Below are 72089 nucleotides of genomic sequence, written 5' to 3'. Positions count from 1 at the left end.
TTGTGCCTGCCTTAAGGCCACCCTCCAGGGTCCGGGGATTAAAGCTGCAATCTGCACACCCTGAGGTCAGGGCTTAAGCCATCACCTCTGCACCCTGGGGCTTAAGCCACCACCTCTGTGCCCTGGGACCGGGGTTTAAGTCACCACCTCTGGTCCCTTGGGCCGGCGCTTAAGCCACCACCTCCATATTCTGGGGCCGGGTTTAAGCCGCAACTTTCTGCACCCTGGGGCTGTGGCTTATGCCACCATCTCTGCTCCCTGGGGCCAGGGCTTAAGCCACCACCTCCTCACCCATCTGTAATCAAGTCCCAGACTTACTTCCCTGCCTCCCACGGGCTGGGTCCTGCCCCTCTGCCGCTGGATGGGTCAAGGCCATCAATTCTGCTAGACTGACTGGAAATGGAACAGAGAGCTCCCCACCCAGTCCTCACCCAGGGTGGGTGAGAATTTCCTGTGTGCCTCTGCGGCGCAGCAGGAGGAGTAAAACTTGAGACACTTGTGCAACACCACTGTGGCAATACCTTTGACAAAACCTTGGCTCAGAGGGTGACTTTTAATAGATCGCAGCTAGGTAGCTGCTCTACTACTTATGAGACTCTGACCCAGAATCAGGTAGTCTATGAATGGTTTTGCAACACATTCCCCACAAACAAGTGTGCACTATGGTTAATAGAGAGGTGTCCCCCTCTCTATTGGTCCAGAGGCTGGCTATCCTATTCCAACTGAGGCTACACAGTGTTGTCGTACTGTTACTGTTGGGGGATTCTGACTGAGAGGCGTTCGCTCATAATCTCACAGATGGTAGCTTTGCCCCATTGGCACCTCAGCCAAGCACATACACCAAATGTTCAAACCTGTGGTTCTGCTTGTACTGAGCAGGATTACTACCTGTCACACGGCAGTCTAGACCCAGCTCACGTTCCCCATTAGTGGGTGAACAATCCAACGCTGGGTGAATTCTGCTTCACCATGATAAGAAGAGCTGACGTGGGAGGATCAGAATGCAATATCACTATAAATGCTTTGGTGCCACAAGACAGTTATCCATGTGGCAAATTCCTGACACCTCCTGCTTGAAACACCAAAATATGAAGGATTGTGAGGCCATGCTTGCATGGTCTGTATTCATATTAGAAAATTGACATCCAGCAAGCTTTTGCCTTTCTGCTTGGCTGAAGTTTTCTGCCCTCTCTGAACTTGCCTGCCTTAGGGCACCTGTGTTATTGTTTGGCAGGTGTACTGCCCCAGTTAAACTCCAGGTGCAAACTGTCCCCGGAGCAGGTCCCCCCTGGCTGGAGCTGGGTGCTTGGAGCAGGAAGCAACAGCCCCATGTAGCTTGCCCCCCTGCCTCAAAGTGTAAGTGAAAAAATTATAAGAGTAGTGGCATTTCACTGGCGGCCAGAAAGCCTCCCACTTATCCTACACCTCTCATGTCTCTTCACAGTGGCAGACTACGGTCAAGCTCAAAAGGGTCTTCTTCTTTCCCCAATGATTCTCCCAAGACTGTTCCCTTGGCTGTGGTTTCGCTACACAGTAGGTAGGGACAGTGGGTATCTCGTTCATCCATTCATGCACGCACTTTATTGAATTTCTTCACTTTGACATTCAGAGCACTGGGCAGAAATCATATTGCACCACCACTTGCCATGGGCTTTTGCAACGCTTTGTTTGAAATTATATGATATGATATGGCATTTATAACGCACCTATACACAATTGTTTCAAGGCGCGATGAGGCAAGGGAGGGGGAACAGAGGAAAGACAAAGACAACAATCTTACTAGGCCAGATGACATTGAGATTGCGCAAGTGCAAGGGAAATCAAATAAACCATTGGATTCCCCTGGTCCACACCAGTACTAAGTCAGATGCTAGGCATCGGCCGAGGCAGAATGTCAGCCCCAAACCTCGGAGGGGTTTGGAGAGAGGTGATCACCATAGCTGAGGCAATCCACAGGAAGGGCCCGGCTTGAGTTCAGAGTTGGCACCACCCCCAGCGTGGGGGTACGCCTCGTCCAGCAGCGGCTCACACTCAGCACCACTTTGCACATCAGCCTGACCAACCCAGCCCTGAGGGCCAATCCTTATCCTGAAGTTATGGATCTGACTTGCCGATTTCCCTTGCCTACACTGTTCACCTTGGAGACCTGCTGCTGATATGGGTACGCCCTCCACAAGATTTACACCATCTCCCAGAGAATGTCAAGGACCAACGAGAGCTCACTGGACACGGCTGGAACTTCAACATTTTCCAAGGCTTGGGTGCCTGCTTGGGGGAAAACACATTCCAGGGTGCCCTGCCCTTCACAAAGGAAATATAACTCTACTCGGGCCCCAGCCAGCTTCTCAGCGAAAGTTTACATTACCACACTTGATGCTGTGAAGGTGCCCCTCTCCTCCACTCCAGGTTCGGGGATCTGAACCAGCCTCCCTTTCGATTGGCTGAGGGCAGCAGAGACATCGCCTGTCCCATCTGATCGGTGCTTGCCCATCTCTTAGGACTGACGGATCCATGTGCAACAGCTGTTAACATGGTACCCTCCTCCACTTTGGCCTTCAAATTTCCCACTTCTATAATTGCTACTACAATAAAGATATGCACCTTCGGCCACTCCACATGGACACTGGACCCAGGGCTAGCGTGTGCACTGCAGTGGCCCTCCTGCTGGTTGTGACTTAGCCCTTACAGCTCTAAGCATGGGCGATGGTTGGGTATCAGCCCGATGCTCCAGCGCCATCAATTGTCAGTGCTAGTGCGAGAGGTGAGTTTATACACACTCGTTAGCGAATTCCGACTTCCTTGGGCACCGTTCTGCTGTCTATATTAACCAACACCTTTTCTGCCAAATGTGGCACACTGGGCACTGGCATTCGATGCCCGGCTCCATGCCAACAAGACAGTCTTCTTAGCCATTTAAAGTTTGAGAATAAGTTCAGATCATTTTGGACCGAAGTCTTCAAATCATTCGCTTTACTAGATAAACTGGGTTATCTGAGCATCAGCTATCCTGAGGGAAACTTTGAAGGAAACCTGCTACTAGATGGTTTGATCAGTAGTCTTTTGCCCCTTTACCTAGCTTGGATTACTGATTTGCATGTCAGGACCAATACAAATCTCCCTCTGGCTTTGCCCTAACCAAGCATAGTTCATCGTCTTAGGATCCTATCACACACCTGCATGCTCCACCTTTCCAACAGAGTTGCGATAAGGATCAGTGCGCTGTGTAGCTTCCCTATTTGAATGGCTTCTCAAGGCAAATGTGGCAGGCCACTCCGAAGCCAGCCCACCCACCCTATCTGCTCATCCGCCAACCATGAATCCTACTTCCCTTTTTTGGGGACATCGAGGAGGATTGGAGGAAGCAGGGGGCTCAGGAGGGACCACTACAGTCTTCAAACCCCAGCCCGGCCACGCAGGGCCGAGCTCCAGGTACGTGGACACGAGGGAAGGTCACTCGCTGTGCTAGCAAGCCTCGACATCGCTCACCCATGGTGCTGGGCGGCCAGAACCTCAATGTCCGCCTATTGACTAGGCCTGACTGCGCCATGGCTTAGAGTGTACCAGCGTGCCCAGCCCACATCTGCTGGTCAAGGCATCCTTTTGAGAACACCCTGGTTTCCCTCAGCTCCCGACTGCCCCCACTTGGGACTTCACTTTTGATTGGGGGGCCCCAGCCAACACTGCCCGCTGGTGGGTCAGTGACAGGAGTGCCTGGCCAGCATGGCGTCTCAGGGGCTGGCTCACGTAGGAGTGGGGGCCGCTCAGGGGTTCCTCTCTGGTGCACGGTTGGGGATATCCCAGCAGGTTAATCCAACCCTGACAGATGTCCCCCTCCATCTTCTGGGTCACAGACCATCTGCTGGAATGGATCTGATCCCAGTCACCAGCACCTGAACCCCCACGGGCCTCGGCTGTGGACCGCTCTACTGGCTGGACCATAGTGTGAGGGGTACCTCGGTCTGTGGTTGTGTGTGTCTGGATTGCAACCAAGATCCAACCAAGGTGGGTGTGGGAGTTGGTGATTCAAGCTCGTGTAGGATAGTAAAGATATCTCCTGTGCCTGAGCTAGCCTCTTAGATTCTCGAGTTGGAAGTGTTGCTTTTTGTTTGAAGGATAGCTTTTTTGTACTTTCTGGAGAGGTCTGTGGAGTGCTGTTTGTTCTTGGTGGAAGGTGATTTTATCCAGGCAGTCTCTGCTGCTCTTTTGGTGGAGCGTAGGGTTTTGAGAGTGGGGTTGTACCATGTATTGAGGTGGGCGGTTGATTTGGGCTTGCCTAGGCTTAGAGATGCTATTTTGTTGATAGCTTTGAGGAGGGTTTGGTTGTAGCACTCTACCATGCTAGTTAGGTCTGTGTGTTCTTGTGTGTTATCTGTTAGTGTAAGTAGTTAGAGGGAGTATGTTGGCTGTTGATAAGTTCTGTGACTTTCTCGAGAGGGAGGCTGTGGCTGGTTTAGGGTGCGACCTCCAAGGGCGCTGTCTCAGAGATGATAATGATATATGATATGGCATTCATAACGCGGCTATGCACAAGTGATTCAAGACGCGATGAGGCAAGGGAGGTGGACACAGGGAGGACAGAGACGACAATCTTACTAGGGCAAGTGACATTGAGATTGAGTAAGTGCAGGGGGGAGGGGAGCGGAAAAGTGCAAGGGGAAAGGGGAGGAGTGAAGTGCTGTACATGGGATCAAACAATAACAAGAAGTGCGGCCAAAAGGAGGCAGGTGCAAGGGTAAGTGCAGACAGCAGGTGTCCAAAGTGCAGGTAGGGGGACTGTAGGGTTACAGATACAGACCCAACTGCAAGGGTTGCCGGGAGGCAGTGCAGGTGTGCAACTGGGTGAGCAGGGACCTGGGCCCAAGATCACAGGGTAGCCAGGTGACCAGTGCAGTGTCAGACAGGAAATCAGCAGGGGAGAGGAAAAGAGAAGGCTGACACAAAGAGGAAGGGCTTGAGGTGCTCCTGGAACTAGAGAAGGTTCTCTTCAAGTTCCAGAGGGAGGCCCCAGCCGAAGAACGAGATCTACCACCAGAAGCGACTGACCCTGAGGGTGTTGGAGGTGGAGGAGGGAAGAGCTTGAGTAGGAAGGTATTTACGAAGAGAGAGTTGGAGATATTTAACGTGTTGAAGGTAATAACATTGTCGTCTGACCAAGGGCACGGGGCATTGGATAGAATGCTGTTGTTGCAATTGAGGTTTGCTATCCAGTCTAGCCTGTGGCCTTTGTCATGTGTGGGGCTTGAAACCAGGTGTTTGAAGCCTGGAGATTCTATGGTGTTGACTATGGTAAATGTGTGGGGATCAGATGGGTCTTTGAGACCTAGATTTATATCTCCTAGGAGGATTCTGGAGGAGGACTTGTTGTTGGTATAGAGGAGATGTGCAATGCCCTCCTCAAATAAGGGGGGTGTGCCGAGGGGTCTATAAAGTAGGTGGATCTTAATGGTCGCTATGGTCGACAATGCGATTTGAATTGATAGCAGCGCTCCAAAGCTGATGGTAAGGCTTGGGGTTTCTCAGATGGGAAGGGAGTTTTTGGCAATGAAGGCTACTCCGCCTCCTTTGGCTGTTGGTCTATCTTTTCTGTAGATGGTGTAGCCATCCAGGATGGCTAGGGAGAGGGAGGGATGTTTCTGTGATTGGTAGGAAGTCTAGTTTGTTGGAGGTGATGAGGTTGGATATATCAATGGCATGGGCAAGGAGCGATCTGGCGTTGATGAGCGTTCCTGTCAGGTGTGTTGTGGAGTTTGTTTTTGTGTTGGGTGTGGAAATAGCAACTGTGTCTGAAGTTTTTTTTTAATTTTTTTTTATTAAAATGCATTTGGTTTACATCTTAAACCTTACATTTATCTTCGCATTCAGTCTACATTGTTCTACTTATAAAAAAAAAGAAAAATAATAAAAAAAAAATTACAGACACCAACATCAGACATCTCTTATCTTTTATCCTTCTTCATTACTGTTTCTATTGTCCAGCGTAATGTTTTCCCAAAAGTGAACTATGGTTGCGACCATCTTTCTATTATTTCCCATTAAAATTTGACTCCATCTTTTTTCTTTTTCCATTTCTACTGTGGCACTAAAGTATTTGGCGCTAAAGAGCTGTCTTTTTTGGTTTAGTGCCTCGCATTCCATAGTTACATGATAGAGCGTTTCGGTTTTCCCAATTGTTTGACAGAATCTGCAGTCACTATTTGCACTTTTATTTTGGCTCCATTTCCCCTGTACTTCTCTTGTTGGTAGTAGGTTCAGTCTGAATCTTAGGAACATGTCTCTAATTTTTCGATCGGGATATAATTTTAAGTAGTTTGGAAGTTGATTAAGTGCTCTTTCCTCTCCCTCGCACTTTAGTGTCATTTTATATTGATCTTTCTGCTCTTGAGTTTCTATCCAATCGATTTGTCTCAGCTTCTTTTTTGCAATTTGAGGCATTTTCGTCAATGTCTCCAGTGTAATTCCTTTTTTGTTACATATACACATGGATGCTTCTTTCCATTTGTCCAGTGTAACATCATTGACTTGTACTTTTGAAGTTCTTAGGATTTCTAATGCCGGTATCCTTTCTTCGCTGTTCATTTTTCTATAGAGGTCTATTATTTTCCATTCGATTATTGATTTTAATGATTGGAGGCCCAATTCATAGCGTATCCGTATCATAGGCATGTTCTGGAGTAGACTTAGTACTTTCCGCCAATAAATCGCTTCAAATTTCATCCATATGGTTCTATCATGGTTAATCATAGTTTCCGCACCATATGCAAGGATCGCTGTCACTTTTTGCTTATAAAAAGTTACTGCTGGTAAGAGTGAACATTTTCCAAATTTCTTATGTATTGAGAGGCCTTGTCTGGCTAACATTCGGGTTTTTGCTTTTAGCTGTTCTGCCCATGGTGCTTCTGTCAGAGATTGGTTGATCCATATCCCTAGATATTTATATGTTGTAACCTGGATCAATTTCTGTTCCTGGAGGTAATATTGGAATGCTTTTTTCCCATTTGAATTCTTCTTTGTTAGGTACATAATTCTTGTTTTCTTAGTGTTTATTGTCAGTTTGTTTTGGACCATGTATTCATAGGTTTTGTTAAGTGCTTTTTGTAATCCGCACAGTGTTTTTGCTAATAAGATGATATCATCTGCATAGATCAAACAAGGTACTGCAGTCGCATTTAATTTTGGTGGATTGATGGTTGGTGTGTTTATAGCCTCTTCAAAATCTGACGTAAACAAACTGAACAGTGCGGCTGCTAGTGGACACCCTTGCTTTAAGCCATGCCAGGTGTTTATTTGCTTTGTTATTATTCCATCCGCTGTCATTCTTACTTGTATTTTTGTGTTGGTATACCAAAGTTTAATTGGTTCTAGGATGTCGCTAGGGCATCTCCATTGTTCTAGTTTCTTCCACAGCAGATCTCTATTGATTTTATCATAGGCAAGGCTCAAGTCGACATACGCTACTATTATATTTGTTTTTGTTCTTTCTGCTTCTTCTTTCATCAGATTTAGAATCATGAGATTCACATTTGTTCCAACATTGCGCACAAATCCTGTTTGGCGCACCGCTTGATGTTTTGTTTGTTTTGCCCAAGTGTTTAATCTTGTCAGTATAAGGTTAGCAAAATTTTCCCTAGCGGATCCAGGAGCGCTAGTGGTCGATAATTCTTTGGTTCTTTTGATGATCCCTGTTTGTATATTGGGATTAGCGTTGCAATTTTCCAGGACTCGGGGACTTTTTTCGTACGGTTAATCAGATCAATAATTTTACCACAGAATTGAGTCCAGACTTCTGGATTTTGTTTTAATGTTGCATTCGACATGCCATCTGGCCCCAGGGCCCTTGATGTATTTAGTTTTTTTATTATGTTGGTAATATCTTCAATGTCATATCTAATGTTCCATTGCTTTGGCAAATGTTGTTGAGTTTTCTTTGTTACTGTTGGTCGTTCTTCGTAGAGAGCTGTGAAATACTCTATCCACGCTGCTTCTGGAACATCCACTATCATTGCTTTTTCAGACTTTTTACTCGATTTCAAGAGTTCCCACAACCGTCTGGTGTTACGAATTTTCAGGGAGGCCATCATGGATTCGGCATTTTCTTGGTCTTGCATCATTTTGGCATTATTATGCCAGTTTTTAAAGTTTTGTTTTGCCTGGCCAATTATTTTTTTTTGGGTTTGTGGTGATTCCTTTTGTGCTCTTTTGATGGAATCCTTTTTTTCCTTTTTCTTTTCTGCGATATCCTTGTTTAAAATATATTTTCGTTCAGGATTGGATGGATGGTTCAATCGCTGTTTCAGTTGGAATTGGTCGGTTAGCCACCCATAATTAATTTTATTGGAATCTTCTTTCTGTTATTTCGGTTAGTCTGTTGTGCGGGATTCTCAACCTGTTCATTCTATTTGTTAGTGTCAACTTAGGTATATTTATTTTGCATCGTTCTTCTTTTTTCATTTCCCATGAGCGCTTTAATATATAATGGTCGCTATGTTCACTAAATAGATTTTTGGCTTCTATTTTTGCTTAGGTAATTCCCTTGCTAGTATAGATATAATCTATGATTTATTTGTTTTCCCCTCTTGACCATGTTGGTATCTGTTTTTTTGCTGCATTGAGTGCATCCCATCTTTCAAAGTTTCTATTGCGTGTCTCTATTATCCACCTTCATGCTCTATTTTCCAATAGTTGATCTGCTATTAGATCTCCTTTGTCATCAAATATATGCAGGTTGAGATCTCCACATATAATAAATTCTACTTCTTGATGCTCCTGTGCAATGCTGTCTATCTTAGTGAAGATAGAATCTATTACTGTTTCTTCTGGTACTTTCTTTGGATTCCAGTATATATTGGTGATGTTTAGGTATTGGGTACTTATGGACTCTTTGTTCCTCTGTGGTTCTAGCATCACTTGTCTTTTGATTAGAGTATTTTGCGCCCAAATTCCCTTATTCTGGTATTCGATAATTTCTGTTGCCAGTTCTTGACAAATTAGGGTAATAAATCCTGCTGATGGTCTGCCTCTATTGTTGTTAATAGCGGGATTCATGTATGTTAGAAATCCTTCACATACTGGGGGAGTTGTTAGCCATGTCTCCTGTAGACATATCACCTCTGCTGAGTTTAACTCTGGTTGTTCCGTTTGGAAAAGATGTAAGTGTCCCCTAGTATTCCATGAGCATACAGTTACTTCTTGTATGTTATTTCCTGTTCGTTGTTGTTGTCTCGTTTTTTTGGTTTCTTCGTTTCTGCACTTTTCCATGCTAATTTCCCGCCAGAAGGGTGATTTTTCAAAATTCCATTTGTTCGGTGTTTTATCATTGTACTGTTTTGAGTTCCTTCTTTTTTGCTCATCCTTGTACCATCTTACTTCCTCTGTTTCGTTCCATCCTTTATTTTCATTATGTGAGTTGCTTTCAGCGCTGCTGATATCCGTTTATATTCTATTACTCTCTTGCTGCGTCATACTGAATATTTCTCTCGTGTCGTTGTCCATTTTATCATCATTTAACACTCTGAATCCTCTATCTTCCAGTTCTTCCGCACATGATGATATTAAACTTTCCAATTCTCTTGAGAAACAATATATCCAGATTTTATCCAATCTCTGTTCGTCTCTAAATTCGATTAATTTCAGATCTTTTGATTTTAGTTTTTCCAATTTTGGACTTGCCTTAAAGAGGCGTAATAGATTAGTTCTGTTCATCACAATATTAGCCTCTTTTTCAGATCTTCCTTCTAGCTTTAATCTAATTACACTTTCTTTGTAGTAAGGGTCGACAAATTGAAGTTGTTCAAGCTTTGATCTTTCTTCGTTCCTATCATGTTTCGTTCTTTGATCTGCCCATTCATCTCTATTTTTGTTTGTTTCTTCAGGCTGCTGTTCCTGGTCTGTTCTCTCTTTTCCTGTTGCGTTCAAAGTGCTATTTCTTGTGTACAATTCTTCGTCTGACATTTCTTCACAGGATAGCTCTATTGATATATATGATTCTGTAATAGTCTCCTCATAGCAGTCAATTACAAGCATAGATGCAGGATTTGGTTGTTGTTCCTGTTGCCCTTCTCCGATTTTATCTTTGTTTCTAACCTTCCCTGGTTCCTGTGTTGAATAGGTGAAAAGGTTCAGCAGTGATTCAATATTTCCTTCTTCACTTGATGAAACGCTCACAGACTGGATGTTATCGCCCTCAATTATTATTTCTTGGGTTTGGGTGGATTCTTCTACTCCTCTTTTTCTTGATTCGCTTTCTTTTGTTACTGGGTCCACTATACTCGTTTCTTTGTGTTTTTGGGGCTGTGGCTTTTTACTATTATCTTTAGCACTTTGGGCTAGGTTCCTGAGAAATGCTCTAGATCCTCTTTGTTGTGTTTTTGTCTGTTTTTAGCCGTTATCTTTTTTGTTTTATTTGAATTATTCATTGTCTGTTGTTTAAATATGCTATAATTCACATTCCCTTGTGTTGTCTCAGGCTGTGGATCTATAGCATGTGTTGTTAATTCCGCTATCCGGTTTGTAGGTTTTTAATTTATTTTTGTCTTTAGTTCTTCCGGTGTCAAATCTATTAGGAGAATGTCGTTCTGGTTCTCTGTTTCATCCTTATGGTTGTTCTCTCTCCTATTCTGTGTGCTGTCTCCTATTGTCTTAGCGGAGCCAATCTTAGATGCTCCCAACTTTTGATCTTTCTCTTTTTGGTGTTTTCCTTCGTTGTTATTCTTCGTTAGGGATGTTTTTGTGAACGAGATAAGGGCTTCCATGAGGGTTGCTTTGTCCATTCTATCTTGTCTTGCTATCTCTGCCAGTCTTTGTTGCCATACATAGCTGTTTTCTGCTTCTATGCTGAGCCGTTCTTGTATTTTGTGTATCATAAGTTCTAGATTCTTTTGTTTGGCGGATATGGAATTGAGTATCGTAGAGTGTTCTTTCATTGTTTCGTGACTTGCTTCTTGTAGCTTTATGTAAGGTATAATTTTTTGCGTTGTTACAGCTATCAGCATATTCTGTAGATCCAGCATTGATGTAGCAACTGACTCTTGTTTATTTCCTGGCTTAGGTGGACAGTCGCCTACAGTTTCCTCTGGCTTGTAGTCTGTTTTCTTAGCATTTGTTTCCTTATTTGCTCTTTGTATCTTGTTTGTAGTTGTATAACTTAAGTCAGTATATTTTTGCCAACTATTGGTTTCATTGCTTGTTTCTAATGTTCTTTCAGCTAAATTAGCTTGTTTTTTGTTGTTCCTATTTATTTGTTGTAATACCATCAATGTTTCCATTTCTGTTAAATACAGCGATAGACGTTCCATTCGACATTGACTGATTGGAGCGGTTTCTTTTATAAGTCTTTCTGATTTAGTCGCTCTTTGGTAGTACAATTTCCATTGCTCTTTTGCCTTAATTGATTTTTCTTTCTGTGATACTAGTGGCAGGTCATGTTTACTGGTATCACTTTCTTGCTTTAAGCTTGTTGGATCAAGCTTTTGTTCGATGTATGTTGCCGGTTCTTTTATTTCCTTTTTGTCTATTTTTATCACTTGCTCCTTTCCCCTCTGCCTCTGGGGATTGATTGCTTCTTCAGCATTAGTTACTTTTGAATTTGTCCCTTTGTTGCCCTGTTGGTCGCAAATTTGTAGCATGGTTTCTCCTTTCTGCGTATCACCTGTTTTGTCTTTTATTGGTAGCAATACTTCATGGTTTTTGCTGTTTGTGTTATTAATTTCTCCTTTGGTGGTTTCTTTCTCTTTAAGGGGTGTGCAATCCAGTATTTCCGCCTGGCGTGTCCCTCTTCCATAACACTGTTATGGCTCTCATCTTGTTTCTTTGCATTTCCTAACATTAACTTAGTTGTTTGTCTCGTATTTCTTCTTGGTATTTGCAGGGTTAATGATGCATTGGCTTCTTCCGCTACGGCTGTCATTTCCAATGCTTCACCCTGTTCTTCCACGGGCAACCTTGCTCCTCTCAGTCCCTCGTCCCTTTCCCTCTCCACTTTCCTTCCGGCAGATACTACTCTGCGCTCGGCGCACGCTTAACGCGTGTAACAGGTACCGCCGTGCTCCCTGCCTCTCGCTCCACACAGGCGTCTGTTCACCTCGCCGGCACGCCCGCGTCGCCGATGGACTCGGCAGCCTCAATACAAGGTAGGTCAATGTCGGGGTATTGGAAGTGGGAAGGTTGATGTTTCTTTGAGCTTGTGGGGGTCAAAGGACCGACACCCGCAGTCCCCCCACACTGGTTTCTTCCTAATATGTGGTACACACCGTACCTTGGGTGCAAAGTCAGTGCTGCTCGCTTTGTTCCGTACCACGTTTGTCAATCGAAAAGGAAAGTACAATGCCTAATAGTGTAGTGTTTCCCTTGGCTTTGATGTATTCAAAATCCCTTATATTTGTAGCGTGGGGGTCAAAGGACACATTCACGCAGTCCCCCCTCGCTGCACTTTTCACCGATTTTAAGCGGGCTTCCTTAGTCTTACATTTCCTTTGCAATGTCAAATCGCTTCTGAAGGCTTTCTGTTATACTCAATCAGCTGCAACCTATGACTCTCTTTTTATTTTTATTTCATAAACACTATTCCAACGTATAGCATACGGGCATGTTCTTATTTCAACCTATGTTGCAGTTGTTTCTCCTGATAGAATTTATGTCAATATTCAGTGTTTATTTTCACTTTTCCACATGGGCTAATGGGAGTACCATTGCAACTTGTGTATACACCACAGGGCTGTTCTTACCTGCCTGTATATGTCCGCCAATCTGCTGATCCCGCGGACTCCTGCAGGCTCCACACTCTGCCTCCACACTCCGCGGCCCGCTCCGCGGCCAGTAGTGGTAGATAAGCAGTTTTCAGTTGCCTCCTCCAAGAATAGACAGGGAAAACAGACTTTGCCTCCTGCAGACTCCACACTCTGCCTCCACACTCCGGAAGTGGTTTGAACAGGGTTATTGATGCCTGTGAGGCTGTAGGGGGGGGAATGTGTGAGTGGTGAGTGATTTCATTTCTGTGACGTTGTTGGTTTTGTAGGCAGGTGTGGTTTCTACATTGATCTTGCAATGTTTGGGTGGGGGGGAGTGTTGAGTCAATGTTCTGAACTGGTGGGTGGTGATTCTCATGTTGAGGTGAGTGTTCCTCAGGGGTAGTGGCAGGGTTGCTGTTAGTATATGCTGATGGCTTGTGAGTAGGCAAGACGCTAGTCTTCTGTTGCATGTGTGTAGGCCTAGTGAACTAATGGGGAACACCAGGGTTAAAGAGAGCAAACCGGTCTTCCCTGGATTTATATCATAAACAGACAATTGGACTGGTTGTTCTTATATCCTTCCTTCCTTTCAGCAGAGTCCACACTTGAGGAGGAACAGGCTTCCCAATGAGTGATTAACAATTCAATAATCTCTCTAAGACTGCATTTCTTATTTCTCACAATTTATTTAAATCATTTTTCCAAAAATAAAATGTGTATTTAAAGTTAATACGTGGCTCTCTACCAACATTAATACACTTGTGACATATACTTTTGCATTTTAAGCTACACCCAAAACAGCAACTTGTAAATAAGAATGATACAAATGCCTGTTAACTAGTTATTACAATTAAACTAACAAAGTGCAAAATATACAACATAACAGGCACATTACTTTACAACACTGCATTTGCGCACTGTAAACACATAACTAGTGCCATAGTGAATTAAAGACACGCTGATTGGAACAATGTTTAAGTGTTAATATTTAGAGTAAACCCAACATGTTTCTTTCCCGTAAATGGCAAAAAATTGCTTATTTGGGGCAAATTCTTCAGGGGATCAATAGTAGGGTAGCTATGTCGCAAGGGTTACTGCTTCATGATAAAACACGAGTTGAGAATGTTCACTTCTCCCACTGTGGAACTCTGCAGAAGAAGGGAAAAAGTAAACAACATTTTAGTTGTTGTGATGGGGCTGCTAATAGTTCTCACCAATTGTGCTATTAAATAATTAATCAATGGAGCAGCTAAAACACTTACCCGAGTTACTGTTTTGACTCAGTGAGTGGAGCGACAGCAGTCCTAAACCGTTATACAATAGTGACCTGAGAGGGCATAAAGGAATAAACAAGACATTTAGTTGTTCTCTAAGTATATTGCTTTTAATGAGAACAGCACAGTCATCATGTCAAGTAATTTCAAATTCCATGTATATCGCCGGTACGAAATAAAATAACTGATCAACACAGTCAATCGTGTTATACTTCGCACTTACATTAGGTTAATAGTCTGCTGTGTGGATTAATTCATCTTCCACTTATGGCTGGGGGCCGTAGCAATCATTGTGTAAAGGTCAGGGATTAGACACCTTAGTCAGATGCCTGGAGAGTGATAATACCACACTGTCACTGTCTGGACTTTTCCATGTGAATCCTTGAACCGGGGCAAGCGCTGGTGGACAGGAATTCAATACCAAGTGTATCTTTTGTGTCGAGAGGGGCACATGCAACAAACTCTCATTACTACGGGTGACAATCTCCCATGGTGTGCTGCCTCAAAGTTGTCAGTTTCTGTACCCTCTAAATCGGCGTAAGAAAACACCTGTTGCTTGGCGACTAAACTTGACGTCCACTTACTTAGTTGTTAAAGTGTCTAATCAAGTGTGTGCCGATTTAGGCATTCAGTGGATACTGGTACTTACTAGTTTCACCGTCTTACAACGCACGTATGGTTCTCATGTAAACTCCTGTCTGGTAGTCTTTACAAGTAGACATAAGACGCCTGCATGTGATGGCAGCGTTAAAAATGCATTCATCTGTCAAGTACAGTTTCAGTATTACTGATGGCCCTGCGCTGGGATACACAGAAACCAACGCATAGAAGCATAAACTCCAGGTTCTCTTGATGGAATCCCCCTCTCATGAAAGCGATGTTCAGAATTCTTATTAAGTATAGTTACTAACGTGTTTAAGTGTAAACCTCTCACGTCCGTGTAGTGTCTGCTATGGTCCTGTGATGCCGTCTCTGTAGCACTAATGCTGTGCATTACGTAACGTATGCTGCATAAGCCATGTGATCATGGGTACGCTTCTGCATCCGCAGTGTCATGGGAAGTGTAGTTAACTCTTAATGTTATCTAGAAAGATAATGATGGTTCACAGCGACATCTTGTAAAAGGCATCCAAGGTCCCTTGCAGTAACAAGGAGAACAGAAGGGGAGAAAAGTGAGGCAGCTTAAGAAAACTCTCTGTTACCTGGGGCTGTTATTAGTAATAGAGGCCGGTCAACTAAAATCGGGCTGCTTTATGTAGTGCTAGCTACAAATTATTCAGTACAAAAAAGAAGGTGGGTGAGGCGCGCACTCCAGGTCCTGGTCAATTGAACCTGTTGCAAAAAATATAAGAAGTAGCTGGGTCAAATCCCAAAATGGACAAATATTCACAGGGTTAGATCCCTTCTGCTGCAAATCAGGTACTCAGTAATAACAGGGTTAGATCCCTTGCTGCAAATCAGGTACTCAGTAATAACAGGGTTAAATCCCTCAGCTGCAGTTCTGTGGTCTGTAGTTGTTCTCCTCCTAGCGCTTTCTTATCTCAAATAATCATCAGGGAGGCTGTTGAGCAGGTGTGTCTAATTAGACTCAAAGGATCTGGTAGCTGTAGTGAAAACGTTTTTTTCTGTTCAGGTGACCAGCAACCGACACCCCTCCAAAGCACAAGTCCTTCCCAAATTTGGGGGAGGGGAGAGAACCATCTTTATGATTCTCCAAAGTGGGGCACAGTCACCCCGTGGCGCTGCCTCTGGAGCCCGGGACTCCCATAGCATTCAGTACAAAAAAGAAGGTGGGTGAGGCGCGCACTCCAGGTCCTGGTCAATTGAACCTGTTGCAAAAAATATAATAAGTAGCTGGGTCAAATCCCAAAATGGACAAATATTCACAGGGTTAGATCCCTTCTGCTGCAAATCAGGTACTCAGTAATAACAGGGTTAGATCCCTTGCTGCAAATCAGGTACTCAGTAATAACAGGGTTAAATCCCTTAGCTGCAGTTCTGTGGTCTGTAGTTGTTCTCCTCCTAGCGCTTTCTTATCTCAAATAATCATCAGGGAGGCTGTTGAGCAGGTGTGTCTAATTAGACTCAAAGAATTCTGGTAGCTGTAGTGAAAACGTTTTTTTCTGTTCAGGTGACCAGCAACCGACACCCCTCCAAAGCACAAGTCCTTCCCAAATTTGGGGGAGGGGAGAGAACCATCTTTATGATTCTCCAAAGTGGGGCACAGTCACCCCGTGGCGCTGCCTCTGGAGCCCGGGACTCCCATAGCATTCAGTACAAAAAAGAAGGTGGGTGAGGCGCGCACTCCAGGTCCTGGTCAATTGAACCTGTTGCAAAAAATATAATAAGTAGCTGGGTCAAATCCCAAAATGGACAAATATTCACAGGGTTAGATCCCTTCTGCTGCAAATCAGGTACTCAGTAATAACAGGGTTAGATCCCTTGCTGCAAATCAGGTACTCAGTAATAACAGGGTTAAATCCCTCAGCTGCAGTTCTGTGGTCTGTAGTTGTTCTCCTCCTAGCGCTTTCTTATCTCAAATAATCATCAGGGAGGCTGTTGAGCAGGTGTGTCTAATTAGACTCAAAGGATTCTGGTAGCTGTAGTGAAAACGTTTTTTTCTGTTCAGGTGACCAGCAACCGACACCCCTCCAAAGCACAAGTCCTTCCCAAATTTGGGGGAGGGGAGAGAACCATCTTTATGATTCTCCAAAGTGGGGCACAGTCACCCCGTGGCGCTGCCTCTGGAGCCCGGGACTCCCATAGCATTCAGTACAAAAAAGAAGGTGGGTGAGGCGCGCACTCCAGGTCCTGGTCAATTGAACCTGTTGCAAAAAATATAATAAGTAGCTGGGTCAAATCCCAAAATGGACAAATATTCACAGGGTTAGATCCCTTCTGCTGCAAATCAGGTACTCAGTAATAACAGGGTTATATCCCTTGCTGCAAATCAGGTACTCAGTAATAACAGGGTTAAATCCCTCAGCTGCAGGTCTGTGGTCTGTAGTTGTTCTCCTCCTAGCGCTTTCTTATCTCAAATAATCATCAGGGAGGCTGTTGAGCAGGTGTGTCTAATTAGACTCAAAGGATTCTGGTAGCTGTAGTGAAAACGTTTTTTTCTGTTCAGGTGACCAGCAACCGACACCCCTCCAAAGCACAAGTCCTTCCCAAATTTGGGGGAGGGGAGAGAACCATCTTTATGATTCTCCAAAGTGGGGCACAGTCACCCCGTGGCGCTGCCTCTGGAGCCCGGGACTCCCATAGCATTCAGTACAAAAAAGAAGGTGGGTGAGGCGCGCACTCCAGGTCCTGGTCAATTGAACCTGTTGCAAAAAATATAATAAGTAGCTGGGTCAAATCCCAAAATGGACAAATATTCACAGGGTTAGATCCCTTCTGCTGCAAATCAGGTACTCAGTAATAACAGGGTTAGATCCCTTGCTGCAAATCAGGTACTCAGTAATAACAGGGTTAAATCCCTCAGCTGCAGTTCTGTGGTCTGTAGTTGTTCTCCTCCTAGCGCTTTCTTATCTCAAATAATCATCAGGGAGGCTGTTGAGCAGGTGTGTCTAATTAGACTCAAAGGATTCTGGTAGCTGTAGTGAAAACGTTTTTTTCTGTTCAGGTGACCAGCAACCGACACCCCTCCAAAGCACAAGTCCTTCCCAAATTTGGGGGAGGGGAGAGAACCATCTTTATGATTCTCCAATGTGGACCACAGTGACCCCGTGGCGCTGCCTCTGGAGCCCGGGACTCCCATAGCATTCAGTACAAAAAAGAAGGTGGGTGAGGCGCGCACTCCAGGTCCTGGTCAATTGAACCTGTTGCAAAAAATATAATAAGTAGCTGGGTCAAATCCCAAAATGGACAAATATTCACAGGGTTAGATCCCTTCTGCTGCAAATCAGGTACTCAGTAATAACAGGGTTAGATCCCTTGCTGCAAATCAGGTACTCAGTAATAACAGGGTTAAATCCCTCAGCTGCAGTTCTGTGGTCAGTAGTTGTTCTCCTCCTAGCGCTTTCTTATCTCAAATAATCATCAGGGAGGCTGTTGAGCAGGTGTGTCTAATTAGACTCAAAGGATTCTGGTAGCTGTAGTGAAAACGTTTTTTTCTGTTCAGGTGACCAGCAACCGACACCCCTCCAAAGCACAAGTCCTTCCCAAATTTGGGGGAGGGGAGAGAACCATTTTTAAGATTCTCCAAAGTGGGGCACAGTCACCCCGTGGCGCTGCCTCTGGAGCCCGGGACTCCCATAGCATTCAGTACAAAAAAGAAGGTGGGTGAGGCGCACACTCCAGGTCCTGGTCAATTGAACCTGTTGCAAAAAATATAATAAGTAGCTGGGTCAAATCCCAAAATGGACAAATATTCACAGGGTTAGATCCCTTCTGCTGCAAATCAGGTACTCAGTAATAACAGGGTTAGATCCCTTGCTGCAAATCAGGTACTCAGTAATAACAGGGTTAAATCCCTCAGCTGCAGGTCTGTGGTCTGTAGTTGTTCTCCTCCTAGCGCTTTCTTATCTCAAATAATCATCAGGGAGGCTGTTGAGCAGGTGTGTCTAATTAGACTCAAAGGATTCTGGCAGCTGTAGTGAAAACGTTTTTTTCTGTTCAGGTGACCAGCAACCAACACCCCTCCAAAGCACAAGTCCTTCCCAAATTTGGGGGAGGGGAGAGAACCATCTTTATGATTCTCCAAAGTGGGGCACAGTCACCCCGTGGCGCTGCCTCTGGAGCCCGGGACTCCCATAGCATTCAGTACAAAAAAGAAGGTGGGTGAGGCGCGCACTCCAGGTCCTGGTCAATTGAACCTGTTGCAAAAAATATAATAAGTAGCTGGGTCAAATCCCAAAATGGACAAATATTCACAGGGTTAGATCCCTTCTGCTGCAAATCAGGTACTCAGTAATAACAGGGTTAGATCCCTTGCTGCAAATCAGGTACTCAGTAATAACAGGGTTAAATCCCTCAGCTGCAGTTCTGTGGTCTGTAGTTGTTCTCCTCCTAGCGCTTTCTTATCTCAAATAGGATCATAAAGATGGTTCTCTCCCCTCCCCCAAATTTGGGAAGGACTTGTGCTTTGGAGGGGTGTCGGTTACTGGTCACCTGAACAGAAAAAAAAAACGTTTTCACTACAGCTACCAGAATCCTTTGAGTCTAATTAGACACACCTGCTCAACAACCTCCCTGATGATTATTTGAGATAAGAAAGCGCTAGGAGGAGAACAACTACAGACCACAGAACTGCAGCTGAAGGATCTAACCCTGTTATTACTGAGTACCTGATTTGCAGCAAGGGATCTAACCCTGTTAATACTGAGTACCTGATTTGCAGCAGAAGGGATCTAACCCTGTGAATATTTGTCCATTTTGGGATGTGACCCAGCTACTTATTTTTTGCAACAGGTTCAATTGACCAGGACCGGGAGTGCGCGCCTCACCCACCTTCTTTTTTGTACTGAATGCTATGGGAGTCCCGGGCTCCAGAGGCAGCGCCACGGGGTGACTGTGCCCCACTTTGGAGAATCATAAAGATGGTTCTCTCCCCTCCCCCAAATTTGGGAAGGACTTGTGCTTTGGAGGGGTGTCGGTTGCTGGTCACCTGAACAGAAAAAAACGTTTTCACTACAGCTACCAGTATCCTTTGAGTCTAATTAGACACACCTGCTCAACAGCCTCCCTGATGATTATTTGAGATAAGAAAGCGCTAGGAGGAGAACAACTACAGACCACAGAACTGCAGCTAAGGGATCTAACCCTGTTATTACTGAGTACCTGATTTGCAGCAAGGGATGTAACCCTGTTAATACTGAGTACCTGATTTGCAGCAGAAGGGATCTAACCCTGTGAATATTTGTCCATTTTGGGATGTGACCCAGCTACTTATTTTTTGCAACAGGTTCAATTGACCAGGACCGGGAGTGCGCGCCTCACCCACCTTCTTTTTTTTCTAGCTACAAATTAGTATACACCTCAGCCTCCGGCTAGCAGACAATGGATGGTAAGAATCATGAAAGGGTTACAGTCGAATTAATTTCAGTAGGCTGTATTCCAATCTAATGATCAGTTCAGACCCCATTCATAACTTTTGGTCAGGAAAATTAGGCGTGCTTCCTCCCTTGAGAGTTTATTTTTATCATGTGCTGTGTTCCAACTTAGATGTTGTTTGAATATCACTGACCATCTGATGTCATTACATGAGTGTCCTGCACTTGTAAAGTGACCCACCATTGGTGCTGATAGTGTTTGATTCCGGATACAGCTCTTATTTTCTCCAATGAGTATTTTAACCAGTCTTTCTGTCTTGCCTATATAGAGCCTGTCAAATGGTCACCAGATGGCATAGATTACCCATGCTGTGTTGCAATTAGTAAGTGTTTTCTGTTGCCACTGTGTCTTGAGGCCTATATCCAGAGTGGTGGTGTTAGTGGTTTGGCTACAGCACCTGTAATTCCTGCAGGGGTTGTGTCCTTTGAGTTTTTCATGGCCCATGATTCTGTAATGGTCTTCTGATGTATCTTTGATTCGAACACATTTTTCATCGTTACAAGTTCTTTTAAGTTTTCACTTCTTTTGAATGCGCATTTAGGAGAAAGGACTGCATTCTTTCCTTTAGCTAGTATGTGCCAATTCTTCTTCACTATCCCTTGGATACGATTTGACATGGCATTATAGGTGCTTACAAATACCATTGTATATGTATCTTTTACTTGATGTTTGTACTCTAACAGGCTTTCTCTGTTGTTATTATGTGCTCTTTTAGATGCGTTTTTAACACATTTATGTGGACAGCCTCGTTTTTGTAAATTGTTACTTAGTGTTTTGCCTTCTTTGTCAAATTCTACACGGGTGGTGCTGTTCTGTTTTAATCTTAGATATTATCCAATCGGAAGATTTTCATGTACATGTCTGGGATGAAAACTGTCAAAGGACAGTAGTGAGTTTTTATCAGTCAATTTATGGAACAGTCTTACTTTCAGTCTCACTTCTTGGTTTTCATCGTAAATTGTTATATCTACGAAGTTCACTTCCGTGTGGATTTTCGTAAGTTTGAATTGTAAATATAGATTTAATGTGTTTAACCAATTGAAAAACACATTGAGACTTGACTCATCACCATGCCGAAGAAGAAACACGTCATCTATGTAACGTTTCCACTGTTCGAAAAAGGGTTAGTAGTCTACTGGATTGATTGGGGGTTGTAAGCTTTTTGTAACTTGTCTTGAAGGCTGTTAGTGAGGTGGAGAGCTTTGGGTAGGAAGAGAGATGGTGGGATATCGTGGGAGTTAGGGAGGTTGTGTATTTGGCTTTGGAGGTGGCATGCAGTGTGGGGCTAGAAGGTATATGGGATTCAATCAGAGCACCCATGACTGGGAGAAGGTAGGAGCGGGTGGAGCCAGGCCTGCTGGGGAGGCTGGAGGTGTGAAGGGGTGCCAGTATGTCCCTCATGGGGAGTTGCAATGGAGATAATGGAGCAGGTGGTGGTGCATGCATGGTCACAGGGAGGCAGGGTGGCCTACAGTAGTGAGCAGTAGTGTTGATTCTCTCTGGGATCAGTTAGTAGAGCATACTTAAGAATGATTCGAAAATATGAGCACAAAACATATCTAAATTGATTGCAAAATGTGAGCATAGGGTGCTGCTAAAATTCATAACAAAAGCGAGCACAGAACCTATCTGGTGTCCGGTCAAAGTTTCGACTCAAAAGGGTCGAATGACAAAAGGGTCGAGTCAATTCGACCGAAAACAAAAGGATCAAATTTATTTTTTAAATGTATATTTTTTTTGTTGTTGCTTAGTATAGGAAAAAAAAGTGTTTTTACACTCAAAACAGGGGCTTGGGGGGATGGGGGGTATGGGGGGTGTCCGTCCCAAAAAATATAAAAATAAAAAATGTGACCCTTTTGTCATTCGACCATTTTTAGTCAAAACTTTGACCTATAACCAACCTATCTAAGTTTGAATCTCAAAATGCGTGCACAAAACACATATTGATAGACAAATGCAAGCACAAAACACATTTAAATTGATTGAAAAATACAAGCACAAAACACATCTAATATGATTGAAAAATGTAAATACAGAGTGCTGCTAAAATTGATAACAAAAAGCGAGCAAAGATCTAAGTTTGATTTTCAAAAAGAGATTGCAAAACACTTCTAAAATGATTGAAAAATACGAGCACAGAGTGCTGCTAAAATTGTAAACAAAATACTAGCACAAAACACAGTTAAAGTTTATGTGTATGCTAGTTAGCAGAACGCTGTTGAAGGCACTTGCGAGAGCCCAGCCGGACAGAATTGGAGGGTAACAGTCAAAGCTGAGTGGTGTGTGCGTCTTATAACGCACGTCTAATCGCAATGTGTGGGAAGCGCAGAGGAGATGGGGTTCCAGAAGTTCTGTGTAGATCGCATAGCAGGCTACACCAACGTAGAATGACTGGATGTTATCGTGGCATTAATGATTTGGGTGGCAGTGGGTAATATTGGGGAGGAGCTTGGGTACTGAGAGCAGAGTGTTGTGTACATTCTGTGTGCCAGAGTAGAGAAACGAGGGGTTGTGACTGGTAGGGAGATGGGCTTACCTGAGCACGGTGAGCTAGTTCGGTCCCCACATGCGGGTGTTGGCTGTTCTTGCAGTGCGTTGTTTCCAGTCTCAGTCATGCTCAGAGAGGCTCAGACAGAAGCATTAGGAGTGGGCCCTTGGGACATGGGCCGGCATAGCCTGTTGGCTATACTATTGGCCTTGAAGTAGCCAGCCTTGATTAATCGGGTCACAGTAGACCTATGGTTACTATTCAGGATGAGCCTTATATATAGGCAACTCTACACATCGTCGAAAGGCTGCAGTTTTATTGACACATAGTGGTTATAATTTCTTTGACCCCTCAATTGACACTGACCTGGTGGGTATGCTATAATAGAGGATTGGCTTGCCGTGAGTAGCGAAAGGAGTCGAGTGAGAAGTTACCTTTTACAGGAAATGATCCCCAAATCAAGATGGCTGACGCTCGGACTCTGCACGGAGTGCACGTGCGGAGTGTTGCCATAGTAACTATATACACAGAAGTGGGGTGCCTTAAAGGTTAACCGGTTGGCTGCCTCATGGTCCATGTAGATAACAATCAAGTAAGTAGGGATTGAGTTAGGAAGTTTCGGAATGGAAAGATGACTTGAGCTAGGCATCGCGCGTGTGAAGGGTACGCACGGTTACTGCTACCACTGTTGCTCTGGTTGAGTTAGGAACAGTGGATGTGTTTGCCTAATAATACGCGGGCCACCTTGTAATTCACATGGTTTTACAGGGATTTATTTTAAAATACCACACATTGCCGATATTTTTATCAGAGAGACAGAAGGCCTTTCATTAAGAGAACGAAGTATGCAGAACCACCAAGCAGGTTGCCAAACAAACAAAGCTGGGTGAGTGTTATGTGAAGGCATTTTATTTTGGGCGAACATAGCGGTGGGCTATACTCTAACTTTCTGATACCTGTATAGCTAGCAACACTTAGTCTCTTTCTAGGTCACAATTACACTGAAAGTACTTTGAACTACCTGAGGTTAGTCTTTGTTTTGCTTAATACTGGAAGTATATACATAAATAGAGAGGTAACATGGCACTCTTTTGTCTATTGTAGATGGACAGATGAACAAGTATATATAAAGTACTAAAATGAAAGACAGCTCAAAGCCCTGAGTATTTATATTACATATCCGAAACTCGCTGGATAGTTTAATTTCTGAATTTAAGTTGTCTCTGAATAAGGAATTGCAGTTTTCTTTTGCAAAGGAGAAGGGATGAGATATGTTCCTTTGCATTTGTATATGTTTCTTCAGTAAATATGCAATGCAACATTAGTGTAATACCAAGACATTGGTTGTGATAGCACTAATGTAATTCAATTATATATATATATTTGTTTATTTCTCATGTTTCTTGAAGATTCACTGATGTTTCACAATAGACATTTTTGTTGCGCATTTTATACGTTAATTGAAATATACTATAGGAATATTGTAAAAGGACTTTGGTCCATTAAGAGTGCAATTGGGTTACCTGTTGGCAACCTTAAACAATTGTTGTGTTCATTCTCCATAGGCCTGGTGACTATACCCAAATGCAGCAGAAAGGTTAATTAACAGATAACAGAAATGTGACAAGCAGTAGATTGAACATAATGGTAGAAATACAGAAGGATGTGCCCCTCTCGTATTACTTTCTGGGGGGCTGGGGTAACAGGTCAGTGGGGGTACTGGGACGAGGACGTACTTCTGTCTGCTGCCTTGGGTTGGGGGATTGGGGCTCAGGTCAGTGGTGGTACTGGGCCAAGGGCGGACTTGCGGGTGCTGCTTTGGGTTTGGGCACAGTTCAGTGGGGGCACTGGGATGAGGGTGGACTTGCAGGTGATTCCTTGGGTTGGGGCTTGGGGCACAGGTAGGTGGGGATACTGGGACAAGTGCAGACTTGCATGTGCTGCCTTGGGTTGGGACACAGTTCAGTTGATGTACTGGGATGAGGGTGGACTTGAGGATGCTGCATTGGGTTGGGGGGTTGGGGCACAGGTCAATGGGGGTACTGGGATTAGGGTAGACTTGCCAGTGCTACCCATGCTGGGTGCACAGATCAGCTGGGGTAATGGGATGAGGGCGTACTTCAACATGCTGCCTTGGGTTGGTGGTTGGGGCACAATTCTTTGAGGTTTACTGGGACAAGGGTGGACATGCGGGTGCTTTCTTGGGTTGGAGGTTTGGGGTTTGGGGCATAGGTCAGTAGGGGTACTGGGATGAGGGCAGACTTGCCAGTGCTACATTGGGCTGGGGGCAAAGTTCAGTGAGGGTATTTGGATGAGGGCATAGTTCCGGGTGTAGCCTTGGGTTGGGGGTTTGGGGCACAGGTCAGTGGGGGTACTGGGACATAGGTGGACTTGCGGGTGCTTCCTTGGGTTGGGGGTTTTGGGGAAAGGTTAGTGTGGTTACTTGGATGACAGCAGACTTGCAGGTGCTGCCTTGGGTTTAGGGGTTGGGGCACAGGTCAATGGGGGTACTGGGATGAGGGTGGACTTGCGAGTGCTGCCTTGGGTTGAGGGGTTGGGGCCCTGGTCAGTGGATGTACTAGACAAGGGCAGACCTAGGGGTGCTGCCTTGGGTTGGGGGTTGAGGCACAGGTCAGTCGGGGCACTGGGACAAGGGCAGACTTGTGGGTGCTGCCTTGAGTCTGTGGGTTTGGGGCACAGGTCAGTGAGGGCACTGGGATGAAAGTGGTCTTACAGATGCTGCCCTGGGCTGTGGGGTTGGTTTACAAGAGGGAGAGTGCCCCTACAATGGTAGGAATCAGGGACACATGTAGGTGATACAAGAGAGGTTCCTACCAGTAAAACATATCCGAGTACATTTTTGTGTGGGTCTGTTTTTTCAAAGAGATGTGAACATAAAGCCGATTCTAGTATTCAGGTATGTGCAGCACAAACATTACTTGAGAGTACTCTTATTGTTTTGACTTGATCAAACTCAATTTATGTTGAAATTTTTTTCAAAAAGGTAAAAAGGCTTATCTTAGAAGCGCAGATGTCATCACATCATGACGCTGCAAAACAACACTGCATTTCGGCTGGCTTGGATATGCCGCCTTCCTCAGGACAGGGAACCCTACTGAACATATACAGGATTGAGGAGGAGGAAGAGAAAGGTTTTTCATTAGTGGCTGTTACCGGATTATAGTATGTTGAAGTGGGAGAATGGAACAACAGGCTCCCACCAATCCCCTCTCGCGCTTGGCCTAGAGGATCACGGCCTAGGCACCCGCCACGAGATGAGTTTGCCCATCTACCAGACGACCAAATACCTTGGTACAGGAACCTACGGATGTGCCCACCTACCTGCCCTACCTGCCCAGCAGCTCGCCCTACCCAGGCCGACACCTGCAACATGGATCAACCCGACTAAACCAACACATCGTTAGAGATGCCATGACGACCTAGCCAACGGTCACACCTGTACGACCATGCACACTGGACACTCCTACACCAACCTACACGAAGAATATACTCAACGCTATGACGTAGGTGACGTGCATCTTTATTATTTTTCACATAGGCTTTTAAGATGCAGAAACGCAAGACGCACGATGAACTTATCTAAATGGCTTGCTTACGCTTCACATAAACCCTATAACCTAAAGCGCCTGTGCACTCAACGGCTCCATTTATTCACCTGATTCAAGTAGGCCGCAAGTAAGAGCTTCCATGAACATTAAAAGGAACAAGAGTCCGGTTGCTGATCCTGCAGAATGAGCTCGGCGAAAAGCAGACAGCCAAGCCACAATGTTGCAATCTCGCACGCCGCACACCAATGTCAAGGTCGCACCTGCAAATTAAACAAGGCACACAGTGGGAAAAACAATATTAATTGTGCAGAATTCGGCCTCAAACACGGTCCCGCCTCACGTGACCAAGCCAAACCTGAAAGGATGCCAAGACTAGGAGAACGGAGGCGCCTGGATCCCTCGTTACAAGACACAGGCAGATACAAATAAAAGACTCAATGGACATCTGCGACAGTGGGAGAAGTAGGCCTTCCAGCCTATGAATAAATCCTCGCATTGTCTACACGTACCCATAGTGAAACATTGTTGCAAATGACAGGTACACCGCGAGCTGGGAACGGCGATGGTCCCAGGCTGGGAGGCTCGCGAGCGCACCAATCAGAACATGGGGCTCTTATCACTGACGCCATTAACATTGACCAATCCTCAGGGGTCTTCATGTAACAATTCTCATGTATCTAATTGCAGGGACAACCCAGGTATACCACCTGACTGACCCTCAGCCACGAATACCCTTCTCTATATGTATGCTATACTAACCCTACCACTCAAGTAACCAATCCAGAGTGGAGATAGGTTTTTGCTAACTTTTCGAGGTGACGCAAGTAGCGCGTCATACCAAGGTAAAAAGGGCCTGCGAGCCCCACGATTGTGTGTGTGTCAGGACGGACGCGTACGATCCTTGACCCATCCCTGCCGTTTGTATAATAAACAGCAGAACCACCTTGCTTCTTGCGTGTGCCTCATACTCATTTTTGCGATACGCGGGAGGAGTTGGGGCCTCCCTGCCCGGAGGTCCGCGGACGGCCCAGCCGACCCCGGCAGAATTTCCCCCCGACAAGTTGGAGGCACTGCTGAGATCTGTTTAAGGTCTGCTTTTATTTTATTTTTCCGAGTGCTCCCGCTGTGAGGAGGCCCGGCGGCGCGGCCCCCTCTGCCGCTGCCCCCTTCTGAGGACTACAGGACCATCGCGGAACTGCGAGAAGACCGGACAGCGCAATCCGGATATTGCCCTTCAGGAGCCGGTTGAGAAGTATCCCGCCCACGGTTGGCGAGTGTCCAGACGTGGTCCAGACGAGGGGAGGTGGCGAGCCGCTTGGAGGGGTGCACGCAGTCGAGCGGCCCCGCATCGAGAGAGCTTGGTGAGTATGCCACACCCAACAAGCAATGTGGAATTGTGAGGGAGGGGGGAGGAATTAAATAAGGGAGGTGGGAGGTGTTGCACAGGTGCGCGGCAAAGGTTTGACAATTTAGTGTTGGCTATGAAATGAATGGTAGCCGAACGAGTGCGAGAGCAGTCGGCTACGCTACGCGAAAGAGGGGGGCGGAGCACGAAAAACATCACGTGTGGCCGCTCGTAGACACTGATTGGCCTAGGTCGCGACTACGTGTACGGGTGTGTGTGTGCGGTTTCCTACGATTTGGTGATTATTGATCAATGAGTAGATGAGGATCCCTATTGATCGAGCAAGAAACTCGATAGGTAGATGACGTTTCCCTGTAGGCGGTAGCTAGGTGGTTGCCCAATACGGAAGATAATTGGCTGGTTAAGCCCTCCTGTCGAGGGGCGTATCACACGCGAGGCGACGCAGCGTGCGCAGTCCGATTATATATTGTTGATTACCTTGTTCCAGGCGTGACAGGAAGACAGCTGTGGGGTTAACGGGGGTAGAGTGCAAGTGTATTAAGAACTTACTAGTAGTTTGAAGAGATCGGTGACGTCACCAGTAGGGCTTTCATAGGATATCCCGAGCACAAGGCATCTCTCTTTCGGAGGGTGGTGGGGAAGAGAGTTGTGGTAAGGGAGTGGAAACGGAGATAAACGGTAACGAGTTGATCGGGGAAAAGGTGAAACGGGGAACGTGGCTGCGCACGGAGAACGCCGGCCACGGTAAGTATAGAAGAGGGAGGAGGAGCAAATGAAAATAGGACGACTGTATAAGAACGTCACAAGGGGTACGCAGCCGTAGGGGGCTACGTGCGCCTCGGCCGCAGGGGGCCGTAAGGGTGTTCTGTAAAGGAAGACAAGAAAGAAAAGAATATACAAATATAAATACTATATTTTAATAATTTTCCCTAGCAGACTATCGCAAGTCCCCAAACTCACGGGGCCAGGTAAAGGTAAAAGGTTGTGTATTGTAGGTGTTAGTAAAATAACAGCTACCAAATAGGGGAAGGATAGCAAGTGGAGCGCTGCTATGTCACACGGAGCAGGATCGGGAGGGTGGGGGAACACCCTCACTACCCCACTACAGCACATATGCAAAACACTGTCACCCCATCGGGAGAAATTGATCAAGTATAGCATTGAATGGACACAGGGGACGGACAACAAAATGACAACACCATGGCCGCCTAATGGTAGCTTCGATTCATATACCCAACATTCGCTATTAAACCATCTGCATAATACATACAAGGGGAAGAAGTTGACACACCATGTGGAGGTGTTTAACTTATGGCGGATGTTCCAAGGGTCCCGACCAGGACCAAATGGAATGTTCACTGTGGGGGAAACACCGGAAGAAAAAGAGATTAAGGAGGAAGGAGAGAATGGGGAGAAGGAGAGTAAAGGCCCAAAGAACACGGGGAACGGACAAGAGGGAGGAGAAAAGAATAACAACCCAAAAGAAAATGAACTAAAAAGGGAACAGAGCGACGATATAACCCTAGCAAAGATAGTGAAAACAGAGGGAGGGGGATTGTACCCTTTAAGAGAACTAGGAGAAATAGGAAGAGAACAACTAAGTGCGGCTGAGGGGTACTCAAACCCGACATACAGCCCGCCACCATATGCAGTGACAGGTGTACACAAGGGAGGGGAGCGGACTAGTACGACGGGATCAGCCTATAGGAAGATGCCAGAGGGGGAGGGGAGGACTGGAGAAGAGCAAACTGAGGAAATAGGACATGACGAGTGGGTAGCTGCACAGATACTATTAAAATTACGAGGTACATTAACAGGAGAAGAGAGGAAGGTAGTGAGGAAGATGGACGAGGATAATACCAGGGAGAGTGAAATAAGGGGAGAAAACTGATAAGACAAAAGGAAGAGGTTTTGGAGGAACGGCTAGCAGAGCTAAGGGATGAGCAGAATGAACTAATCAAACAGCTCGAGACGGAGGAAAGAGAGAGAGCAAGGGAAAGGAAAGAAGGTAGGAACGAGTTGGAAAGAATAAGGGAACGAAATGAGGAGCAAAGGAGAGAAGCCGAAAGGGTAAAAGCAGCAGCAGAAAGGGTATCAAGAGCACTACGAGAGAGGAAAAAGGAAGAAGAGAAAGAAAAAGAAATGGCAATGTGGAAGAAGAGATTACTATCAGAAACGACCAGGAAATACGAAGAAGGGAGGGTGATAGAGAGTATATTAGAACGGGAGAGGGTGAGAAGGGAAAGGAAGGAAGAGGATGAAAGGGTATTGGGGAAGATGAGTAGTGAAGTAATGGAGGAATTAAAAAGGAAAAGGGAGGAAATTGGTAGAGAGATGGGGGAGGGAAATGAAGGGGAAAGAGAAGATAGGAGAGGGGAGATTGAAGAAAGGAGGTATGTATATAGAGATACAGAAGTAGCCACAACATCAGCACAAAGGGGAGCGGGTGGTAAAGGAGAAAGGGGAGACACGGACCTAATAGACTTAAAAACAGTAACGATGAAGGGGAGAAAGACAGAGTGGGGGCAGCCACATACAGATGACTTTTGTAGTGAGGAAGAAGAAGGAATGGAGAAGGAAGGAAGAAGTAGTGACAGGGAAAGCCTAGATAAACTATACACCACTCGGACCAATACAGACTCACCATGGATATGTATGAGAAAGGATGAACTGGAGAAAAGTGAGGAGGAAGAGCGAGGAATAGCGAGAAGACGGATACATGAAGCCACACCCTCACCATCCTCCCTCGCTCATCCACCCTACCCTCAGTCAACCACCCCACGCTCACTACGTACAACTAAACTGGCGCCTTTCACAAACGAGATGACACCTTATGTAGGTAGGCTTAGAGACCTCCCTAGACGTAGGCAGGAAGGACGAATACACACGCCCACATTAAATACAGGAGATGATGAAAGAAGGGGAAAAGATGGAGAAGAAAGAGTTACGAGCAGGGGAACTACGGACGGAATGGACGATATAAGAGAGAGGGAAGAAGAGGAGGGGTGTGGGGACTCAATTTTATGGAACCCAAGGGAGATAACGAGACACAACTTAATGCCACTTCTGGAGAGGGGAGGGGTGAGACCACAATACGTCCCTTGGAAGCATGTAGACAAAGAAAATATAAAGTGCAGGCTCCCATCATTAAGTGGAGGTGCAGGTAAATGGATATATGAGATGGAAAAACACACTGCAGGACAGAAACTGGCAGTGGGGGATGTAAAGGGCCTTCTAATATCCATATTAGGGGATGCAGCGGATGACATTTGGAAAAGAGCGGGATTCACTGGGGTAACAATAACCAACACATCACACGATGGGGCACCATTCGCAAACTGCAGACATGCATTATGGCAGGCACTAAGGGTACAGTACCCAGACACATCAGACATAGGAGCAATTACCTCACGCAAGATGCCTGAGAACGAAGATCCTGTTGATTATATCCAGGAAATTCAAGAGAAGTGGCGCATGGAAACTAGAGAACAATGGGACAAAACACCAGCAATATTCTATCATATACTGGTACAAGGGCTCCCAGAAGGAGTTCAGAAACAACTGAAGAAAGTGGTGGGAATGGAAGCAAAAGCATGGCCAGAAATACAACTGACAATAGTACATCATTGTAGGACATGGCAAGGTAAAATGAAACAAAAGGAAGAGGACAGGAAAACGGAAGAGGCTAAACTTGTACAGAAAAAACTTACTAAATACACAATGGAAGGGGCACTAATAACTACACCTGCAACAATGACCCAAAGCCCCACACAAGTAGTGGCTGCACAAGACCCCTCCCAAATACAACCCTCCCAGACTATAACACAACAGATGCCGCCACTCCAACCATACACGGCCAACTTGGGAGGAGGATACTCAATGCCAGGAGCTGGGTATTATAATTACAATAGGGGAAGAGGAGGAATAATGAGAGGGAGAGGATACGGATATAACACACAACAACAGGTGGGAGGACTTAGAAATTCCTACCCCACCGGTCAACCAGTATACCAGGACAACACAGGAAGCTTTCCATGGCAGAGTAGGGAACCACCAGTGTGTTGGATTTGTGGATTAGTAGGGCACATGTCACGCACGTGTAGAGTAAGACCAGGAACACCATCATGGAGCGAGCAGGGACAACTAAGGCCCACACAGGAACAGCAGGGGATACAGCAACAGCAGACGTTGCAACAGGGAAATGACCAGCAACAACTAGTAACACAACAACAGCCACAGGCGTTCTCACTGCCACAACAACAGGTAGCGACAATACAACAACCCCAAGCACAACTAACACAACTTGGTAGGGTGACAGTACTAGGACACAACCCTTACACAGGAAACGGTCAATCGTTGTACCCTCAATAGGACAGCCCACAGACGGCCTTGGTGTGTCCCATCCTGTCAGTAACCCCTAATAGTGCGGAGGAACCACGCATAGAGGTAACGATAGGTGACAAAAAGTTATCATTCCTTGTTGATACCGGGGCGACCCGGTCTTGCATAAGGGAAGGTAAGTTTAAGATGTCAGGCGAAGCCATGAACACCCAAGGATTCTCTGGAGCTAGGGGGTTGGTTCCCTTTACTGATAACGTTCCCTTATCAATAGGGGATTACGACATGTCAGTCCCACTTTTATATTATAGGGCCTCACCAGTAAATATACTGAGGAGAGACATCATGAACAGGTTGAATATGACGATCTCCTTTACGGAAAATGGCATAATTTGCTCTACTCCAGGGATCAACATGCTCACAGCACGACAAATCATGCAAGCATACTGCGGACAGACAGCGATTAGGGCTGAGCCAGTTGATGGTGAACTATTCCAGTACGGGACAGACATGGCATTTGCCTGGATGCCAGGGATAGAAGGAAAGATCTGGAGGAGGCCAGCAGCCTATTTGTTCAGACCAGAAACTCCAGCCAATGAACCAGAAGGAAAGGTGATTTCAGTGAACATAGAGAGCATCATAGCAACAGCTGATTACATTGCAGTGCATGCCCAAGACAGCGAAGGAAGAGCATGGAGAGCAGTAATAGCACTAGCAGAGGGATGTAGACTCACCCAGGTGTCAGACGAGGAGCTCTTCTCAGAAGAAAAGGAGGAAGGTGAAATGGTGTTTATGATGAGTGTGGAGATATGGCTAAGAGTGGCGTATAAACAAGTGGCCCAAAAAATTGCAATGGCACTTGAGGCACCCGCATCCACCCCAGTTCCCTTCTTTGAAGAGGATATGGCAAAGGTACCCACATCGCTATGGACTACTAGCCCCTATGACGTAGGATGTATAAAAAGTATTGGGGGTGTAAGGATAAAATTGAAAAAAGGTGCAATACTCCCCAGAGTAAAACAGTACCCACTATCAAAAGAGGCAGATGAGGGCATATATGAAACCATAACGGCCCTCATAAATAATGGCATACTGGTCCCATCAGAATCACCATGTAACACAGCTGTATACCCAGTGCGCAAGGCTAAAGGGGGTCTTGGCGCTTCATACAGGACCTCAGGCCCTTGAACAACATAGTGGAAGCAGAGTACCCCATAGCAGCAAACCCGGCCACAATATTGTGTGGCATTCCAGCAGAGGCATCACGATTTACAGTGATCGACCTTAAAAATGCTTTTTTCTCAATACCATTGCACCCAGACTCACAAGATTTGACAAGCTTCACGTACAGAAACACAAAGTGGAAACACACTAGATTGCCACAAGGGTACTGCGAGTCATCCTCATTATTCAACAGAGTAATACAGATGGATTTTGGTAACATTGAAGTAGAAAGCACAGTGTTGCAGTATGTAGACGACATAATAATTTGCAGCACAAACGAAAAAAGATGCAGAGAGGACTCATTAAAAATGCTGACAATATTGGCTGAAAAAGGTTACAAGGTAGACATGGAAAAGTTACAGTACTGTAAGGAACAGGTACTTTACATTGGTCAGCTCATATCTCAACATGGAAGAAAGATTGCACCACAAAGAGCACAGGCCATTTCAAAAACGCCATTGCCACAAACAGTGAGGGAACTGCAGCAGTTCCTAGGTTTGTGCAACTACTGTAGAGCATGGGTATTTCATTACAGCTCATACATAGGACCCCTGCTTGAGGGATTAAAAGAAGCTAACAAAGGGGAGAAACAGTTGGGGTGGACAATGGAAATGAAAGAGGCTTTTGATGAACTGAAAGATGAGATATCAACTGCTCCAGTACTGGCCACCCCAGATTATGAGCGACAATTTTTCATATTTTCACATTGCGACTCAGCAGTAATGAAAGCAGTGTTGGCTCAAAAAACAAGCATGGGCTACAAACCAGTAGCGTTTTACAGCGGCCACTTAGATCCTGTAATGTTGGGTCATTTCCCTTGCGAACAAGGTCTCGCCGCAGCTGCTTTTGCGGTAGAAAAAGCGTCAGCAATCACCATGGGGTGCCCAACCACACTATTTGTGGAACATGCACTATTTGTAATATTGAATAAACCCAAGTCCACCCTAACCACGGAGAGGGCATCAGGTTATGAGATCATTTTATCTAGAGCTGAACTATCAATTGTTAGATGTAGCACAGTCAACCCTGCAAGGTTTTTAGCAGAAGTAATTGAGGAAGGAGATTATGCACACGATTGTACGCAAACCACTGAAATGTACTCATGTGCTAGAAAAGTTGAAGAAAACGCACTAGAGGGAGGTGAGCTCCTGTTCATTGATGGGTCATCAACAATTGACCAAAAAGATGGGATAAGGAGGACTGGGGCAGCGGTGGTGAAAATGATGGAGGTACCGGTGTGTGTGGCAATGAAATGTGTGCAATTACCACAGCATTACTCTGCTCAAGCGGCAGAGCTAATTGCTCTGATCTTGGCGTTGAAGGAAAGCTTTAATAAACGAGTGACCATATATTCTGACAGCGCATATGTTACGTCCACTGTCCACTCAGGGCTGTCAAAATGGAGAAGAAGAGGGTTTAGAAGAGCTGACGGCACTCCAGTGCAACATGCTCTTTTATTGGCGGAACTAATTGAAGTAATAAACAACCCCCAGGAATTAGCCTTGGTCAAGTGTACCGCACACACCAATGGAGAAGATCATGTCTCAAGAGGGAATGCAGCGGCAGACGCACATGCGAAGTATGCTGCATACTTTGGTGAGATATGGAACCCCCCAGAGTCAGACAGAGGGAGAGGGAGGGGAATGGCTAAGGAGATGTTGATAAGAGAAGGGTACACCCATCTCCCAGCCACACAGATAATGGAGCTACAAGCGGCTGCACCAATGGCAGAAAAAGAAATATGGGTAAAAAGAGGATGCACAATGTCACCAACTGACGCACTATGGCGCCAGGGTAACACTGGAAAAATTGTAATACCACTGGCACTATTGAATACCGCCCTGAGCCAACTACACCACCCAGCCCATACAGGCAAGGAAGTAATTGCAGCACGAATTAGGGAAGACTGGTTTTGCCCCGAGTTAAATTCTCATGTGTCAAATTTTATAAGTAACTGTCTCACATGTCAACAGTTTACGGCCGGTCACACTCTGAAGGTGATAAAAGGTACTATACCCCGGCCAGAGGGACCCTTCCGACATCTCCATATTGACTATGTTGATATGATCAACGTATGTCAAGGAAACAGGTATATGATTGTAGTAGTATGCCCATTTTCGAGGTGGATTGAAGCAGGGCCATATTCACACCCAGATGCATTCAGAGCAGCTAAATTCCTAGTGAGGGAAGTCTTCCCCAGGTGGGGGGTGTGCGAGGTACTGCGGTCAGATAATGGCCCACATTTCGCAAACGAAATGTTCCAGCACATCACGTCCTTATTGAGCATCAAGCATAAATTTGCATGTGCATACCACCCACAGGCCAACGGTTTATGCGAACGCCTGAACGGCCTACTAAAAGAGGCAATTGCAAAAATACAGCAAACAACAAAAAAGAGTTGGTTGTATTGCCTTCCGCTAGCCCTATTTGAGCTAAGGAATAGACCAGGTTCCGACCACCACCTCACCCCTAACGAGGTGGTTACCGGACGTCAAATGCGCCTTCCTCTGACACCAACATCAAGAGCATTCACAGACCACGATAGTACTGCCACTGTTTTTGGTGATGAAATGTACCAATATGTATCTTCTTTGATTACTAGTGTAGTGTTTGTGTCTCAACAGCTCGAGCGCACACGGGGCGGGTCTAACAGTGATCAACAAGAAGACACGGATAAAGAATTGGAAAAGGAAAGACTGTGTAAAATTGCTAAAGGTGACCACGTGCTACTCCGCAATTTCAACAGGAAGTGGAACAGCCCACGCTTCACTGGCCCCCATCTGGTAGAGGAGATATCAACGAGAGCAGTAAAGCTACAGGACAAACGTGCCTGGAATCACCTACATGACGTAAAGATCTACAAACTCCAGACCCGCCCCAGCGCCACCGACAGGGCCATCGGAGGAACAACAACAGCGTCACCAACGGAGGAAGAGACTTCTGCCATTGCTGACGGCTTAAGTGTCCCCATACCCTGTCAACCCCCACCCCCACATCCCCCAGAGACAACTATTGGACCCACCCACCCCATGGTCACACGATCAAAGAGTAAACAGACTTCCGCCAGCTAAGCCCCAAACCCTCTGCCCATTGACCCCCTACCCACTGCAGTAACGACCGAACTGAAGGACATTGTTTTGCACATATACACACGTAAACACTTGAATGTTCTCTTTTTCTTTTCTCTCGCACATGCAGGTACTGCGTATTATTGTACTGTTAAGAAAGTAGCTAACTAACAAATTCACTGCCTAGGAGTAGATGGTTCCCTCAGATGATAACTACCCAGAAGAATTGTCACACCAATTTGTATATGAAGTAAGAAGGCCAACGTACCTGAACAAAAGGAGGGTACGTGTCTACTACACAGCATTCCTCTTGGCCATAGAATATTCAATGCCCCACCTCCACCCATACTTGCCTGCCCTAAGAGATAGATCACTTAGAGTGGCGTGGGAACAGCTCTTCGCCTGGGCACTGAATGACTATCTGATAGGGAGGGCTTAAAAAACAACCACTAACCTTAATAACAAGCATATTGAGAATTTTCAGGCGGGCAACTTTAACATCGCAAGAATAAGCTGCCGGACTGCAGCAAGGTAAGAGCAAAATGCCGGTGAAATTAGCCTTTGTAATAAAATTGATAGGGATTTTGATGATCACAGTACAGCTATGCTATGAATATTGTTGCTGTACCCAAACCTAATATACCCCCACCCCCAGCTGCAACAGGTGTTACGTCAGGTGGTATTAGTATAATCCCACACAATGAAAATAGAGTTAAACGCAGCACATACTCAGATAATAAAGGTATTGACAACTACATACAAGATTCAGCACACATCTCAAACAACATGTGGTATCAACACATGACCCACATAGGTAAGCAGACAACAGAAGACAGCTGCTACGTTTGCTCATTAATTCCATATGCCATGAGCGCTTCTCGAACATTCGTTGCTACAGAAATAGATGAAAAGACAGCACGATGCATAATATACCTGGCACTGTTCCAAACGAAAGGAAGATTTCAAGGGACAGTGGTGCAATTGGTATGGAAAACACGAGACACATATCCATATGAAAACAACTTCCTCAAGACTTATTTAAGTTACCACAAGAAAAGTTTACATACTGAAGCCTTCAGATACATGACAAGTGGTCCTGAAAAAGGAGAAACAAAGAAGGTAACACTACAGTACCTACCATGTGATTGGTATGCCACTGAAGTTCCTGGTAAAACAGGATGTTGGGAGAGGCCACTGGTGACGATAACAGGGAAGGTGTACTTGGACAACAAATGGGAGATAGGAGTGGTTGGCAGCAACATGATAACAAAAGAAACTATTTCAACTATCGATGGACACAACCACAGATGTTGGACGACTTGGATCAAGTACGTACCCATGCTCACGTGGATAGAGAAGGATGAAGACCCAATAATAATACTGCCGCTAACTACGCCTAAGGTATGCTACCAACATAAAGGAGAGGTGGACGTAGGATATAACACCAACTGTGCAAGCGTGATGGAGCTACCTGAGGGGGGAGCAGGAACAGAAGTGATAATGGACCATTACTGGGCCTGCGGAGAAAAGGCATACACACGCTGCCCCCCCTGTGGAATGGTATATGCACAATAGTGCACGTTAATGTACCATCACTAGTGGTACCCCAGAAACACGTGAATATGGCCAACTTCCCCAAAATGGATGAAGAGAACGAGAGGAAGAAGAGATCTGTACAACCTCAGAAGGGGCCAGAGAACAAAACCAACAGCAATAATACTGTCCTGAATAGAAAGAAAAGACAAGGAGAACCTCTGACAGGAAATTACCTATGGGGTAGATCAGAAACAGCACTCACCTCAATTCCGCCAGAACACAGACTATTTAGCAGAGCAGCAATGTTCTTCTCCTCAATAATACATCCGGGATTACAGGCTTACGCAAATGCAAAATGGCTCCAGATAACTAGATGGGAACTAATGATGACCATCAATTCTACAGTGAATGGATTTAACGCGATAAAAGAGGAACTGCGCGCAGTGAGGATGGTGGCACTTCAGAACAGATATGTACTGGACCTCCTCACAGCAATGGAAGGAGGAGTTTGCGCAAAGATAGGACAATCATGCTGTACATTCATCCCTGCCAATGATGCTGACAACGGTACACTGACAGAAGCAGTTTCACAATTGGCCCAGATGCACTCTAAAATGATGGAGGAAAGTAAAGGTGTAACAAAGGATGGGAGCTGGTTTTCAATATTATGGTCATGGATGCCATCATGGCTGTCAGATGGACTGAAGGTTATAGTTGGATGTACTATTTTGGCTGGAGCTACACTGATCATAATAAGATTTTGGAAAGCCCGGAAGGCACGCACCACAGACGAAATGATTGAAATGGCCGGTATGCACCCCTTGATGCCAGCAGATGGCGGCCAACACACAGGCATGATAATACAAGATAGAGAGAAGTTGCGCAATCAGATCACCACCAACCACCTGGACCCACCATCTGTGAAGCTCGAAAACCCAAGAATCCCAAGGAGCTACATAGGGAAATGGGTATACTGCACTCCTGGAGGAACTTGTGAATACATGTATTGGTCATTTGAGGACCATGTTAACCACTATGGACATTTGGGAGGAATAACTAAAATATGGAGAGTGAGAGGAGATAAAGAAAAGGATATGTTTGTGGTCGACAAGTCGACCAGAGGGGGGACTGAAGTGGGAGAATGGAACAACAGGCTCCCACCAATCCCCTCTCGCGCTTGGCCTAGAGGATCACGGCCTAGGCACCCGCCACGAGATGAGTTTGCCCATCTACCAGACGACCAAATACCTTGGTACAGGAACCTACGGATGTGCCCACCTACCTGCCCTACCTGCCCAGCAGCTCGCCCTACCCAGGCCGACACCTGCAACATGGATCAACTCGACTAAACCAACACATCGTTAGAGATGCCATGACGACCTAGCCAACGGTCACACCTGTACGACCATGCACACTGGACACTCCTACACCAACCTACACGAAGAATATACTCAACGCTATGACGTAGGTGACGAACACATCCACGGACGTGCATCTTTATTATTTTTCACATAGGCTTTTAAGATGCAGAAACGCAAGACGCACGATGAACTTATCTAAATGGCTTGCTTACGCTTCACATAAACCCTATAACCTAACGCGCCTGTGCACTCAACGGCTCCATTTATGCACCTGATTCAAGTAGGCCGCAAGCAAGAGCTTCCATGAACATTAAAAGGAACAAGAGTCCGGTTGCTGATCCTGCAGAATGAGCTCGGCGAAAAGCAGACAGCCAAGCCACAATGTTGCAATCTCGCACGCCGCATACCAACGTCAAGGTCACACCTGCAAATTAAACAAGGCACACAGTGGGAAAAACAATATTAATTGTGCAGAATTCGGCCTCAAACACGGTCCCGCCTCACGTGACCAAGCCAAACCTGAAAGGATGCCAAGGCTAGGAGAACGGAGGCGCCTGGATCCCTCGTTACAAGACACAGGCAGATACAAATAAAAGACTCAATGGACATCTGCGACAGTGGGAGTAGTCGGCCTTCCAGCCTATGAATAAATCCTCGCATTGTCTACACGTACCCATAGTGAAACATTGTTGCAAATGACAGGTACACCGCGAGCTGGGAACGGCGATGGTCCCACGCTGGGAGGCTCGCGAGCGCACCAATCAGAACATGGGGCTCTTATCACTGACGCCATTAACATTGACCAATCCTCAGGGGTCTTCATGTAACAATTCTCATGTATCTAATTGCAGGGACAACCCAGGTATACCACCTGACTGACCCTCAGCCACTAATACCCTTCTCTATATGTATGCTATACTAACCCTACCACTCAAGTAACCAATCCAGAGTGGAGATAGGTTTTTTGCTAACTTTTTGAGGTGACGCAAGTAGCGCGTCATACCAAGGTAAAAAGGGCCTGCGAGCCCCATGATTGTGTGTGTGTCAGGACAGACGCGTACGATCCTTGACCCATCCCTGCCGTTTGTATAATAAACAGCAGAACCACCTTGCTTCTTGCGTGTGCCTCATAATCATTTTTGTGATACGCGGGAGGAGTTGGGGCCTCCCTGCCCGGAAGTCTGCGGACGGCCCAGCCGACCCCGGCAGAATTTCCCCACGACAATGTTCCCTACATAAAAAGTACAGGCCGTGAATATCTCACCAGTATTTCCAGGTTTCCCAGTGACCCAGTACGGGAGGTAGGTGCTATGAATTCAGCCTATTGGTCTTCTAGTGAAGAAGGGTGTCTCTAAGTATTTTCTAGGAAAACATAATAAAAGGGAGAAAGTAGTAAGGATTATTTTGCATTTCCCTTGCCTGAACATAATTATTACTAGACATAGCAGTGAGATTTTGAGTCATTCTTTCAAGCAGAGGTAAGTCTGTGAATAAGTAAAGGCTCCCGCTGGATACAACTCACAGCCAGTGGTCACCTCAGGCAAATTACCTAGGGTGAAGTATGTAGAGAGGGGCATGTTTAGTAAAGGTTGGTAAATGGCAGTAAAATTAAGGCTAGGAGTGTTATTGTGAATAGAAAATAGTGGTAAATATTTAAGAAGGAACGTCCAGTTGGTAAAACTTAAATTCTGACTCAGTCGGCGATGTATTAGGAAGGAGTGGACCTATTTTTCTATGTCCTTAAGGCTAGGGAACTGCATGGATTCATCTTTAGGGTTTAATGGCGTAAGTCTGATCTGTGGCATGGATGAAAGAAAAAGAAAATAAAAAGAAGAGATACTGTGAAATAAACTTGTGGTCTGAGAGGGGGTGACATATTTTCCATAAAGGTATCTTACTTACTGTAGCGGGTGAAATTAATCAGCCTGTGTGTAGAGGAGCTACAGCGAATGTCGCTGATGAAAGCAATTTTCGTTGCAGAGTGAGAATGGATAGTAGGGTACTTCAGTATATTTGAATGCCCGTTGCTAGTGGCAGTCGCGTGCATGCAAAAGGAAGAGAGATCATGTGACAACGTGACATTAATTGGTCACATGTCTCGAGGGTAGAGCCTACTGCGACGCGATGTGTTGTCAGTGGCAACCAGAACAAAAGTAGCAACTTCATATGTTAAATGTTAAACGAAGATCAATCACGTGACAGCGCGACGCTCATTTGTTACGTGTCTACGGTGAAAAATCCTACTTTGCTACGGTGCGTTGCCAGCAGCAACCATATCAGAAGGAAGATACACTAATGCCGGCCGAATCCCGTTTTGTCTTTAAAGGTGAATGTACAGCTCTACATGTAATGATTACATGCAGATATATATAAGGAGGTTGAATGAAATGTTACATTTTATTTTGGGTTGGGGCACAGGTCAGTGGGGGTACTGGTATGAGGGTGGAGTTGCCATTTCTGCCTTGGGTTGCGGCATTGTGGGCACAGGTCAGCGGGGGTACTGGGTCAAAGGTGGACCTGCCGGTGCTGCCGTGGGTTGGGGGTTTAGGGCACAGGTCAGTGAAGTGGTGGTACTGGGATGAGGGTGGACTTGCAGGTGTTGTTTTATGTTGGAGCACAGGCCAGTGGGGGTACTGGGACAAGGGTAGACTTGCGAGTTCTGCCTTGATTGAGGGTTGGGGCACAATTCACTGGGGGTACTGGGATGAGGGTAGACTTGCAGGTGCTGCTTTAAGCTAGGGGGTTGAGGTGCAGTTTTGTTGAGGTACACAGGTGCTGCTTTAAGTTAGGTAGCAGAGACACAGTTCAGTGGTGGTGCAGGGATGTGGACTTGTTGGTTGCAGGAGTGGAGTGGGAGTAATGGTGATTATTTGCCTACTTTTTTCCATGTGTCTGGCGCAAAGGTTGCTCAACACCACTAAGTATTGTTTATGATGTGGGCGTGTCGGGGGCATTCCAAACGCTACTCGTTATTCTTTGCGCTGCAGGTTTCTGCATGCATTTAATTCCTGTACTCGGCTCCCAGCACAAATCTTTTCGTCCATGCAATATTCTTTCTCGCGCTACCTACTTTGCACAATTTTAGCCCTTTTTTGTAAATCAAGGCCATAGATCCTAACAAACAAACATTGCAATACAGCATGAACGAGTATAACATAACACAGTATAGCATACCAAACATAAGCGACCATAGTATTTAAAAGCTTGGCAGAGCATAGCAGAGATAGCATAGCACAGCACATAGCAAAAATATGCCATAACTTTACATAACAAGCAAATATTAATGTAACCCAGCAAAACAGCACCTTAAGGATAGTTTTTTTACAAATACGATATGAGTGGTTTCTCTACTCACATGGTTTCACAACTCTGATGTTTCCTTCTGTCCTCTTAACACACTGTGGTGTGGCTGCTTGTCCAGGTCTATACTAGCAACTTAACAAAACAAATTTAAGAAATATGTGGAAGGTAAGCCTTAGACATGTAGGAACTCTGTGAGGCGTTTTATTGCTTTCAATTGCACACTCCTGCTTTCCATCAAGATTACATTTGCTTGCAGCCCACCATCTATGTGAGCGCACAGTTGTGTGCCTCATTTAATTTATTTTTGCCTTTTGTCTGCATTGTGGAGCTTCTTCGACTGGGCTGCAATGTTTTGCCCTTCCACTGTGCCCTACCTTGTTGCAGCCTGAGGCTGAATTGATTAGCCTGCCCTGCCTATTACTCCAGCCAACCATGAAGCGGGCACCCCACCATCCAAAGGCCCTCACTTAAGGCCTTGTCTGTGCCTGTCTGGGCCTTGCCGGGCATGGCCCCCACTCCTTTGTTACTGCTGGCAAATACGTGGATTTATTTCTGGACACTGCCTTTGACTGTGGCATCCGTCCTGCCATCAAGTAAGTGTTGACTGTTGCGCAACGGCCTGTCTCATCTATTCTGGACTCTACCCTCCTCCCTGCAGGCATATCATTGCCCTATCTCTGTTGTCTTATGTCCCCTTATAGGGAAGATCTACCTTCTAATTTGATTCCTTCCTTCGGGAGCTCCTAATAAACTGCCCTCACTTCTTCACTGTTGTGTTGTGTTCAGGTGTGCTTTTTCTTAATGCTTTGTATGTGACTGTTAGCTTAAAATTCAAATTTAGGTGTTCTTTCTTCATCCATTGATTGTGACTGTTAGTTTAAAAATTGGATTTATGTGTGCTTTCTTCATGCATTCATTGTGACTATTAGCTTAAAAATTGATCTTTGGTGTGCTCCCATCCTGTATTTGTCTAGTTCTGCTGGTTAAATTCCTACCTACTTACTCGCTCTGTGTTTTTTTCTGCCCCTTGCCACCTTGCCCCCTTGTACCCACCCCCGCCTGTAGTTCCGACTGTTTTTTTCCCATTCCTATTATGTTCCCTGTTCCCATTCCTATCGTGTTTCCTTCTTCGCGTGCCCCCTCCTGTTAACTCCCTCCCGTGGGCCTTAGATGCTCAGCCTGATTAAGTGTAGCACGCTCTGCGCCCCCTCATTATGGTGCTGTCTATCTATCTTATCTTCTCCAAATGTTTCTCGTAATGGTAATGTCTTGATACAACTGCCTCAACACAACCTCCTTTTTGATAGGCACCTCCCTTGCCTTATCAACTTCTCACCTTCCTCCTCACTGGCTCCCTTGCGAACTGCACTCGCCTCTCTGGCTCCCTTGCCTGCTAGGCACACCTTGGCCTCCTTGCCTCCACCTGGTCACACTGCTGCTCTTACTATGGCTCCTTTTACACCTTCCACTATCCTGGCTCCCTTGCCCACACTCTCAGCACTGACATCCTTGTTAGCCTCTCCCACGCTAGTGCCCTTGCCAACCACTACCAGCGCACCTGGGGCACCCTTGCCCTCTGAAGCTCCTCCATCACTGGTGCCCCTGATATCTAGTATTGTCCCGGCTCCCATGACTGCACTTCCTTCTGCCCCTCTGCCTTTTCTTTCCTCTATTTCTTTGGCGCCTTTTCTTTGCCGCTTACGGTGGGTCCTCGTAAGTTCGTCAGAATTGGCAATGTGCTCCACATTGCCACACTTACCCCTCGCTCTGCAGTCAAGCACTCCACTCCTTTAATATCTGCCACCTCCTTGAACAGCTGGACCTAAAGATAACTCTGTCACGAGTTTTGACACACTTCTCCCTGAATGCTCCCTCCCTGAAGGCTACAAGATCCTCTCTGAGCCCAGGCCTAAGAGGCCAGGAGGGGGAGGTGCCCTGAGCTTTCCCATTCAGGCCTATTCCTTTTTCGAATGCCTGGTCTGCAGGCTCTCTCTCCTGTCTCCTCTCTTACTCTGGTCACCATCTATCGGCCGCCGGGCCATCCCACTCTCTACCTCTCAGAATGGGCTGACCTAGCATCTTCTCTCCTTTCCTCCTCCTCCCAACTTCTCATGCTGGGGCATGTCAACATCCATCTCGACTCTCCTGACTCCTCAGAAGTTTTCCGCAACTTATGCGACTCTCACTCTCTCTCCATTCTACCCTCTGGTCCGACGCATACTGCTGGCCACACCTTCGATGCTCTCATCTCCACCGACATCCCACTCTCTATCCCTTGCACTACTTCACCATCATGGACTGATCACTCTCTTCTCTCCTCTCACTTGAAGCTTTCTTCTCTTTTAACATTGGCACATCCTCCACTGCCTCCAACCTACAATGTCTTCAGACCCATGAAAAAAGTGGCGGTGGCTCCCTTTGCCTCTAACTACCCCTCTCCTCCTATCCCTGCGGCTGACTTCCACCCTGACACAGCCCTCGCTAACATTCACCTTTTCATTTCCAATGCTCTCAACCTTGCCCCTGTCATAAGAGTCCAACTGAAGCCTCTCAAAAAATTTAACTTTTGGTACGACTCTGATTGGCTGACCTTAAACGCAAGTGCAGGGCAGCAGAACGGAAATGGGGGTCTTCAGGTGCACCCTCTGACAAAACCTGAAGGCTTCTGCAAAAGCAATACAGACTCTCAGGGGAGTTGATAGGTCTGGAAAAGACCCGGGGCTAAGCTGATGTCGGAACTGTTGGGACTGGGGGCTAGCTAGTCTTTTGGCTGTAGCTCTTGAGATTCTATCCGGGGCTACAACCAAAAGATCAGGGGCTATAGACCCTTTAGCCCCCCCCACCCCTAGCAACGCCAGACTCTGCATCCTGGTCAAGAAAAGAGTCCATATTCAGTCCTGCATCTCTACAGCATTCAAAATGGCCAAACATTTCAAAGTCTGTAAGGAGATGGCCAACCCTACTGCTGCCTCTTCATCTATTGAACCCACCCAGAAATCCTACTTATGAGGTATGTAGTGGCTATCTTGTTTATTTAATTTATAATCTCACCAGTACATTGTATACATTTCAATGTGACTGGAGTTTAGTTAGTAGTGTGGAGCTGACTTACATACTTGGATGATGTTGATGTGTAGTGATACCCCCTCATTTTTTGTCTTTGTGTATTTAATAATTATAGGAGTACGATTTGAAGAGTATTGGTGTGGCCCTGGATTACATGGTGGAGAATAAAAATAAAAGGGTTCTTCCCCTGAAGAAGGTTCATGCATTGAGCGCAACGAATGAACTGAAACATGTCTGGACTCTTTAACCTGAGCTAATAATACTCAGCGATTGGAAGTGTTAAAACCACTACATACATTTTATATGTTGATGTATTGTATTGTTATGTTATAGAAATGTATGTGTGTGAAACTAGTAATTTGTATTATATATGTATCCACCTTGTGTTGTTGGGTCTATTTTAAGAAAATTCTGTTTTTAGAGTTGGTTTTACAAAGGAAAATTGGGTTGTTATTAAACCTATTAAAATAAACTGTTTTTTGATATTGTGAGAAAAAAAAACAACTAGGTACTAAGTCTATTTTTTCAAGACTATTGGTACAAAGAGGGTATTTCCGCATCATACCATATGTATAGATCAGTATTTAGTGAAGGAATGTAATTTCTGTCTCCTTTGTATGATAAAAATGTATGGTTATCCCCTGACCGTGAGAGAGAGGGAGTATTCGACAAGGGGTACGATATGCCTTTGTTAAGGTAGATAGCCAACCCTTCTATTCCAGCAAATATCGCCCGATCTCCATTACTCTTTTCCTGGGCAAACTCCTGGAGAAGGTGGCTATCTCTCATCTAACCCTCTACACCAAATCTGTTGGCTTTCTCCATGACCATCAGTCTGGCTTTAGAGCATGCAGAGGCACGGAAACTGCTCTCCTGAATACCTTTGAAAACCTGCTTACAAACCTTGACTCTAACTCTCCCTCTGTCCTCATTGTCCTTGTCCTTTCCTCTGCATTTTGAAACAGTAAACCACAACATCCTGATCTCCCGTCTACGTGATACCCTGGGCATCACAGATCAGGACCTTGCGTGACTTGCGTCATTTCTCTCTGATCGTCCTTCCCTGGTGGAACTTGGGTCCTTTCTCTCTGCTATCACTCTCTCTACTTGTGGTGTCCCCCAAGGATCTAATATATCCCCCTGACTTTTCAACGTCTACATGGCCCCTTTGGCCCACTTGATATCTGCCTTCACCTCCAACTTTCAGTGCTATGTGGATGACACACGGCTCCCTTTCAGGGTACCGTCAGCTTCTTCTGCCTCCTCGCTCATTCCAGACTGTCTGTCTGCAATTCAGTCCTGCTGTGCTGCTAATGATCTCTGCCTTAATGCCAGCAAGGCAGAGATTGCCCTCATTGGGACACCCGCTCCCACTTTCCCACTCTCACTCTGGCCGGCCTCCCTTGGTCCGGTGCCCCCTACCCACCGTTGAGGCAAAAAAACTGGGGTTCATCTTCGACTCTACTCTCTTCTTCTCTTCTCACATCTCGGACATGTCAAACAAATCCCACTACCAGCTGCACCTCCTCAGAGGTATTTTACCTTTTCTCTCCTAGCCCCAGAGGCTCACTGTCTCCAGAACCCTAGTCCTATCCAGACTGGGCTACTGCAACAGTCTCTGTTTCAATCTTCCTACTTCTTCTCTCTGACCACTGCAACTTATCCAGAACAGAACCGCAAGACTTATCCTTTCTCCTCAAGCCCACGCACTGCATCTCTCTGGCACTGAAATCACTCCACTGGCTCCCTGTGGCTGCAAGGATCAAGTTCAAGTCCCTCTGTATACTCCACAAGGCTTTCTGGGGCTGGGGCCCACTCCATCTTCAACACTCTCTTCCCAAATACTCTCCTTCTAGAGCTCTCCGCTCGGCCTCCTCCAACTTTCTACGGGTGAGCCCTTTTTCCAGGAAGAGACTTAGGGTATATCATTATTCTCTGCAGGTGCCTCCCTCTGGAACAGCCTCCCCTCTTTCTACATCTTGAACCGGAGCTCCTTAAGTTCCGGAAACTCCTCAACACCTTCCTTTTCTCTTTCTCTCTCCCTCTTCTCTGCTAACCTCATCTCTCCTGCTTCATTCCCTTCTTCTTTCTCTTCCCCAACCTGCTCAGCTCGCTGACTGGTAGCCTGGTGCTCCTCCAGAATACTACAGTTCCAAGGCTCCCTTGCCAGTGCTGCACATGCCTCCGGGCCTCTGGACTTTGCTTGCACTACTGCATTATGCTCCATCAGTGGGGCAACTACTCAGCACTTAACCCTGGCCGCTGCTGGACTGGGCACACTTGTCCCCCTCCCCGTCCCTCACACTTCCTGTCTGCGCACTTCAGTACCTTGTATGTACTAGGCCTAGAAAGTCTGTGTGTCCTGCCGTCCCTCTGCTCCCCTCCCTAGCCAGGCCCAGTACTGTTGTTCATTGTGTCGTATGTTCCTCTCCCTGTCCCCACCTTCTCTCCTCACCCTTTGTCCCACACTTACACTGGCAGATATGCCTCAGGCTTAGTATGCTAGTTATTGTTGTTTGTTCATTTGGAATGTTCAAGGCCTAAGAATGACGACTGTAATCCCTTGTTCCCTTCGTGCGTTGAAGCACTTCACTTCTGTATAAGCGCTTTACAAATAAACAATTACAATTACAAGCCCTTTGACAAAGAACAAACACAGACAAGTAACTGGTTCTGTGGGTTGCACTCCACTCAGGATGGTCTACAACCACATTTTAGCTCACTGTACCTTTCACAGAAGAGGAATATCCATTCTCATTTCAGTCTGGTCCTGCCCATGAGCTCAGTCCATCATCAGGCAATTCTCCTCTGAACAACATTTCCAAAAGAAAATCCAGACACATGTTCAGCTTTGTTGGGCCTCATCTGTAACTAAATTATAGTTCTTCCCCTACCACCGTGTCACACCTTCGTGCAATGGACAGCACCGAATCTCCATTATTTAACACACCGACAGCCGTTCATATTTACAGGATTATCAGCAGGTTTGTCAGGCATGAATATAAAACTTCACTTATTGGTGTTTCAAGGGGGTGTGCCAATTGAAAATACTAATGCGACCACGGAAGAGTAACTTAGAAAGAATGCACGAAATGTAACACAATATTGCACAAGAACGATCTCCTGTTACTTGAAGATGTCCTTGGCATGCATATAATGTGAGAATTGTGAAAGTTAAAAATGAATGGGATGCTTGGAGGAGGATGCAATATGCCATGGAAACATGTTTTGCCACGAGAAAAAGAATATGGTTTTCATTGGGAATACTACTTTTTTGCTTTTCCTAAAATTGCTCCAGTAAAAGTTGTGCTGGAGCAGTTAAACAAGTTGTTTGTCTGGTACGCGGTTTGTCTAAATTCAATTGTAACCTTTGGAATAACTTTTTTAGGTGAAAATTACGACTAGACTTTGGTGTAAATTACATTGGAAAATGGGATTCTAGTTTAATCTGCGCCGCTGTGTTTGTAAGTGTGTTTGTACACAAGTAACCCACTCTTCCCTGAACTGCATGAAATAAAAGTCACACACGTGAATGTGAAGGAAAACATTGCTCCAACAACATTGATCAATGTCTTCCTGTTCAATGTCTTAAATTATAAAGCAAACATTATGCCCGAATATAAACGGTAGATTGATTTTTTCAGATTAGGATATTTATAGTACCAAACCACTAAATAAAATGTGCAAAGGAGTGTGGTATACATGCATCAAAAGTGTGTGCAATTAGAGGGTGACTTGACGGTGGAGGAGGGTAAATGTGTGCACACCACAAGATTGGGCTTAAAAAAAGCCCAATTTGGACCCACCGCGTCCATCTAACTTCCGTCCCATTTCACTTCTTATGTTTGTCATGAAGGTGTTGGAGGCCATAGTTACACCTCAACTAAGACACTTTCTAGAGGATGCCTGTGTTATAGATCCTTTTCAATCTGGTTTTCGCCCGCCCATCTTTGGGCACCGAGTCAGTGCTTGTATCAGTTATTGATGATATTACTAGGATGAGTGACCAGGGTGGAGTTGGCTTTTTGATTCTGCTGAACTTGTCCGCAGCTTTTGATACCATCGACCACTCTATCCTGTGTCATCGCCTGGTAGGGGTTGGTGTAACAGGGACAGTGCTTTGTTGTTTCAGGTCCTTTCCTTTCTTTCGGACCGACCACAGACAATTTATCTTCCAACGTTTAGGACTCTACTATCGGCCCTTACTAGTGGAGTCCCTCAGGATTCTGCTATTTCTCTGCTACTGTTTAATGTCTATATCCACCTCTAGACTCATATATTCCCATGAATGCCTCTTTTATTCTTACTTGGATGATACTCAGCTGATATTAAGAGGAATCGGGCGTGCGTTTGAGGAGTTGCCTGGTAGCAATAGGGGAATGGAAGAACAAAAACTGGCTAAACTGAACGGGACTAGACTGAAGTTATTGTGATCAGACCACCAGGAGCACAATCACTTGGCAATCCACTCTGGGTAAGCTTCCTACCCCAGTGGTTTCAGTAAAAAATCTGGGAGTCAAAATCTCGGATTCTCTCTCACCTGATATCCAAATTAGTGCTAGATGCAACACGAGCGACTTTAAATGAAAAACACTCAAAAAGGTGAGCCTTTTTATACCACACCCACTAAGGAGGGCTGTGGTTGCTTCTGCGGTTTTAGGAATTCTTGACTACTGCAATGAACCTCTGCTAACCCAGTCCCAGCCTACGTATCATCTTACTAGGCTAAGAATACTTAAAAACTCAGCGGCCCGCATGGATGCCGGCTTGCCGAAGTATGCGCATATCTCTCCTGTATTGCTGCACCATCTCCGTTGCCTCCCAGTTGAAAGTATGATTACGTTCAAAGCACTCTGTCTGACTCATGAAGCTCTTTATGGGCAGGGTGCGTCCTACTTCCAGGAGAAGATTATTCCTTATAAACCAATTAGAGGCCTCCGCTCGTCCAATCTCTGCCTACTTGTGATCTGACAAATTAAGTAGGTGTCTGTAGGTGGTAAAGCCTTTTCGGTAGCAGCACCTACTCTTCAGAATACCCTTCCACTAACTGCGAGGGTGATGGAAGACCATGCCAAATTTGGGAAAGCATTGAAGACTTTCCTGTTCTCCGGATAGTTGGGAGGTGCCGAGTCTTTTCTGTTGGTCTCCTCTCTGTAGTCTCCATAAAAACCGAGTGCTGGGATACCTGATACCAAGCTTTACAAGCACTATTAACATAACACACTGTTAGGGAGAATTCTCTGTTTAGGCTGAATTTCCTAACCTAGTGAGTCCCCCAGCAGCTTTGCTGGATTTCTGGAGTTTGTTTTTTTCATCCTGCCAAGAGTGAGACTCTTTTCCTCCCACTCTTGGACATGAATGTGGTTGATTTCTTTGAATGTCAATGTGTTCTATGGGCTATGGGGTCTTTTATTCCATAGGGCCTCATGTGTTTTGCTATGTGTGTTACACCGCACCCTCCGTGCCGTAACACTGGGGTGTCCTAAAGGATCACCACCATAGACTCCATACCCTGGGGCTGACTACTGTCTCCCAAGGCATGTAAAGTCACCATTGGCTTTACTAGACCTAAATTTACTAACAGAATTAGTACAAACCATCCTATTGCGGACGTACTGGTAGGGGTAATTCGATTACCCCTGGGTCTGTTGTTCGAGGGGGCACTGTCCCGTCCCCCTCGTCGAGTTTTGGCTTGTGGCAGTGGATACTACTTTTTATATTCGACCGCAAATATATTCCTATGGGATTCTTCCCATTGTTGGAGGATAATACTTTTTCACATTAGTCTCTAACATACCACCGGTTTATTTATCTTAAATAAATCCATCGGTTGGTATTTTCTGCCAGAACTCGGTTTTTAAAATGGCGTATGTGTTCGCCTCTGTAACTCCGAAACCAAAGGTTGAGCCCTTTGTTCCACTTTTGGCGGGCTTCTGCACAGAAGCCCTCCAGAGTGGTGCCATTCTGTCTGGGTACCACAGGGGGTGCGGGAGGGGGTTTAGGCACCCTGGACTGAGTTGCCTTGCCAAGTCAAGTCGCACTCTTGTGTGATTGGCCCGAGTGGTGAGCCGCCCCGCTCACCACTTATCATGTTTGATTGACAGCTAGGCTGAATGAATGGGGGTTTCTGCATAAAAGCAGGGCTTTTGGGACTGGATCTTCAGAAGTCGCCACAGGACCTAAGAATCTGACGAGGGTAAAGCTGAGCCGACCTGCAACGATGACACCTCCGGTGGAGCCCTGCTGAACCGACTCGCACTTCCCAACGACAGAGGAGATCTCCCTGCCGGAGAGTCTTCTTCCCCTGACTAGTGGGAACAACCAGTCCTTTGCTTTTTCTTCGCTTCCAGGATGTCTAGTGGTGGAATTGCCCATGCTGAGCACCCCGGCAACCGGATAGCCACTGACCACTGTACCGCGACCAAAAGGTTGGTGCCTTGTGAAGGAGCACTCCGTGGCTGGTCTCTTCCCTGGTGGTGCAACTATCTTCAACTTTTCATCGACGACGAGATCATCTCATCTTCTGGCAAAGCCCCGACTTGCATCCACCACCAGGAACAACTGCCCCCGCCGGAGCTGGCTCTTCACTTGCAAGGTGCTGTGTCCGCCTGGCTTCCCTTGAAACGGTTAGCGTGAGGTGTCTTAAAACCTTACCTTTCCATTGGGTCGCCTCCAGACCTTCTTAACTTTTTGTTCTAAACTGGTCCAACCTTTCTGTGACATTTTGCTACAAAGACTTGAAGTGCAGTTCCACTGTGATACTTTTGGGACATACAGCCTTGCCTCTCTCCGAGTGGGACTGGCCTCTGAACTTTGTGATCTACAGTAGACCCTGCCTTGCTTGCCTTGAATTTGCTTCGTAAGAGTGTTGGTACCGAGTTGATTTCATACCCTGCCTTTTTCTCTCCCTTTCTAACAAATACTAGAGTGCCATCTAGGTTAAAGCACTCACCTCTGTCTGCAAATAAGTGGTGCCGTTGAACCTAGACTTGTCGAAATATTGTTATGGGATTGATATACTTATAGTAATTGTGATTGAAGTTGTTTGCCATATTAGTGCCAGTGTGTTTTTCGTAGGTGTGTTTTTAAATAAATAATTATACATCTTTACACCCAAGCTCTGCTTGTTCTACTGTGTAAATTGCCCTACCTTGTATACTCCAAATACGGCCTAACTCTTCTTGAGGGAAGTCTGACTGCTCAGCCACAGCTACCAAGTGAATCTGTGTGGTACAGACTGCTACCAAGTGGGTTTACTGCCAAACACCTGTAGTCTTAAATCTTTTGCAGTGGTCCCAGAGGGAACTGCATAGGTTTCTGCCTAACACACACTTAACAAAATGGTGGGGAGAATCTCACCACACCACCTCAAAAAAAAGTCAACATTTATGAAATTGATGTATAGCCATCAATGTTTTGAACAATCTATATTTCTGCATCACAGTTTTCAAGCTAGCGATTAAGTCCATCTGATTAGCACATTTCTTCGGACCGCTGGCTTCAGGTCTCTGCTTTCTGACTTAAATGACATAACACAATCGAAATTACAGCCTGCTAGTAGGGCCATGCCATGCAACGCATTGTGTTCTTTCCAAGGGCTCCTCTTAGCTGTACCTCTGTACGCAGTTTGATGTCTGGGGAAACCTTGTTTTTGTATTGCCTGCAATAATTGACAACAGACCTACCTACCATCGCAGAACATCTGAGCAGGGATTTGCAGAGTCAAATTTCCACATTGCATAAAAATTCAGCAGGTATCTCCATTTGTAGGCCTCTGGGGACTCTTGAAGTCTAATATTCCAAGTACCAGGAGCTTAGTGCAAAGGAATATACAACTAACACATCCTTGAAAACACACAAGGAAGCCAAGTCTTTAACGCATTAATGTATGAAGTGCTTACACCGCTGGGCGAGTTTCACAATACATGCAGCCATCTTGTTATTAAAAATTCTTCAGACATGAAATGTACTTTCATTGAAACGTGATACTGACTTTTTCCAAGACGAATAGTCGTAGTGCAGTTTTATTCTTTTCAACACCGTGCTGTGATTTATATAATAAAACAACAACACACTGGCTTGGATTAATGCGTGTTTTCACAAGCAAACCCATTACTTAAATTGCGTTATTGTTTTAATGAAAATGTCCATTGTTTTTCAGGTATTTACTGACATTGATACATTTTAACACTACTTGTTTCTTTAAAAGCAATGTTAGCAGTCTCCTTTTTTGAAAGTTCACCTGTTTTTTATTTAAGAAAAAAATATATTTTGTAATTTACAGTGGGTTAGCACATTCTCAAACCATTCAAAATACTTTAAAGTTCTGTTGGGACGTAGCCAGATACTTAATATTGTACTACATTTTATAGTTGTCACTTAATCAAGCTATTTAATATTATAGTACATTTTAAAACTGTCACTTAATCACATTTTCTTGACCCTTTTATGTGAATTAAAGATCACTGTAGATAAAAAATGGCATGCTTTAGCTTAAATAGATTCAGTATGTCCAGTTTGACAGTTACTTCTGAGACATTAAAAGAATTTTCTGTGATTAATGTGACCCACACACGTTAAATGGTGTAATGTTCCATTTCTCCAGCCATTAGAGAAAATAGCGTCAGACAGAAGGAGACAAAACGTATCCAACTGTAAGCGAGGCTGAACAAATTCTAAAGGTAACGTGGGGCTGTGCAACCTGGCAGTCTGAAAGGAAACGAGCGAAGGGAGACTATTCGTGTTAACACATGGCTTTATCACTGAGGCTTATCAAGAAGCAATTCTAGTTGAAAATGCTGAGCAGCATTTTTCTTCATTGTAGAAATTATGCTTTCCTAGGGGCAATGAATATAGGGGCACACGCGAGAACCGTGTTCTACTTTGAGAAAATCTTGCTGCATAATTCTAACTATCCAACATATGGTTAGAATGTTTAGGATTTTGCCAGGACTGACACCAGAAGCTAATGATCGCCTATGCACATTTTCAGGAATTTCCTCGTGATATTTTGAAAATATAGACCATTTGTGACACAGAAAACATCCCCACATATAACCTAGAAATGTGTTATTGCGAAAACAATAACTGAACTGGCTTGTGTTTATAATGGAAAAATGTCATGTATGACAAAAGTGTTTTCACAAAAGTATGTGATGCATTTGTATATCCTGAAATGGACACTTCCACATCTATCTGGTACAGGTAGACACATAGAGCCTAATTTAAATTACAAAAAAAAGCGCTAAGTCTGCGCTAACTATGTGAGAAAGAAGATTGCGCTAATGGGCAGAATAGTGCTGAATCATGGAGTCAAAAATGCAAAGAAACCAGCTGAGCATAAAATAACGAGTTGTGCCCAGAACACCCACAACACGCCCCCAGGCAAACAAAAATGTGCGCAGTCAAACAACCTTTGCGCCACACCCATGTAAAAAATCATTAAGGATTACTCACAAGCAATCACCATTACATCCACTCCTCTCCTGCGACTCACAAGTCCCCGTCCCAGTACCCCTACGAAACTGCATCCCAAACCCTTTAACCAAACTACCACCCGTGAACCCCTGCAAAACTGTGCCTCGTCCCCTAAACCAAAGTAGCACACACGAACCGTGATGAAACTGTGCATCATCCACCTAAACCAAAGCAGCTCCCATGTACAACAGCAAAATTGCGCCTTGTCCCACTAAACCAAAGTAGCACCCGCAAACCTTGTTGAAACTGCGCTTCACCCCCCTAAACCAAAGCCGCACTTGCCCACCCTGGTGAAACTGCACCTTATCCCCATAAACCAAAGCAGCACCCTTGTACACCAGCAAAATTGCGCCTTGTCCACTAAACCAAAGTAGCACCCGCAAACCTTGTTGAAACTGCGCTTCACCCCCCTAAACCAAAGCCGCATTTGCCTACCCTGGCGAAACTGCACCTTGTCCCCATAAACGAAAGCATCACCCTCGTACCCAGGCAAAACTGTGCTTTGTCCACCTAAACCAAAGCAGCCGCCGCATACCCCAGTGAAACTGCGCCTTCTCCCCAACAGCAAAGCAGCACCCACAAACCCTGCCGAAACTGCGTCCATCACCCTAAGCCAAAGCATCAACCACGAACCCCAGCATAAATGTGCCTCATCCCCTAAAACAAAGAAGCACCCACTTACCCCTGCATTCCGTAACCCTAACTTAAAGCAGCACCCACAAACCCAGCAAAACTTCTCCTTGTCCCCCTAGGCTAAAGCAGCACCGACAAGTCCTCCCTCCTCCCAGTACCCCAACTGACCTCTGCCCCAACCCAAGGCAGCACCCACAAGTCTGCCCTCGTCCTAGTCCATTGTGGATCACCAACCTAAATCATATCCTTTGGCTTGGGTCCACCATAAAGCACACCTGACAGATATCCTCATCCAACATGAACACCTGGGAGCAGTGCCGCTGAATCCAGGACTGTAGCCTCTTCCATGGCTCTCTGTTGGAAGACACTCATCAACAATACCCCATACTGTTGCACCAGCTACACTTGGCCACTTGATGTACATATAGCCAAACCTGTGAATGAAGTGTGGGAACATGCACATTGACAAGCAAGTGCCAAATGAACATCTAAACATAAGTGGACCAGAAAGGAAATCAACGTACAATAAACTGAACCTCCAGTAGTGAATGAGCAGAGGCGAATGAGCTTTCACCGGATACAATAAACATCTAAACCATGGGGATAATTAGGCAACACACATGAAGAAGTGGGTACCCATCCCCAATGAGAGACCTCAAACAACATAATGAAACATCTCATCCGTCACCAAAAACATCCCCACATTGACACCATTATAAACACACCAACGAAAGTCACATAACCAACACTGACACACTAACACCAAACACGCAGTGCACCTGCACATGGAATGGCATCAGAAACCAGGCCTTGCCACTGCCAGCTGCTTGATGATCACTCCCCTACATGTGAAACACATGTCCACATGTCCAAGTCAATTAAAAGAATGCCACCATGTCTAGAACTAACACACAACATCACCAAACACCCGTGGACAGATTCACCATGGAGTACAAAGTCAACCACAGCATACATGTTTCAGACACCCATACACACCATGTACGCAATTGAGGAACATACCTGTACTGCAAAGCACAGAAGTAGGCAAGCAACAGATGTACATGACAAATCTGTCAAACACGTGAATCCCAAAGCATCTCAAATCGACCACCCATGTTCATCGAACATGAATGCCATATCCATCACACACCCGGAGCATGCACACATGTCCTCCAAAAAACATCACAGTAACAACATGACACACAGAGTGAGGCACTAACCCAAATCACAGCCTTAGGACATACTCACTTGGAGAACATGGACAAAGAAAATCAGCAAATGGACAAAGAGACTGCAAGTAGTGTGGAAGAAACATGATAAAAAAACTTGTATTAAAATACAACTTATGTACAAACAAGAGGAATGGAAAAATTGTCCATGGAAAAAAATTAGAAGTACCAAATGAAACCTAACACTAAAGAACTATATGCGACTGACAGCGGGCTAGTCCTTAGTGATGTTAGACAATGCTTCGACCAGGGGCAATACTCTCTCTACCTCCGGCCGGCAGGCAGGCCTCTGTGGTTGCCTGGCGGGCTTGCAGGGCCTCCCTCATCTAAGAATCCACCTCCTCTGCTGCCCTGCAAGTTTCCCCCAGGTTGGCACCCCACCCCATTGCCAACCTCTCCTCCACCTCAGCCTTGGCACTTGCAGTTTCTGCATCATGAGACCACTGCCTCTCCACCTCCTGCTGCCTCGCATATTCAACACCATAGCCTGCAGGTTCCATCAGGCCTCCTGCCTCACTTGTGCCATGTGGGTGCCTGCTTGCCTCCTCCAACTGGCAATGCCCTTCAGGATTTGTCACCTAAGAGTCATCAGCTGCAGCTGCCTAGCATTGCATGTGCTGCGTAAGTACTCCCTCTGACTGGATGACAGTCATTGTTGGGGGGGTACCACACCTGCACTGCCCTCAGGTGCCTGCTGTACCTCCACTGCCTACTGACCTGTGGGATCCTGGGCAGGCTCAGCAACCACATCCTCTGCCATCGTACAGACTTCCACCTCTAACAGGGACACTAGCACATTCAGACTGGGCAATGGTGGGACTAGTGCACAGGAAGCCATGGTGGTAGATGGTATGGAGGCCTGAGTGGAGGACGTCTGGGGTACAGATGAGGAGGAGGAGGAGGTGGCCATTGCAGTGACCAACCCAGAAAGACCGCCGGAAATATGGGCAGCTGCCCCTTGTGCCAAGCTGTGGCCAATCTGCTTGTGATGTTATATGAGCATTTCATGAGATGCTTGTACAACTTCATGCATCGAATCCTGCCACCTCAAGGAACCCATCAGTAGGGGCAGCACCTCATCTTGGATGTCCACTTGAGCGGAAGGGTGGCCTCAGTCTGGGTGGAGACCCTATGCAAGGTGGTCAGCACTGCAGCAGATGCCCTGGGACAATTGGTTGTGCTGACCAGGGCCAGTGGTGCAGCCTGCACACCCCCTCAGTGCCCCCATCTGACCCTGTTGGCTGGGCTGCAATGGCCTCCTCCTCCTCCACCTCCAACCCTGGTGCCTCCAGAGATGCCTTCATGCTTTTGGCCCCCTGTGTGGCTATGGTCCCACCCTGTCCCACCGCTACTGTGGTGTCACCCACAACGATGACATCCTGGGACTCACCCTCAGTAGCCTTACCCGAAGAGGAACTGTCAATTTGGTATGGCAGGGGTCTGTGCCTGGGTCTGGAGGCCTTGTCCCTGGTTTTCTGTTCCACAGCACTCCTTCCACCATCTTCACCAGCCACAGCAACTGTGGAAAAGGGAACAAAGACATTAGACATCAGTCAACAGTGACAATGCATGTGTGGCATACACAACAGTGACAGCAGTATGCAGTCAGCATTAGTCAACCAGCAACTGCCACACACACACACATGCCCATGCCCTACAATCAGTTTGAATACAATCACAGAAATGTTGGTATAATGATGAGTCACAATTAAGAGACATGATCTTGTGAACCCAGCACATTGAAGTGTGGCCACATACACATGCCAACAAATTCCACATCATAATACCAAAGCTGCAGGGACCCAAGTGTATCCTGCAGGCAAGACTATGGGATGTGCACCTGGGCACATGTTTCAGTAGCACCATACCATGACTTGCAATATCACTTTGTCTGCTCACATAGACAAGCAGTGTAGGAAGGAATATAAACAGGACTGGCATGAGGAGTCACGCATGGGACAGGGAAACTTGACAGCTATGACCTAGCTAGTGGCGCCCAAGTAGTGAGGCTACACCTGCGTATGTCTGGGGATCAGACTTGGATGCCCTAGAGCAGTGCCCTCCCGAGAGGCCTGTTGACCCAACTGCCTTGTGGAGCCCCAGTAGTTCTTCCCTGGGACTCCTACCAGAGCCTGTGTCCCACCTGGGCCTTCAACTGCTGGCCTTGCTTAGCCTCTCCCACTGAAGCCAGGCCTGTTGCTACACACATGCTCTGGCACCCCAGTCCCAGCACGTAGGAGTCCCCCCGGCACCCACGCCACACATCTGTCCACCAGGGAGACAGATACCACAGACTATTATGCCTGCACCAAGTGGGGTCCATGGAGCCTGGCTAAAGACGAATGTGGGAGACAGCTGGGCCACCCGTGACTCAGGCCATCTGGTGGGCCAGCCATATGGCCACTTGGGCCTGGCGGAAGGGACAGATTGCCATGCAGCCATGAGGTTTTTCCTTCCTTAAGGCCACCATCTAGGGTTCTGGCCTGAAGCCACCAACACTGTGTAAACATGCAGGTGCACTATCACAAATGTAGAAGGAAGTAAAAACTATGTGAACAATATTGAAGTGGGCATCCCTGCCATTTTGATTGCATTAGGATAAGGCTTCACCATAGTAAACTACATTTCCTCCATGTATCATTGCATTTTCAGGATTTATGGTCATTGAATTTAATTAAGGCCTAGTTGAGGCTGAGTGTACACCACTGTTTTACCCTTTTCTGAATTTGGTTTTATTCCTGCAGCAATCATAGTGAATATGGCCAGGCAGCACAAATATTAGCTAATATTCTAAGAGTTGGGAATCTGGTACATTTGGTCATTGGATTCTACCTAGGGGTGCATAAGCAGACATGAATGCAACAGCAACACAGATATGCTTTTACATTGGAGAGCTGCAGGTGCAGGAAGTGACACAGGATGCCAAGTTATCTGGTCTCATGGAGGAGAATGGCCTTGCATTTAGGTTATTGCTGGAGATGGTAAATTTCACTCTCTTTGCTGACTGTGCATGATTAGGTCACCTGCTGGATGACCTAATCACATTTTGATGCACATCAAAATGTATCATGTTTTTGTACTAACCAAAGGGATTTGGGAAGTGTACTGATTGATTAGCTTAGGGCAATATCTGTGGGTTTTATATAGGTAGGAGGTATATAGGTAGGAGCCAATAGGATGGTTGGAATGCAGTTACAATTGTTGAGATTATATGTGAATTTCTGGTTTGTCTTTAAATACTATTGACTAACGTGGGCGTGGCGAGTTCTAAGCTTTTCGGTTGCACGTGACTGACTGACCTCTCCCAGCCGTTAATTCTCTGTAATAAACCTGTGTTTTCTCGCAACTCATGCTTCTCATCATTTTTCCCTGCAAATTACTGAGGGTCTACCTTTTCATTTGGTGACCCTGATGTGATCTCAAGTGCCTCCCAAGAACACCAGGTTCCTGCCACATGTCCCAAACCACGATGCACACCTTCAAGAGAGCAGTTTGTGTGTGCATCAACGGACAGGTGGCAGTTGTTGTGTTTCCATAAAGGCCTGCATGGTTTCTGGATTGAATATACCAGGCTGGGCAGTGCAGGCTGTTACAAGGACACGGTATCAGTGTTAGAATGGATTTCTAAACCCTGCTCTGGTGAACAGATATTTAGGAGGCCAAACTTGTTAGTGAAAAATGGACACTTCTGCACAGTTAGACAGGACAATTTAAGAGAGTAGTGAGAGTAATCTGAGGTCTTGAATGAGCACACACAGTAGGACAGCAACAATTACCCCTACACAGCAGTACTGAAAAAATATACAATGTATTTGGCACATAATAAACACAAGTGAATAATGGCAAACACAGTAATATCACTACTTAAACAGACACTATGTAAAATATAGGTACAATCACTACTGGAGTGTGGAAACTAGGTTCAGAGAGTTAGAGGAGGATCTGCTGTGGAGACCAAAGCTGCCCCCAACTTTCAGATAGCTTTAAGAAGCACGAGCCACCCAAGTCAAGGCAAGGCCCACAAGGGACCTTTGTGTGTAAAAACAGGATGGATGAACTAGCTGCCACAGCAAGTGGTATGATTACTCACCGCCCTTAGCTCACTCTGGCCCCAAACTTGGCAGGGTTGGAGGTGGTCGTCTGGAGTACGAAATGCCCTCCTTGGTTATGCTTCAAAGTGTACAGGCACTGCGAGTGCAAATTCGAGTCCATTTTACAACTGAAGCTGGATCTCTCATCAAAAATGCAGGACAAAGAAGGCACCAATGCAGCCGGTCTCAGAACCCTTAAAGAACGGTTGGAAAGTCCCCAGCAGCGACTGCCACTGTCGCACAGTGACGCAGGGGTCCCCAAGTCGCGCGGTCTGGTCCACGCTCCTCAATCGCAGCCCAAAATGGCTGGGTCAATGAAATTTGGCAAGGAGATGCTTTGCAGTCCGAACAAGGATTTCCCTAAAGCTCGAGGCAAACCTCGATGTAGCATCGCTCCAATGCAGGTGGGTGGTTACAAATTGGTCAGTTCACTGAAGGGCTGAAGGACACTTCTGAGAAGGTTTGTTTGCAGGGTAACAAGAAGGCGTTGAGAGTGATTTGTCCCTCCAATTCAAGAGGGTTGAAGCACCATTGCAGATCTTCAGAGATTGAGTGCAAAGCTCAGGCTGCCAAACTTTCTCTGCACGGTTTCGGGCAGTCCTTGTATCTGATTTGCTTCTCTGGATACTTGGCTCCATGTATTGGTCAATTCAGATCCTAAGGATGATCTCCCGGTCTGCACTCAGACCCCCTCCTCATATCCCAAAGTCCAGTGAGTGCATGCACCCAGCTGGTCAATGAGGAGATCTGCCTCCACTCATGCATGACCCTCCCCCTCGTACTCACATGTCGCCTGCGCTCAGAGAACTTCACTGGCTTCCTGTGGCGAAGCGTACTTTGTTCAAATCACTGTGCATTGTCCACCGTCCCTTCACCGTGCCTTTTATAAACAAGGAGCGGAATACCTCCAGGAAAAGTTCTCCCAATATGTACCTTCACGTGCCCTCCATTCTCAGTCTGCTCTACTGCTATCGGTGACCCATATCAGTCTGGCTAGGATGGGGGTAGCGTGCTTTCTCTGTGGTGGCTGCAAGGTCCTGGAATGGACTCCCGTTTACACTACGTGCCACTACTGACCATCTCTCTTTTTGACGATCACTCAAAACACTGCTTTTTAAGTCCCTTATGTTCTTCCTCCACTCTCTCACCGCTATGGTGCCCTTGGGTGTATTTGCGCTTTATAAATCTGCCTAACATAACATAAGATAACATAAGATGACATAACATAACATGCCATCAGCGGTCTAATCAGGGGCCACTGCTGCTCTCATGCCCTCATTCACACCAGACATCATGGCATCAGTAGTGTGCATTGCCAGCAGACAGTCCCAGCCACTTCCTGGGTACCTACACACGTAATAAATAAGGACTCCCCAGTTCACAAGACCAGGAGGAAGGGCAATGGACAAAATGGGCAAAGGAGAAAACAAAAGACCTCTTGGCACGGCCCTGACTGACACTAGCCACAGTCATGAGCCAAACACAGTAATCGCGGTATGGCTCGGTAAAGAAATGTAGAAACACATGAAAAGGCTTCTGCTGCCACCAGTCTACTCCTAGGCACGTTGTCCATTTACCAAAACATATTTTAGGGTTATCTAGGGCCCGTAAACCAAGGACCTGAGTGTGTGGTACAGCAACATACTTTGTGCACTGAAATACAGTTGCCAAAAGTGGAAGCAAGGTCATGAGACTAAGAGAAACTAAGTTTCTCAGTACTGACTGTCTGAAGGACAAGTCAGTTTCCCTATAACTATGAGCGAAATGCCAAGTCGAGTGAAGCTGAATGCTACTCTCTCTCTCTCTCTCTCTCTCGCTCTCTCTCTCTCTCTCTCTCTCTCTCTCTCTCTCTCTCTCTTCTTTTCTGGAAGTTTTGCTATTGTACATGTGTTGAAGAAGTATTGGGGAAGCTCCTCTTTTGTGGGGAAAGACAACATTGTGTAAAGTGATCGTCCTATTATAAAAGGGCAAGCTATCCCTACATTCTGATCTGCAAGGGAGTGCCGGGAGATTTGAGTACCCTTGTCTCGAGGTAAGGGAACGGGGGAAGATCTACATCATTGTGTATAGAAGTGTTTTTTATTTGTTTGTTAAGATGTCTTATTAACTGTGTACATAAAGATATTTTTCTTTGTTCAGTATTAGTAGCAATTGTGGAGATTAAGGTGCTTTGTAGTCAGATATTTGCAGTAATTGTGTTACAAAGGTGTTTTTATTGTGTGACGTATTTAGCAGTTGTGTGAGTGAACAGGTTCTATTGTCAGATTGTGAGAATTTGGAGCTAGTATCATTTGACATTTTGGTGGAAGGTGTGGCCATTAGGTCGTGTTGAGTTTTGTGATAAAATGGACACACCATTGGAGCACATGTGTAAAGCGCTACTGCAGTATAAAGACAAAATGTTCAAGTTCCACAAAGTGTGGGCGCAGGGAAGGAAAGGGAACATTTTTACACGGTGGCCTGAAGAAGGCACACATGATGAAGGGTTATTAGAACATTTGTATACTTATTTGTTATCAACCTATAAGGGGGGAAAAAAGTAGGAATCGAGAAAGTATTCTGAATTTATGGAAAATGTAGAAGAAGAAAATACCTTTGACACTGTTAAACAGGCAATTAGCCCACCACTGCCACAGACCAGTATCCCGCGACGCCCATACAGGTCCTACCCCCTATGACCTGCTGTAGGAGACACCAAACCCACATTTATCCCCAATAGAGGAGGGGGAAGCAAGGTCAGGGAAATAAGGGGGAGTCACCAGAGGGTCACGGATTGCAAATATTGAAGACCAGGCTTGCCTGCAGTTACAGGACACCATACCAAAGGCAAAGAGGGAAGTATCACGAGCAGGGGGGAATGCAAACCAGCAACAGGGTCAAGGGGAGTGGCTTTATATGCCTATGTGTGCTAATGAATGGAGGACAGGATACATTCTCCTAAAGATTGATAGTAAAGAGGTTGATGACACATCCCTAGACGATATGGGTAGTGTGTGCGGCACAGGAAAGGGATCGCAGGATAGGGATGTTGATGAGGACAGTGTTTTTGGGGAACAGGACGAGGACAGCAGAATTGGCCAGTCGGATGGCCCTAGCTAAGACAAAGAAATTGGTGCGGGTCACCTGACCCAACCAGCAGGGAACACAGTTACTCCAGAAGGAGCTGGGGGCCGCAGTATGTGCCCTGGCCTCACATGTACCAGCAAAACATAATGAACACCTTGCCATCCCTTACAGTAGGAGTGGGCAAGTGCATTTATGCCCTCGAGAACATACCGCAGGCATCACTGGTTTGCCTTCCTTTTAGGGGAGCAAGCGGATGAGATGTGGAAAAATGCAGAGTATCCAGGAGTAATGTTAAATGACACCACTCATGATGCCACCCTGGTTAATAACTGCTGAGTGCACGTGTGGAGAGTGTTGAGGAACATGTACCCCGATAGACATGACATGCATTAAATCATGGCCCACACAATGAGGGGCGATGAGGACCCTGCAGTTTATATACCACAAATATTAGAAATGGGCGGACAGAGATAGGGGAGGCATGGGACGAGCATATTATTGTTTTTTATCACATGCTGCATAGTGTATTCCCCACAGATGTATAAGCAGATTTGAACAAAGTTGATGGGTTTGAAGCAAAGGAATGGCCAGAAATACAGACACACATAGTACATTATTGCAGACAGATGCAGGAAAAGGATGGGAATCGGACAGAGCAAGCACAGGGGTCCGAGGCAAAACTGGGGCAGTACAAGGTACGGCATTTGAGTGTGGTACGGGTGATGATAACAAGCACAACGGGAGGGCAACTTGAGCAAGGCCCAACACAGGGATGGACACAGTGGCCTGGAGATGGTAGGAGGGACATGAGAGGATTTCAGAGAGAAAAAGGGAGTTTCCAGGGGTATAGGAGGGGTGATTTGGAGGCATGAGGCCCAGAATGGGGCAGCAGTAATGGTCCTGCAGTTAAATGGGTCACCGTTAGGACTGATTTTCTATTCTCTGGCCTGGTAGACAGATGTATAGAAGGCCAATTTATATTGTGAAAGGGACAACTCTGGGAATCTGCAGTCAACCCAGTTTAGGTAGCAGTGACAGACGGTTTAGACTAAGTTCTTCAGAGGGGTGAGCTTGTAAAGGGTCCACAATGAGGTCACACAATGGAAATCACAAATTGCACTTAGTCGGATGTATAAAATCACAGTTATTTAACTATGGCTAAAACACACTATAAGAAAATGAATACAAGCAGAAGACTTATCACACAATACCATCAAACTAAATACAAATATACATTCACCAGAGATCCTGAGAAAGGCGCATATCTGGACGGAAAAACCTGAACAAACGCTAGGAAAAGACGTCGGAAGACCCAAAGCACACACGGGAGAAGACCCGAGGGAAAACGGAGCCCGGAAAACCGAAAACGAGAAGAGGGCGAGACGCGTAGTACCACCAACAAAATGGCGGGCGCGCGACGCTGAGACCTGCACTTCGGCACACGAAGAAGGCCGAAGGGAAGGAGAGGAGCCGGGCGAGACAGCTGATCAGGCAAGATCGAAGCACCTCCAGAGAGGCAGAAGTCCGGGACGCCAACCGCAGAGATAGCCGCGCGACACCGACCCAGAGAAGGCGAAGACGGCGCGGCTCAAGGATAAGAAGCGGCCCACGGACCGGGGCCGAAGAACAGCGTTCCCCAGCCGAGGCGGAGACGAGCAGCAGCAGCGGAGGCCCAGCGGAACAACGGAAGAACCTGAGCGGTGAAGCAGCGGAGACGAGGGGCGACCTACAAACCGAGCTCAGAAGAACGGAGGCGAGCGGCAACGGCGGAGAGCCAACAGAGCAACGCGGGACCCCGAGAGACGGGACGGTAGAGACCGGGAGACGATTCGTAGACCAGATCGAGAGAGCCCCCTCGACGCTGAGGAGTGTGGAAGCAGCGGAGGCCCAGCAGAACAACCGAAGAACCCGGGAGGCGAGGCAGAACGGATTGAAAGCGGCCCACAGACCGAACCGAGGCAGATTCCTTCACGACGAGGCGGAGGAGAGCAGCAGCAGAACAACGAGGGATCCCACAACGAGAGGCAACGGAGAACGGACTAGATCCAGAAGAACCTGGCCAACGCGGAGATGAGAAGCAGCGGCGGCGGAACCCGATAGGAGAAACAGCGACGAATACGAAATACGAGAAGACCCACAGACCGGTTAGCCGACGAAGAGCCCTTACCTGCCAGTCCGGAGTGGAACCGAGGGGGATAGCAGACCAACGCCCAGGCCGAGCAGGACCGGAGCATCACCCGACTGGCAGCGAGACAAGGCACCGGCAGCAGCAACAGGAAGAGAAGCCTGAGACAACCACAGAAGCAGCGCGACACCAAACCGGGAAGGAAGAAGGCGTCGAGACCCACGGACGGGAAGCGGCCAACAGATCGAACCGAAGAAGAGCCCTTCCCTGCCGACGCAGAGGTGACCAGCAGAAGCAAAGAGCCAGCAAGCAACGGGTGATCCCGAGAAGGGAGGCGACGCAGCGGCACAGGAACCAGGACCAGGGAACAGAAAACAGACCGTGAGGAAGGCCAGGAGAGCCGAGACCTAACGGAGACGAGACGAGAGAAGAAAGGTAGCCGCCGTCATAACGAGGAGGACAAGAAATCACACGCAGACCCGGACACCACCCCAACCAGCTGCCTCACAGATAACCAGTAAACGGAGGTGAGAACCACATAGTCACCACGAACTGGCCCCCTCCCACACAGGCAGAAACCGGGGAACGAGCCGCCCTACGCAAGGCACAGACTCCAATCGCCTGGAAGCGAAAGAGAAGTGAACACCGGAGAGAGACGGCAGACGGACAACGAGGGCGAAGACACAGAGAGAAATCGCCATGATAAGGCAACACAAGTAAGAAAGAGCGGAAGCGAGCGGGAGAATTGGGCAGGGACCCACAGAAGCACAAACAAAACCAGAGTGAACAGAGCCCAACTATAGGCTAAGAGCAGTGGGCACTAACATGCCAGACAAGCCTAAAGGCGGCAGAGGGAGACAAACAGTCATGGAGACATTCACCCGAAAGAGCGACGACCAACAGCCAGAGACTGGGGAGAAAGACATGCCGGAGCCATACGCCACGCAAGGAGAGATCAGGCAAGTGGAAAGTAGCATACTGGAAGCCATAGGGGCGTTAAAGACGTCGATAGAAGGCAAGTTGGACGCAGTGATGGTAGACGTGGGACTCCTTAGACAAGATACGAGAAACCTGGCAGAAAGGATGACAACAGTGGAACAGCAAGCGCAGAGCAACACAGAGGAAGTGTCCGCCTCGCGAACACAAATGACGGAAGCACTGGAAAGAATTAATACACTAGAACGCAGAGCTGAAGACGCAGAAGGCAGGGCCCGGCGCAATAACGTACGAATAGTGGGGCTGCCAGAGGGGGAGGAAGGAAGGGACCCCACGAACTACATAGAGAATCTACTGATCCAAGAAGTGGGAGCAGAGACCCTATCCCAAGGCTTCGCGGTCGAAAGGGCACACCGAGCGCTGACTAGAAGACCGCGCCCAGGAGCACCACCAAGACCAATGATTGCAAAAATCATGAACTTTAAAGACAGGGAGAAAATCCTGACCTTCTCGAGAGAAGGAGGGAACATCACAAGGAACGGAGCCAGGATAACGATATATCCAGACTACACAGCACTCGTGCAAAAGCAGAGAGCCCAGTTCTGGCAGACCAAAGAGCGCCTTCGAGCGGCAGGGGTGAAATTCATGCTGCTGTACCCAGCCAAACTAAAAATACTGCACGATGGAAAAACACAGATCTTCGAGACAACGACCGACGCCCAGGAGTGGATGGACCAGCGTGGGATTCCACAACCGGCGGAGAGGAACGAGCGAAACAGAAACCACCCCCGACAAAATAGAGACTAGAACCGGGCACGACAAGTACACTCAACGCTACAGGAACAAGATGGTAGAGGTGCCCTACCAGGAGGAAACGAAAAGGAGCAACCGACAGCCTCCAAGCTGAAAAGCCTACAGTAAAAAGACTTACAAAGGGAGCATAAGACTCGGGGAAGGAGAACCGCCAAGACCCGCGGAGAAGCCCCAGTAAAAACAATGTTTATAGTGTCAGTTTCAAGACACTACGCCGCGACGGGCAAGGCCGAGGAGGAAAAAGCGGCACCTGGAAAGCGGTGGAGCCCGAGCGGAAGAGGGGAGGCTGGGCGTTTGTTGACGTTATTTGGGTTAACAGTTACAACAGTTGGGGAGTTAAGGCAAAGCCCGCAAAGAAAGAAAGAGAGCGGAAGAGGATCCAACGGCCGTCACACACAAAGAACCGACAAGGAAAGCAAACTCAGGGGACAGCACCCACGAACAAAAAGCTGGCGGAAAGCACGAGGCAAGACCACCCACAATACAAAGCGGCCAACTGAGAGAGAGATGGCCCGAGGGAGAAAACGGACGGATGATTCAAAACTCAACAGCCGGAAGAAGAAACTCGGGCCCCCGGCTGGGACACACCGAGAGAATGAGACACTGAGCGAGCCCATGGGAAAGAACAGGCCGCAACCGCTAGCCCCCACAAGGACCGAGATGTCCTAAGAATTGTCACGTGGAATGTCAGGGGGATGAACGCATATGTCAAGAGGCTAAGGATCTATACTTGGCTGAACAAAACAAAGACCCACATTGCACTATTGCAAGAGACGCACCTGACGGCGGAAAAACAGGCCAAAATAAAGGAAAAATGGGGAGGCCAGATGTATAGTGCAACATACTCCAACTACGCCAGAGGAGTCATAACCTGGGTCGCCCCGGGCGTCCCATTCCAGCTCATCAATCAGGAGAAAGACGCGGAAGGAAGAATCCTGGTAGTCCATGGGATGCTAGAAAACCGGGAGATATGCCTCGTGAACACCTATGCCCCAAACCACGACGCTACGGCCTTCTTCAGGACGCTCCCGCCCAGGCTGGCCCCGTACAGGAACGCAACGATGATCTGGGCAGGCGACCACAATTGCACACTAGACCCCCGGCTGGACAGGTCGGACAATAAGCACAAGAGAGCAGCGCCACCAGCGAGGGCACTACAACAGATACTGGACCAGCTCGAGCTCGAAGACATTTGGAGGAAGGTACACGGGGAAGAGAGGGGATACACACATTATAGCGCCCCACACAAGACATTCACGCGAATAGACTACCTGTTTACGGGCAAGGAGACACTGGGGGAATTCACTGAGGCACACATACACGCGCGAACCCTATCCGACCACGCCCCCCAGACGACCACATGGGCACACACACACAGGAGAGCCCCAATACCAACATGGAGATTGAGAGCAGAGGCATTACTAGATGCGGGATTCCAGGAGCACATCCAAAGCGTAATAGAAGACTATTTTGAACATAATGAGGGTAGTGTAGAAAGCACAGGAACGGTCTGGGAAGCCTTCAAGGTGGTAGTCAGAGGGGAGGCGATGGGGAAAATGGGAGGTCTCAGGCGAGAAACCCTAGCACGATTAGATGAGTTAGAAAGGAGAATCGAGAAGGCAGAGAGACAAGCGGGGGAGAAGGGAGCGGAACAAGAGAACCTCACCGCCCTGCGACAGCAGTGCGTAGAGATCTGGGAAAGACTGGGACGGCTAGACTATGGAAAATATATACAGAAACTACACGCCGAGGGAGACAAGCCTAGCAGACTCCTGGCCTGGTTAACCAAGCAGGAGACTAAGCGGGAGCCAATTAATGAAATTCAGAACAGAAAGGGAGAGGTGATAAGATCCCAAGAGGGAATAAACGAGGTGTTCTCGCAGTTCTACGAGAACCTATATTCCAAGGTCCAGGAGGCAGAGGAGGGAGACCTGAGAGAAGCCCTCGCGGAAATCAAACTCCCACAATTGACGGAGGAACAGGCCCAAATACTAGACGCCCCTCTCACTGCAGAGGAACTAACGGAAGTAATCGCCCAGCTCCCGACAGGGAAATCCCCGGGGCCGGACGGACTCCCAGGGGAATTTTACAAACAATACAAAAATGACATAGTCCCGAGACTGCTAGAAACACTAGAAGAAGCATACGAGAAAGGAAGACTCCCGAATAGCATGTCAGAATCCATAATAATCCCGATCCTTAAACCAGACAAGCCCCCCCTTGAATGCGGTTCCTACAGACCGATTTCCCTAATAAACCAGGACTCCAAGATCCTGACGGCGGCACTAGCCAACCGCCTGAAAAGAGTGCTACCCACCTTGATCCACATAGACCAGACAGGGTACGTGCCAGAACGAAACACGTCCTGGAACCTGCGCAGACTCCACTACGTTATAGAAAGGACTAACCAGGAGGGAGGGGAGTGTGCAGTAGCCTCACTGGATGCAATCAAAGCATTCGATTCGGTGGGATGGGACTGGCTCCTGGGAACGCTCACCCACTACGGAATTGGTCAAGGGTTCATAAGATGGATAGAACTACTATACAAAGACCCGAGGGCGAGAGTCAAGACGGGTAGACAAGTCTCTGGGGAATGGGGCATAGAGCGAGGCACAAAACAGGGATGCCCCCTGTCCCCAATGTTATATATCCTGGCCCTGGAACCGTTCGCAGTATTCCTAAGAACGGATTACAAGGACACAGGCATAGAGATAGACGGGGAGACACACCAGATATCCATATACGCAGACGATATACTCCTTTACATACAGAACCCACGCACCCACCTGCAGGACCTACTAGAGGCGCTACGCGCGTTCGGAAGGTTGTCGGGAATAGTGGTTAATAGAGAAAAATCCTTGCTCTTCCCCCTGGCAGGCCTACGCGCAGTACCGTTAGATCAATTACCGCCCCTGGGCATCACATGGGCCCCGAACACCTTCAAATACCTAGGAGTGAACATCCATCACGACACCATGGAAACACACGCAGGTAACACACAAGTAGCCTTAGACAAAATAGAAAAGGCTATGAAATTCTGGCAGACCCTACCGTTGGGCATGATAGGCCGGGCGGCACTACTAAAAATGACAGTCCTACCCCGACTCTTATATTACTTTACGAACATCCCATACAACATACCGAGGCACTTTTTCAAGAACCTACACACAATGGCGAGAACCTTCATATGGGGAGGGGGACGAAACAGGGTGGCACTGAGCACACTACAGAGAAGCTATGAGTGGGGGGGCATCAAACTCCCAGATTTTGAATATTACTACTTGGCAGCACAACTCCAATTTGTAGTGAGATGGCTGGGTGAGGAGACCTCAATAGACACGATAATCATAGGGCCAACACTCCGGAGGTATCACCTGAGAGAATTACTATGGATCAATGCTGCCCAAGCCAAAGACCTACCCAAAATAGCCCAACTAGGCCGAACACTATGGAAAAGAGCCTGGAAGACACAAGGCATACGAGACCCCTGCTCAAGACACATCCCGCTGGCGGGGCTGGTGGACACCCGAGTGGCCAGCCTGACCACGTACAGAGCACAATGGGAAGACAAAGGTGTGGCCCAAATTGGGGACCTGTGGCGTGACGGACAGTGGGTAGAATTCCAGACCCTGATGGAAGAACAAGATGTACACAGGGGCCAATTCATCCTGCACAACAGCCTAGTTCAAACAATAAAGAAGAGGTGGAGCACTATGCCAGAGCCCGAGGACGATGAAGGAGAACTAGAGGCATGGTACGACATATCTGAAGGAGGACACACGGTGTCCAGACTCTATGAGCGAATACTGGGACATACCAACAGAAAGGCACTAACAGCACGGATGAGGTGGGAAGAGGAACTACAACAACCTTTCGAAGACGAGGAATGGAACAAAGTCCTCATGTACACAAAAAAGGTGTCCAGAAACGCCAGGTTCAGACAACTGCAGATATACATAGTACACAGAGCATATCTAACTCCCAAGAGAATGACGAAGATGGGAGAAGGGCAAATCCGGAGCTGCCCGCGGTGCGGAGACGAACAGGCCGACATGGTGCACATGTTCTGGTCGTGCCCGCAAATAGCAGACTTCTGGAACACGGTGAGAGAAAAGGCGTTAACAGCAGACATACAGATGCCAGCAAGAACACCAGCAACATACCTACTGGGCCTGTTCCCAAGGGGGCACCGGCAGATGATACACATAGCAAAAATGAAGGACCTAATGACAATACTAGCGAAACGCCGCATAGCAATGGCATGGAACAAGAGCGAAGGCCCCTCGAAGGAAGGATGGTGGGCTGACCTACAGAAATGGGCAATAGCAGAGACAGCAGTCTGGGCGAGAG

At 46.5% G+C, this 72089-nt stretch overlaps 1 long non-coding RNA gene across 1 annotated transcript; it reads right to left on the bottom strand.

The window, feature by feature from the left end:
- Positions 1-13631: 13631 nt before the first annotated feature.
- On the bottom strand, positions 13632-58224 carry LOC138467094 (uncharacterized). The gene is made up of 3 exons (XR_011268029.1): positions 58114-58224; positions 13985-14049; positions 13632-13870 (listed from the first exon to the last, which is right to left on the bottom strand). It is a non-coding gene; the product is annotated as an uncharacterized lncRNA (long non-coding RNA).
- Positions 58225-72089: the final 13865 nt, after the last annotated feature.

The sequence above is a fragment of the Ambystoma mexicanum genome, chromosome 4q (genome assembly GCF_040938575.1).
Source record: "Ambystoma mexicanum isolate Mex_15411 chromosome 4q, UKY_AmexF1_1, whole genome shotgun sequence".
Classification (NCBI taxonomy): domain Eukaryota; kingdom Metazoa; phylum Chordata; class Amphibia; order Caudata; family Ambystomatidae; genus Ambystoma; species Ambystoma mexicanum.
The sequence above is the reverse complement of the archived record's forward strand: the minus strand, read 5'-3'. Positions and strand labels throughout refer to the sequence as shown.